At 42.8% G+C, this 72,089-nt stretch overlaps 1 protein-coding gene across 5 annotated transcripts; it reads left to right on the top strand.

Annotated features, from left to right (window-relative positions):
* Positions 1-8,759: 8,759 nt before the first annotated feature.
* Positions 8,760-49,040, top strand: cntrob (centrobin, centrosomal BRCA2 interacting protein). Of its 5 annotated transcripts, none has more exons than XM_036933366.1 (21): positions 8,760-9,065; positions 9,693-9,960; positions 10,121-10,307; positions 10,391-10,478; positions 16,261-16,327; positions 16,455-16,584; positions 16,865-16,981; positions 18,738-18,854; positions 19,077-19,175; positions 19,291-19,494; positions 19,794-19,961; positions 20,121-20,227; positions 22,588-22,692; positions 22,795-22,936; positions 23,189-23,363; positions 23,796-23,996; positions 33,565-33,761; positions 46,820-46,874; positions 46,962-47,093; positions 47,193-47,292; positions 48,801-49,040. In XM_036933366.1, exons 2-21 carry the CDS (start codon positions 9,695-9,697, stop codon positions 48,967-48,969), a joined length of 2,826 nt encoding a protein of 941 aa, XP_036789261.1. In that variant the 5' UTR covers positions 8,760-9,065; positions 9,693-9,694; the 3' UTR covers positions 48,970-49,040. The 5 variants fall into 5 exon arrangements, 4 of the variants coding, with proteins under 4 accessions (XP_036789261.1, XP_036789259.1, XP_036789262.1 ...); XM_036933364.1 differs by having other exon boundaries at positions 8,761-9,065; positions 33,562-33,761; XM_036933367.1 differs by having other exon boundaries at positions 8,761-9,065; positions 33,562-33,761; positions 46,983-47,093.
* The last annotated feature ends 23,049 nt before the right edge of the window (positions 49,041-72,089 follow it).

Below are 72,089 nucleotides of genomic sequence, written 5' to 3' on the forward strand. Positions count from 1 at the left end.
ACACGTGTTTTCTGTATTTCAATGTTGCAACTTGCTGAAAACTGTCCACAATGTTCATTTCATCTCAAATAGACAGCACAGCAAACATTGGACATCCAGAGTGCATCAAACATGATTTAGAGCTTGTTTATGGAAATACAATTGTATTTCAAAGATGCAACTTGCTGAAAACTGTCCACAATGTTAATTTAATCTCAAATAGACAGCACAGCAAAAATTGGACATCCAGAGTGCATCAAACATGATTTAGAGCTTGTGTATGGAAAAAAACGTTTTTTTTGTATTTCAATGTTTCAACTTGCTGAAAACTGTCCACAATGTTCATTTCATCTCAAATAGACAGCACAGCAAAAATGTATTGGTGGAACTAAAACACACAGATAGAATGTACAACAGAGTCATTGAAGTCTTCTTGAGAAAAGAAAGGAGGAAGGATTTTGTGTTCAAATAATCAGTCTTTGATGTGTATGTATGTTTCGCATTTTATTTTGTTAATATTAAATAGCCTATATATTAACAAAATAAAATGGCAAATAGCCTATGTTGCAAATTATTTGTTTTTTTTTATTTTATTTTTATTGAATAGTTATGTCTTTATCATCACGGTGAAACTGCTTTGGGTGCGACAATGCGCTGTTTAGTGAACACATTGTATTTTTTTGGGGGGGGGGTCTTAAAGCTCAAAGTTTGTGGACCAGAAATGGATAGAAGATGAATATTAATATAACTCTGTTGCACTCGACTATGTTCTTGCCTATTAGTTGAACTGTACTGTATTGTACTCTTCCCCTGCAATTCTCTGAATAAAAATGTAAATTTCAAGGTGACGCAATGCCTGGTTATACTGCGTTTCTGTCTAAATGTATAGTGTCTAGAGCCATAGCATCATAATGATGGTAACAAGAGGTGGATTAATGCGGGTGGGACTGTGTAGGACCTCACTGAAGGCCCAGGCCCCAGGCCCACGGCACACCACTGGAAATAAATTAATTGCCTTGCTGCTGGTATGATTTACAGACACTTGAAAGAGAGGCGATGGGTTACGAAAACGGCTATAGTTACAGATTGGTAGCCCAGATTTGATATCCGACTTCATCTATGAAGAGCAGAGAAGCAGGGGAAGATTTACTTATTTTTTTCCTCAAAAACGTTCCGAAAGTGGTCAAAACGACTGTTGTTTGTGGAAGTTTGAAAAACACGTGGTAATGCAGTTACAAAAACAGCTGTACCGTAAGTTCCGTATGGAATATTTTGATTCTGCACACAGCTATGAATAGCAGAGAAGTAGACGAATATCGAATACGTGAATAGATCTTTGAAAAAAACCTTGAGGATTGATTATAAACAACGTTTGCCATGTTTCTGTCGATTTTATGGAGCTAATTTGGAAGATTTTTCTGAGTTTTCATGACTGCAATTTCCGGGCCGATTTCTCAGCCAAACGTGAAGAACAAACGGAGCAATTTTGCCTACAAAACTAATATTTTTGGAAAAAAGGAACATTGGCTATCTAACTGGGAGTCTCGTGAGTGAAAACATCCGAAGCTCATCAAAGGTAAACGATTAAATTTTATTGCTTTTCTGATTTCCGTGACCAAGTTACCTGCTGCTAGCTGGACAAAATGCTATAATACGCTATCGATAAACTTACACAAATGCTTGTCTAGCTTTGGCTGTAAAGCATATTTTGAAAATCTGAGATGACAGGGTGAGTAACAAAAGGTTAAGCTGTGTCTCAAAATATTTCACTTGTGATTTTCATGAATATGAATATTTTCTAGGAATATTCATGTCCGTTGTGTTATGCTAATTAGTGTCAGATGATGACAACGGTCCCATTCACAGTGTCACTAGAGGTTAAATTTTAGAAGCAATATGTAAACATGTACAGTGCCTTGCGAAAGTATTTGGCCCCCTTGAACTTTGCGACCTTTTGCCACATTTCAGGCTTCAAACATAAAGATATAAAACTGTATTTTTTTGTGAAGAATCAACAACAAGTGGGACACAATCATGAAGTGGAACGACATTTATTGGATATTTCAAACTTTTTTAACAAATCAAAAACTGAACAATTGGGCGTGCAAAATTATTCAGCCCCCTTAAGTTAATACTTTGTAGCGCCACCTTTTGCTGCGATTACAGCTGTAAGTCGCTTGGGGTATGTCTCTATCAGTTTTGCACATCGAGAGACTGACATTTTTTTTCCCATTCCTCCTTGCAAAACAGCTCGAACTCAGTGAGGTTGGATGGAGAGCATTTGTGAACAGCAGTTTTCAGTTCTTTCCACAGATTCTCGATTGGATTCAGGTCTGGACTTTGACTTGGCCATTCTAACACCTGGATATGTTTATTTTTGAACCATTCCATTGTAGATTTTGCTTTATGTTTTGGATCATTGTCTTGTTGGAAGACAAATCTCCGTCCCAGTCTCAGGTCTTTTGCAGACTCCATCAGGTTTTCTTCCAGAATGGTCCTGTATTTGGCTCCATCCATCTTCCCATCAATTTTAACCATCTTCCCTGTCCCTGCTGAAGAAAAGCAGGCCCAAACCATGATGCTGCCACCACCATGTTTGACAGTGGGAATGGTGTGTTCAGGGTGATGAGCTGTGTTGCTTTTACGCCAAACATAAGGTTTTGCATTGTTGCCAAAAAGTTCAATTTTGGTTTCATCTGACCAGAGCACCTTCTTCCACATGTTTGGTGTGTCTCCCATGTGGCTTGTGGCAAACTTTAAACAACACTTTTTATGGATATCTTTAAGAAATGGCTTTCTTCTTGCCACTCTTCCATAAAGGCCAGATTTGTGCAATATACGACTGATTGTTGTCCTATGGACAGAGTCTCCCACCTCAGCTGTAGATCTCTGCAGTTCATCCAGAGTGATCATGGGCCTCTTGGCTGCATCTCTGATCAGTCTTCTCCTTGTATGAGCTGAAAGTTTAGAGGGACGGCCAGGTCTTGGTAGATTTGCAGTGGTCTGATACTCCTTCCATTTCAATATTATCGTATGCACAGTGCTCCTTGGGATGTTTAAAGCTTGGGAAATCTTTTTGTATCCAAATCCGGCTTTAAACTTCTTCACAACAGTATCTCGGACCTGCCTGGTGTGTTCCTTGTTCTTCATGATGCTCTCTGCGCTTTTAACGGACCTCTGAGACTATCACAGTGCAGCTGCATTTATACGGAGACTTGATTACACACAGGTGGATTGTATTTAGCATCATTAGTCATTTAGGTCAACATTGGATCATTCAGAGATCCTCACTGAACTTCTGGAGAGAGTTTGCTGCACTGAAAGTAAAGGGGCTGAATAATTTTGCACGCCCAATTTTTCAGTTTTTGATTTGTTAAAAAAGTTTGAAATATCCAATAAATGTCGTTCCACTTCATGATTGTGTCCCACTTGTTGTTGATTCTTCACAAAAAAATACAGTTTTATATCTTTATGTTTGAAGCCTGAAATGTGGCAAAAGGTCGCAAAGTTCAAGGGGGCCGAATACTTTCGCAAGGCACTGTAATGTCATGAAATGTGAGATGCATGTGTCTGCCGCCCCACCGCAACCCACATCAAATAGCCTATTTGAGGCTGTTGAGGGGAGGGCAGGCCCACAACAATGGCCAAAGTGAAATGAAGACAGTAGATACAGCTGGTCTGTTGTAATATAATAAAGACAGTAGATCTATCTGGTCTATCATATTATAGAGACAGTAGACCTAGCTGAAATGTCATAATATAAAAGAGACAGTAGATCTAGCAGGTCTATAATAATATATTCATATATATCTGTGTATTATACCTGTTGATACTCACTTTACAGCAGAAAGAGACTGCTATGGCACCTGGCATCAGCAGCACAATATTGTGTAGAGCTTTGGCAAAGTGGGTGGGGTTATATCCTTCCTGTTTGGCCCTGTCCGGGGGTCTCGGATTAGGCCACAGTGTCTCCTGACCCCTCCTGTCTCAGCCTCCAGTATTTATACGGCAGTAGTTTATGTGTTGGGGGAATAGGGTCAGTTTGTTATATCTGGAGTACTTCTGTCTTTTCTGGTGTCCTGTGTGAATTTAAGTATGCTCTCTCTAATTCTCTCTTTCTCTCTCTCGGAGGACCTAAGCCCTAGGACCATGCGTCAGGACTACTTGGCATGATGACTCCTTGCTGTCCCCAGTCCACCTGGCCCTGCTGCTGTTCCAGTTTCAACTGTTCTGCCTGTGGCTATGGAACCTTAAACAGTTCAGATTTACTCTTGAGGTGCTGTCCTGTTGCATCCTCTACAACTACTGTGATTATTATTATTTGACCCTGCTGGTCATCTATGAACGTTTGAAAATCTCGGCCATGTTCTGTTATAATCTCCACCCGGCACAGCCAGAAGAGGACTGGCCACCCCTCATAGCCTGGTTCCTCTCTGGGTTTCTGCCTAGGTTTTGGCCTTTTTTAGGGAGTTTTTCCTAGCCACCGTGCTTCTACACCTGCATTGCTTGCTGTTTGGGGTTTTAGGCTGGGTTTCTGTACAGCACTTTGAGATATCAGCTGATGTACGAAGGGCTATATAAATACATTTGATTTGATTTGATTTGATTTGTGTACAAACAGTATGTATGACAGCCTAAAAGAAGCTTAAGACTTCACGACTCATTGATGATGAGCACTGTAGGACAGAAAAATAGTGACCAAAGTGATGGTGAGCTTCCAAAGAGTTATTATTTATCAGGTGCGTGACAGTCTCACAGCTGAGCTGCAAAGGCATTTTTTTCAAAGAATAATTGCGGGATCCAGTCTCTCAACACAAAGAGTACAACATTCTTGAATGAAGCGCCTCTGTTTGCCTTTGCCCAGACCTTCGAGTCAGATTTAGAGGACCTCAAATATGAGGTTCATCAAACCAAGCAGCTTCTTAATAGGAGAGAGATAAGTGGAAGAGACAGACCGTCTACTCTCCCTGACTTTGTTGTGTTTCTAGAACCTTGTAAAGAGGACTTCCATGAGCTATTTCGACTTTGTAAGATTTCTGTTGTTTACACCAGTCAGCAATGCTTCTTGCGAGAGAAAGTTCTCAGCTTTAAAACTGATTAAAACCCACCTTAGGACAACGATGGTTGATGACAGGTTAAGTCACCAGGGAATTCTTAGTGTTGAGTCAAGGAGGGCACGCTCCCTCAACATGGAGGAGTTTGTGAAACATTTTGCCAGTTCTCACTAGAACCACAGAATTATGCTGTTTTAAATCTACCTAGGATAATTTGGCACTTAGGCAGTCCCTCTGGTCATGATTAAAACCTGCACTGTGTACTAACTAGTACACTGACATTCTAAAATGATAAATCCACAGATTTAATTTGGTTTTGATTAGGCCAATTCCAAAACTTTTCTTTGTTATTAGTTAACATAATATATAGGAGCGTAAATATGATACAGTAAGTTTGTAATATTGATGGGCATCAAAATTATTTTTATTTTTCAAGCCCATTTCTGCTTCATACCTGGTATGTCAAATTGCAGTATGTTTTTTTGTCAATATCATTTTTTGTAAATAAACTATGCAATTTATGTAACACACACATGCTATCTTATCTACTTGGTGCTTGAGCTTTATTTTCTGGATGTTCAACACTTAGAAGACCCAGATTATATATTCATGAAAACAGAGTGACCCTGTGTGTGTGTGTGTGTGTGTGTGTGTGTGTGTGTGTGTGTGTGTGTGTGTGTGTGTGTGTGTGTGTGTGTGAGTGCGTGCGTGCGTGCGTGCGTGCGAGAGAAAGAAATTGAGCTGCAGGTCCAAGCTAGAGACACTGACAATTATCAATTCTATCTCTAATCACCAATCATAGGATTCATTCATGCTCTTTAGATGCCAGGTTAGATTTGCATACATTTTCTGTCATGGTCTATGTCTAACAGATGTAAATCGTACTCTCCTTGCGTTGTGTTTTGTCCAAATAAATCACCCCAGCCAGTGGTCCCAGTTAAGCATTATTTATTTATGTTGTTAAATATGAAACAGCACGTTAGTTGTGCAGGGCTTAACAATGTTGATGGCTGTCGATGGTAAAAGCCCTTGCATCACATTTTCATACTGGGGAGACGTTCGCGATCTCCCCCTATCTGCATGCGGGGCCAATCACAACACGCCTTATTGTCATCATTTATACCTGGATCTCGCAGCTAGCTAGCTGCTATCCGTGTAACTATCGGCTTATGTCGATCCCGGAGCAAACATAAATTATTCCGGAGCTAGCCAGCTGAAGAGTTCCATCAGCCACTCCTGGGCTACAATTACCTATCCGGACCTGTTTTACTGCCAACGCGGAGCCCCACCGGGCCTTCACAACTGGACTACCAACGTTATCTGCCCGAGGGAGTTATCCAGCTGGCTCCTCCGTCGCGACGTTACCTGAACGCTCATCTGCGGCCCGCTAATCGTTAGATGTCTTATCGGCTGCTATCTGAATAGATCTATAGGACAATTTTTTTTCTTGGGCCTCTATAACTATATCTATTTTTTTTTGCGAATTGGATTGATCCCCTCTACCACACGGAACCCCAATAATCCTACTGACAGAAACGCACGAGGTGGCTAAAAACAGACCCCCATCCTATGCTAGCTTGCTACCGATGGCCCGGCTAGCTGTCTGAATCGCCGTGAGCCCAACCAACCTCACTACTCACTGGACACTTTTGATCACTCAACTAAGCATGTCTCTCCTTAATAATGTCAATATGCCTTGTCCATTGCTGTTCTGGTTAGTGTTTATTGGCTTATTTCACTGTAGAGCCTCTAGTCCTGCTCACTATACCTTATCCAACCTATTAGTTCCACCACCCACACATGCGATGACATCTTCTGGTTTCAATTATGTTTCTAGAGACAAAATCTCTTTCATCATCACTCAATACCTAGGTTTACCTCCACTGTATTCACATCCTACCATACCTTTGTCTGTACATTATACCATGAAGCTATTTCATCACCCCCAGAAACCTCCTTTTACTCTCTGTTCCAGACGTTCTAGACAACAAATTCTCATTGCTTTTAGCAGTACCCTTATCCTACTCCTCCTCTTTTCCTCTGGTGATGTAGAGGTGAATCCAGGCCCTGCAGTGCCTAGCTCCACTCCTATTCCCCAGGCACTCTCTTTTGATGACTTCTGTAACCGTAATAGCCTTGGTATCATGCATGTTAACCTCTCTGAACCACCCATCCCGGATCCGGTGTAATTGTCATCAGCAACGCTGAATAGCATAGCGCCACTGTCAAATAATATTACTAGAAAATATTAATATTCATGAAATCACAAGTGCAATGTTGAAAAACACAGCTTAGCCTTTTGTTAATCCACCTGTTGTCTCAGATTTTAAATTATGCTTTACAGTGAAAGCAATACAAGCGTTTATGTAAGTTTATCGATCGCTTGACAAAACAATAAGTACACTTAGCATCAGGTAACTTGGTCACGAAAATCAGAAAAGCAATCAAATTAATAGTTTACCTTTGATGATCTTCGGATGTTTTCACTCACGAGACTCCCAGTTAGACAACAAATGTTCCTTTTGTTCCATAAAGATATTTTTTATATCCAAATACCTCAGTTCGTTTGGTGCGTTATGCCAAGGAATCCACCGGAAAAACCGGTCATGACAACACAGACAAAAATTCCAAATTATATCCATAATGTCCACAGAAACATGTCAAACATTTTTTATAATCAATCCTCAGGGTGTTTTTCAAATATCTATTCGATAATATATCAACCAGGACAGTTGGCTTTTCACTAGGACTGGGAGTAAAAATGGCCACCTTTCTCTTTTGCGCACAACTCCCTCTGAGAGTGGTCACCATAGCATCACCCACCTGTAGCACACGCTCCAGCAGGTACATCTCTCTGGTCACCCCCAAAACCAATTCTTTCTTTGGCCGCCTCTCCTTCCAGTTCTCTACTGCCAATGACTGGAACGAACTACAAAAATCTCTGAAACTGGAAACACTTATCTCCCTCACTAGCTTTAAGCACCAGCTGTCAGAGCAGCTCACAGATTACTGCACCTGTACATAGCCCATCTATAATTTAGCCCAAACAACTACCTCTTTCCCTACTGTATTTATTTTATTTATTTATTTATTTTGCTCCTTTGCACCCCATTATTTTTATTTCTACTTTGCACATTCTTCCACTGCAAATCAACCATTCCAGTGTTTTACTTGCTATATTGTATTTACTTTGCCACAATGGCCTTTTTTTGCCTTTACCTCCCTTATCTCACCTCATTTGCTCACATCGTATATAGACTTGTTTCTACTGTATTATTGACTGTATGTTTGTTTTACTCCATGTGTAACTCTGTGTTGTTGTATGTGTCGAACTGCTTTGCTTTATCTTGGCCCGGTCGCAATTGTAAATGAGAACTTGTTCTCAACTTGCCTACCTGGTTAAATAAAGGTGAAATAAATCAGTTGAACCAACCAATAAGAATGCTTTAAATACACCTTTCTTTAGAGGCAAGTGGAAACATAACCAACATTTGGACCCCCGAAGTAGCCTTGGACACCCCCTGGCCACCCCATGTATAAAACTCTAGTTCCGCCACTATTAAGTAGTACTTGAAATTATTTTTACTTGAGTACTTTACACAACTGTTTGTATGAAGGTTCCCCAACCACCACAAATATTTTCAGTTTTTGGGATATTTTCAACATGCGCAGTAGGTGGCGGCATGCACATTCGAACGCCATTATTATACCAGAGAAGAAGAAGGAAACGACTGGTGTGTGGACTTCAATACCGGACGTGTCGTATCTTAAACAAGCGAAGTGCCGTTAGTTAACACAACCAAGCGCTATTTTTTTTATTATTGTTTTTTAAAATCAGGCCCCGGGAGTTTTTTTTATTCTTCTTCTTCCCGTTAGCTAACGTTAGTACTGTACCAAAGAGCATCAATATACTGACTAGATGTTGATAGCCTCCTGGTAACGTTAGCTAGAAGCTACCACTGAAGGATAGCTCGGTACAGTAGTTAGCTATCCACTACCTTTTCGCGCCCGGGAGTTTTCCAATTGTAGCGGGTACGTACACAGCCACTCTCAACCGATAGGTAGGGTGGGATTGTGTGTTTGTTAGCCTAACCAGAGTAATACTAAACTAATGTCGCTTGTTAGCTAGCTGAGCTTGTTTTACCGTTATGCGTCACTATAATCTACAGTACGCTAGCTTGATTTGAAAATGTGAAGCTAGTTAGCTAGTAATGTCTCACTTGTTGGTCTCCCATATATTGCTAGCTGTCGTCATAACTTTATACAGCCAAATCTTAGGGTTAGTCACTTTCCTGTTGCTGGACTACCGACGTTGCCACAACAAACAAACGGCATCAAAATTGCCTAGTTAACGTTAGTTGACTAACATTACCTCTGTGTTATTTGCTCACTAAGTTGGTTAATGTTTTGGTTTATTTTGTTGCTAATTAACTAGCGAATTAAATAGGAACTTTTTTAGAACAATCAAATGTACTGCAACAGTTAACGTTGGTTAGTTTGCTAGCTAAGTAACGTTAGCTGACGAACGAGTTCACTGCGAAAGTTATTATTTGTGAACATAGGTAACTAGCTCAACTGTAACTAGCTCATGTGGTTGGTGATTGTACAGAAACTCTGACTGATTCAGTATTTTCTACACTGACTGTTTACTCTGTTCAGGGATGGCATCAACCAGGTGTGAAGAACTACTAAGTGACAAAGAACCTTTGCATATATCAGCCCCCACCTCTCCTCCCCCCATTTCTATCCTCACTGCTTCCCTTTCTAAACAAGCCCCCCCCTCCCCCTCTCTGATCCGCTCCTGGCCTTCCTCGCACCGTTCCCCATGGGATGAGTCTTGTGAGGTCACAGCCCGCCTCTACTCCTCGCTGCAACTCACCCGAGATCTCCAGGCCAAAGGTCAACCATCACCAGGCCACACTCACAGGTAACCCTGGCCCTGTCCAGAAACAATCCCTATGCTCCCAGAAACAACCTCACCCCCCTCTTGTCAAGAAATAAGACTGAACCCAACTCAACATGCAAATAGACAGACTGGTTGATGGACAGTGTCATGTCTCACTCTAACTATCTCTGTGTGTCTCCAGACAGGTGTCATTTCAGTTTTCTCCTCAGCTGGGGGGGGAGGAAGGGGGTATGGCTAGATCCCCCCTGAACCTTCACACCCTCTCCCCCGGGGGGAGACAGGAGGAGGAGGGGGAGGAAGATAGGGTGTTGGTAGAGGAGATGGGTGATAATCTCAACACCAGTGTGGACTACAGCAGCAGACTCACTGTAACTAACCCCTTACATCCGACACGTGTTTGTTGTATGTGTGCGATTGTGTGTGTGACTTCATGTTGGTGTGTTGGTTGCAGAATGGCATGAGACATATCCAGGACATGGAGAATGTCAGAGCTCACCTTCAAACCATGCTGAGAAGCACACCCACATTGGAGACAGAGGGTGAGACCCTGGAGACTCTCCTTCTATCCCAAACCAACCCATAGCCTGTACCCCCCCCCCCATAGGCACAGATCATAGAGGAATGGATGGATGTCCACAATATGTAAAAAAAATATATATATAAAAAAATCCACCTGACTTGTCAGAGGGCATGATGGAGGTGAAACTAGGGTTGGGCGATATTATGAAGGCATTATCTATTGACGATGATTGACAGCCATCGTCTATGGCGACGACATGTGATCGACGATGGTTTAGCGTATTTGAACTTGACTGGTGCCGTGGAGTAAAAAGTATCGCAGGACAAGTGACATTCTAATTTGCCTATTCCTATTTGCTATAGCCCAGTGGTCACCAACTTTTTCAAGCCTAAGATCACATGCCAAGTCCAAATGTAAACCAAGATCTACCTCTTGCAAAAAAAATTACGGAAAACAAGGCCACAATGGAGTTCCACTTTGACGTTCTATATTTTGTTACCTGTCAGTCACAAGCAAAGTATTCATTTAATTATGTAAATAGTATAATCAGAAGTGCAACTGTCATTGATAAGTCATAATACATTTTTCAATATTTCCACAGGCCTATTACTCATTAACCATTCATATACAGTTGAAGTCGGAAGTTTACATGCACTTGGTTATTAAAACTTGTTTTTCAACCACTCCACAAATTTCTTGTTAAACTATAGTTTAATTTTTCATCTTTACAGAAAGATGATTTCACTTATAATTCACTGTATCACAATTCCAGTGGGTCAGAATTTATATACACTAAGTTGACTGTGCCTTTAAACAGCTTGTAAAATTCCAGAAAATGATGTCATGGCTTTAGAAGCTTCTGATAGGCTAATTGACATCATTTGAGTCAATTGGAGGTGTACCTGTGGATGTATTTCAAGGCCTACCTTCAAACTCAACCTGAAGGGACCACGTTCATCTGTGCAAACAATAGTACGCAAGTATAAACACCATGGGACAACGCAGCCGTCATAACGCTCAGGGAGGAGACGCGCTCTGTCTCCTAGAGATGAACGTACTTTGGTGCGAGAAGTGCAAATCAATCCCAGAACAACAGCAAAGGACCTTGTGTAGATGCTGGAGGAAACGGGTACAAAAGTTATACACCTGCATTGCTTGCTGTTTGGGGTTTTAGGCTGCGTTTCTGTAAAGCACTTTGAGATATCAACTGATGTAAGAAGGGCTTTATAAAGACATTTGATTTGATAATTCCACAGTAAAACAAGTCCTATATCGACATAACCTGAAAGGCTGCTCAGCAAGGAAGAAGCCACTGCTCCAAAACCACTATAAAAAAGCCAGACTATGGTGTGCAAGTGCACATGGGGACAAAGATCATACTTTTTGGGGAAATGTCCTCTGGTCTGATGAAACAAGAATAGAACTGTTTGGCCATAATGACCATTGTTATGTTTGGAGGAAAAAGGGGGAGGCTTGCAAGCCGAAGAACACCATCCCAACTGTGAAGCACGGTGGTGGCAGCATCATGTTGTGGGGGTGCTTTACTGCAGGAGGGACTGGTTCACTTCACATAATAGATGGCATCATGAGGAAGGGAAATTATGTGGATGTATTGGAAGCAGAATACTTCCAAAGTTGTGGAAAAATGGCTTAAGGACAACCAAGTCAAGGTATTGGAGTGGGCATCACAAAGCCTTGACCTCAATCCTATAGAAAATGTGTGGGCAGAACTGAAAAAGTGTGTGCGAGCAAGGAGGCCTACAAACCTGATTCAGTTACACCAGCTCTGTCAGGAGGAATGGGCCAAAATTCACCCATTTTATTGTGGAAAGCTTGTGGAAGGCTACCGGAAACATTTGACCCAAGTTAAACAATTGAAAGGTTATGCTACACTCAATTAGTATTTGGTATGTAAACTTCTGACCCACTGGGAATGTGATGAAAGAAATAAAGATTAAATAAATCATTCTCTATTATTCTGACATTTCACATTCTTAAAATAAAGCGGTGATCCTAACTGACCTAAGACATGGCATTTGAACTAGAATTAAATGTCAGGAGTTGAACATTTTTTATGTTGAGCTTGAGGTGATTTTAATCCTTCAACCGCTAAAGAGTGTCCGAAGTTAGGGGGTGTCCGATGTTGGTAAAATTAGCTAGGTGAAAACAAGTAGGTTTGCTGTGTGCCTTCACTCTGTTTTCCTCATCCCTGGGCCTGCTGTTTCAACAGGTTCTTGGCGCTGTCTGTCTTCCTCTTTTCTCACACTTTTTACCTTTTTGTAGTATGTGAAGCTACACAATGTCTTGCAGGAACCTGCACAATTTTATTACAAAACTGAATTTATCAAAATAAAGTACTTTCCCTTATTATGCAAATTAGGGGAGGAGCACAAAAAATAAATAGCTTTGCATGTGTGACTCCTTACCACAATCAATCAGTATGGCAAAAATGATCTCTGCTCAGAGGGCCTTAGAAATTATTTTTGTAGAGAGCGGAGTGTCTTCCACTTTGGAAGATTAAGAATTTTCATGTGTCTGTCAATTCGGAGTCTGACAGTGAGTTGAAAGAATAGGATGAGATTGACCCTCAGCCAGCCCCAGGACCAGCCCGTCAGCAACCAGCTCATCAGCAGCCTGCAGGAGGAGAAATATTGTCATTCCCGGGGAATGAGCCACACTATATGGCGTTGAACCCAGATTGGGACAGAGGGAAGCTCGGCCGACGTGTCTTACGTGCCAAAGAAAGGAGTAATGTGGTACTCATGAGTGCCCTGAAAAAGAAAAAAAAAATCACAATGGATTATAATGCCACAAAAGGTGGGTGGACCATTTAGACAAGCTGGTGACTGGCTACAGCTGCGAACATTGGGTGAATAACAGCATGAACACTACACAAGGGGTAAGCTTATTAAGAAAGAAATCCATGCGGGCTGGGAAAACCCCTACATGCAAGGTTGAAATCCAAATGGCGAATAACCTTGGGGTCCATGGGATCTTAAACACTTTTAAATGAGTTTAAAGGCCTTAAATCTTAAAATGTATTAAATTCAGTTTTCAAAGGTCTTAAATGCGGCAGTGGTGACTGAAGTTTTTCCGTTATATTGTGCTGCAACTTTTGTTTGTTTCCACTGGCAAAAAAAGAGGAAAAAATATACAAAAAATACTCCAGGCACACTTTCAAGATGCCTCTTTGTGTGCCAGTGCTAGTCGGGTGGTTGCCAGAGGAGAGAGCAAGGTAGCCTAAACAATTTGATAGACGACAACACGACATCATTTTTGTGCGAGAGTATGTGCTAGCATTGTGCTAGACTGCTGCTTCTCCTTGTTACCTGTTTAGCAACAGTGTTTACTCGTTAACTTTTATTTGTTAGTTATTCTTCTGTTTTTCATGTAAGTTTACTTTTTTAAATTTTTTTTATAAACTTTTCGGCCTGTTTGAAGTAGGCCTCTGGCTAGTTATAGGGCCTCTCCACCGAAGCGCTTCCCGACCTAGCCTCCACTCTTCTGCCACTTTTTTTTGCAGTATCACTTTAGTGTGCCTTGTTGCAAACAGGATGCATGTTTTTGAGAACCCCCTCACAAATAATCTGTACAAGTTTCCTTTTCACTCTGTCAATTAGGTTAGTATTGTGGAGTTACTACAATGTTGTTTATCCATTTGATCTTATCACAGCCATTAAACTCTAACTCTCTGTAAAGTCACCATTGGTCTCATGGTGAAATCCTTGAGCGGGATATTCAATGCTGCTTTTTTATTTATTTTTACCCATCTACCAATAGGTGCCCTTTGTGAGGCATTGGAAAACCTCCTTGGCCTTTGTAGTTGAATTTGTGTTTAAAATTCACAGAGGTCTGAGAGACCTTTAAAAATAAATGGGGATTTCAGCTTTTCATTTTTAATTAATTAGTAAAAAATGTGTTTTTTTTAAACGGAAAAACGTTCCACTTTGGCCTACCCCATAATGTTAATGACAAAAAAATCGCAATCCATTTTAAATTCAGGCTGTAGCACAACAACATTTGGAAAAAGTAAAGGGAATACTTTCTGAAGGCACTGTAATGGTTTTATGAGTTCCCACTTATTCAGGTGGTAAATTATGTAGCATATATGCAAAGCCTAGGCCAATATAAAAAAACAAAATGCAGGCAAACGAATCTGAAGACCCCAAAAATATATTATTCTGGATCCTATTTTGACATGTTGCAAATCAAAATATCGGTCATGCTTTCCCTGAAGATGTTAGATGAAATAGCTAACTACTTCCATGTCTTACTTGGCACTGGAAAAAGTCATTCTAGAGTCCTCGCGCTTAGCTACTTTGCTTAAAAGTATAGCCATTGATACGAAATTCAGTGAATGAGAATTATTTTTTAGTTGTAGGCCAATGTTCTAATGTTATAGCATAATACCTCCAAGAGAGTTACTGGTTGTGTAGACTTTTGTTCCAGCCCTACTCTTTTATATACCCACTTCAACAAATCAAATGCTCAACAGGAACTTGTCAAGCTGACTCAGGTGTGTTTGAGCAGTGCTGGATCAAAAGGCTGCACACCCAGAACCCTAGCTCTCCGGATAGGGTTCTGACCATGTTTTATACAGTAACAGTGCTGTATATTTGACTTTAAGGCATTTTTTACATAGTGGTATTATCATTCTAAGCTGATATTGGTATCAAAGGAAACATTTTGACCACTTAGTTTATCTAGTGAATGATTAGTCATTGGGAAACCCCATGCTTCAGCCACTTATAGTCTAGCCACTATGCTACAACAGGCTATAGGAGATTGTTCATTGCTAAAATAGCACACCTGCCTGATATGAGCCATGTAGGCTGTAGCCTTTGGGGAACGAGCCAGCCCTAAAAATACTACTTTTTGCCAACATGGGCTTCTTTCTAGAAAGGAATATAGACAGTTGTGTGGCACACGCAGGCCTGATCATTTTTATTAAATTGCATTAAGTGGCATTAAAAAGGTCTCGTCTTAAATTCAATTTCATGGGACCTGCGAGATATCCTGAAGCTGTTCTCCGACTATCATAAAAGCTTTAAGATAACTTTAACTTATCAATACTAGCTTATTTCCCAAATATTCTAACCTACGAAGATGTCCTAAAGTTGTGGCTTTCAAAAATAACAAGAATGAAAGTTCATAGACTAGGCGTAGTGTATTCTCAATCACAGCTTTATGAAAGATGGAACAAAGCTTTATGAAAGATGGAACAAACAATATTATTATCCAGTTCTGACGACTATAGACCGCTTCTACCCAGCCTGTAGGCCTATAACCTAGCTCACTATGATAAGACAGCCCGTTCCTCGTCGGTCACTGCTGCATCATGTGTGCGCCACACACAAACCTTTTCTGCTCCTCCACAAGAAAGGAATATTAGAAAATATTTGCCATTGCCTGCATTTAGCCTCTGCTCAGGCTTTCAACAACGTTATCTTTCGCCATGATACGTCCAGTTGCATATTTTTTTGCGTTATAGCACAACTGTAGTTTTAGCACACTTTTTGGGGGGTGATCGCATCGTATATAACAATGTTTTATGGGAACATAATCACGATAGGACAGAGGTTGACATCACCCAACCCTAGGTGGAACCACCACCATATTGCTTACACCTATCCAATCCTCTTAGATCTGTGCCTAGGGGGTAGGAGCTGATTTGTATTTGGGATTCAGGGAATGGATTACACACACTGAAGAAAAAGGAGACAGACAGACAGACACGCCACTCTCACAAACACACACACACAAACTTTGCCAATATGGTATTCCCTCTTATTGTCCTGCAGGAGGCAGCAGTGTTACAGAGAGTCCCAACCAGTCATTTAACAGTGACAGCACCTCACAGCTACTTGGGTAACACTATACACCTTCTCTATTTTAGTTTTTTGATACGTTTTTGTGTTCTCTATAATAGCTATGTAGTCGGTACGTATTTGTCTAAATGTAAAACAAATTGCACTTTTCTTATTCTCTTCTCCAGTGGTGGGGTAGGAGGTTTAGAGGAGTTGTTCCCGCGTTATTCTTCTCGTCTGCGTTCTGATGGTGTCTTCTCCTCCCCGGAAGCCACTGTCCTTAGGGAGAGCCTAGACAGGGAGAGGACCAGCCGCAAGGTAAACACATGATCACTGATCCTGATATGATCTTTGGCCCCCAATACCTTCCAATTCCTGAGGATCAGCCCTGCTTTAGCCTGGTGTCTAACCCCTCTCTATGTGCCAGTATGAGGGGCAGATGTGTGTGTGTGGGGCAGGTGCTGCCTGGTGTGTAACTGTGCGTCTGTAGTAGGGTTGTCACGGTACCACTATCCCAATATTGGTATCGGGACAACCCTAGTCAGGAGCAGTGTGACGTGCAGGGGCTGCAGGTTTGTGACGTTAAGTGTGTCTCTAGCAGTGTGAGCGGCACGTACTGGTTTTGCAGAGTAAGGCTCTGGAGCTGCAGCAAAGATTGGCTCTCGCTTTGTCAGCTGACCGGAAGAAGGACGTCATGATCGAGCAGCTGGATAAGGTGTGGACACACCTTACACTCATACACACTCTTGCTCTCTCTCTGTTTCTCTCTCTCTAGCTCTCTCCCACACACATGCAAATCTTTAGGATGGGTGTTATCTACAGTACCTGTCAAAAGTTTGGACACACCTACTCTTTCAAGAATGTTTCTTTATTTGTACTATTTTCTACATTGTAGAATAATATTGAAGACATCTAAACTGTGAAATAACACATGGAATCATGTAGTAACCAAAATAGTGTTAAACAAATCAAAATATATTTGAGATTTTCGGTTCTTCAAAATACCCACCCTTTGCCTTGATGACAACTTTGCACACTCTTGGCATTCGCTCAACCAGCTTCAACTGAAATGTTTTTCCAACAGTCTTGAAGGAGTTCCCACATATGCTGAGCACTTGTTGGCTGCTTTTCCTTCACTCTGCGGTCCAACTCATCCCAAGTAATTTCAATTGGGTTGAGGTCGGGTGATTGTGAAGGCCAGGTCATCTGATGCAGCACTCCATCACTCTCCTTCTTGGTCAAATAGCGCTTACACAGCCTGGAGGTGTGTTTTGGGTCATTGTCCTGTTGAACAACAAATGGTAGTCCCACTAAGTGCACACCAGATGGGATGGTGTATCGCTGTGGTAGCCATGCTGGTTAAGTTTGCCTAAATAAATATAATAAATCACAGATGGTGTCACCAGAAAAGTACCATCACACCACCTCCATGCTTCACGTGAGAACCACACATGCAGAGATCATCTGTCCACTTACTCTGCATCTCACAAAGACATGGCGGTTGGAACCAGAAATCTACTAATTAGACTCATCAGACCAAAGGACAGATTTTCACCCGTTTAATATCCATTGATTCTCGCAGTCTTCTCTGAACAGTCGATGTTGAGATGTGTCTGTTACTTGAACTCTGTGACGGGCTGCAATCTGAGGTGCAGTTAACTCTAATGAACTTATCCTCTGCAACAGAGGTAACTCTGGGTCTAACTCTGGGTCTTCCTTTCCTGTGGTGGTCTTCATGAGAGCCAGTTTAATCCTAGCGCTTGATGGTTTTTGCGTCTGCACTTGAATAAACTTTAAAAGTTACTGACATTTTCCGTTTTGACTGACCTTCATGTTTTAAAGTAATGATGGACTGTCGTTTCTCTTTGCTGATTTGAGCTGTTCTTGCCATAATATGGACTTGGTCTTTTACCAAATCTTCTATATACCACCCCTCCCTTGTCACAACACAACTGATGGCTCAAATGCATTAAGGAAAGAAATTCCACAAATTAACTTTTAACATATTTTGATTTGTTTAACACTTTTCTGGTTGCTACGTGATTCCATGTTTGTTATTTAATAATTTTGATGTCTTCACTATTATTCTTCAATGTAGAAAATAGTACAAATAAAGAAATACCCTTGAATGAGAGACACAGGTACAAAAACATGCTTACGCACACATTGATGTTGTATGGTGGTATTGAAAATGTTCTGTTGTGGATATGCGGTGGTGTAGGGTTTTATCTTTAGCTCATTCAGTACAAACATAGTTCACTGTTTTATATTTTGTTTTATATGTAATGTGGGTGCTTTGGTGTGTTTGGACCCCAGGAAGAATAGGCAGCAGCTAATGGGGATCCCCAATAAATACAAATGAGTAGGTGTGTCCAAACTTTTCACTCATACTGTATATGGTGAAAATATCAGATACCAAGGTGAAGCTGTCACCATATATTACTAATAACCTGTGTGTGTCTATCTATCAGACCCTGGCTAAGGTGGTTGAAGGCTGGAGGAAACATGAGCAGGAGAAGAGTGAGGGAGTGAAGAGACTACAGCAAGAGAAGGAGCTGGCGGAGAGACGACATACAAAGCAGCAAGAGGTAGCACAAACACAGTATTTATGTGCTTACAAAGATTTAACAAGTTGCTGCCTTGCATCCATAGCTCTGTTTGAATTTGACAGTGGTTACATTTCCACACCACCATCCCACATCTTTATACCAAACCAAGTGGCGCGACTGTCATTGGCTGTTGTTATCATCACATATACATAGGATTCACAAATGTCACTACGAGTGTGTGCGTGCATGTGTGTTTTCCAGACCCTTGGTCAATTAGAGCAGTCTCTGGCTCAGGTTGCCGAGGCCCTGGAGCAAGAGCAGAAACGCACTGAGGAACTACAGAGAACCAACAGACAGCTGGTGAGTAACTCACACACACAGTCACATTCTCTCGAACTATCATTTACACCTATCTCTCTGTGTGTCTGTGTGTCTGTGTGTCTGTGTGTGTGTGTGTGTGTGTGTGTGTGTGTAGGAGCTGCGGTTGGTGGAGTTGGAAGGGTCTCTGTGTGATTGTAGGCGTGAGTGTGAGCTCTTGTGTGTGGAGCGTGACGGGCTGCATCTACATGCCCAGGAAGCCCAGACTGCTCTGACCTGCCTCCAGGAGCAAACAGCCAATGAGAGAAGATCGCTGGAGGACCAGACAGTCCAGCTAGCCAATCAACTACAAGAGGAAAGGGTGGGTTTGTCTCTCCTGTCCAACATTTTGGAATGTCCGTTTAAATCATTCAACTGAAATTGTTACTAAGTAACATGTTTGCCGCAAACGGAAGCCTTGAAAGCAGCTCTTATTTAACAACTAACAGCAGTCTCTAACTAGCATTTCCATGTATTAAGTGTTTTTTTTAATTGTGCATGAAGTGTACCTAATGGAATCAATGTCCTTTAAATAACTTTAAATAACTCAAAGCATCTTGAATTGGAGTTCATTCTTCTTGACACCATCCTGTGTGTGTATGTGCATGTGTTTTTTTGAAGGAGTGCAAGCAGCGAGAGGAGCAGCATTTGTTGGAGGTAAGACAGGTGTTGGAGGAGGTGAGGGGAGAGTTGGCCAAAGTGAGGGGGGGACTGCTACAGCTGGAGGAGGAGAAACTGGAGGCGCGGAGAGAGTGGGACACGGAGCGCATGGACTGGGCTCTGGAACAGGTACATATCTATTTGTCTGTGTTTACAAGATCTTATGACTCTGGGGGGTTGTTTACAAATTTGGGGGTCTGGGGGTTTGTTTACAAAGTGTGTGTGTGTGTGTGTGTGTGTGTGTGTGTGTGTGTGTGTGTGTGTGTGTGTGTGTGTGTGTGTGTGTAGGCCCGATTTGAAGCCCAGCATTCTCAGTTGGAAGTAAAGCTGAAACAGGAGACTGAGAGACTGTCAGCTTCACAGCAGGAACACATTGCCCTGAAAGAACAGCACAGGTAAACACAAACGCCACTAGGGGGTGATAAAGTCCTAGACCACAGTTATTTTACCCACAAGCAAGCATACAAGGCCCTCTCTCGTCTGTCATTTGGAAAATCAGATCATGACTCTGTACTCCTGCTAACTGTTTACAAGCAGAAACTAAAACAGGAAGTACCCGTGACTTGCTCCATTGATAAATGGTCACCAGAAACAGAGATTATGCCTCAGGACTGCTTTGCTAACGCTGATTGGAATATGTTTTGAGACTGTGCCGATAACATTGACAAGCTAACCACCTCTGTTACAGGCTTTATTAGAAAATGCATCAGCGACGAAGTCCCCACGGTGAGGGTTCGCTGCTTCCCCAGTCAAAAACCTTGGATTAACACCAATGTTGGTGCTAAACTAAAGAACTGGGCTACCACACACAGCTATCATAGACAACCCTAAGGCTACGGCCATAGACAGGAATAAGTACAAGAAGTCCTGCTATGACCTTTGCAGAGTCATCAAACGAGCAGGACAATATAGGAACAAAGTGGAATCATATTACACAGCCTCCGACGTCCACCACATGTGGCAGGGGCTACAGTCCATTATGGATTACGAAGGAAGACCCAACCGTGATCTGCCCAACGATGCCTCTTTACCAGACTAACTCAATGCATTTTATGCATGCTTTGTGCTGGGTGTGAGGGCCTTCCCCGACCAAGAGGATTGGGTGATCTCGCTCTCCGAGGACCACATGAAAGGTCTTCAATCAGGGCAACACCCACAATTCCGTGGGGCCCGACGGTATTCCAGGGTGTGTTCTCAGAGCATGCGCAGGACAGTTGGCAGGCATTTTCACGGTCATTTTCAACCTCCTTGTCCCAGTCTGTAATCCCCACATGTTTTAATATGACCACCATCATGTAGCACTCACTTCTGTAATCATGAAGTGCTTTGAGAGGCTGGTTATGGCACACATTAACTCCACCATCCCAGACACCCTAGACCCACTCCAATTTGCATACCGCTCCAACAGATCCATAGATGACTCAATCACTCTACACACTGCCCTCACCCACCTAGATAAGTGGAATACCTATGTGAGAATGCTTTTCATTCTCACATAGGGCGACGCACAATTGGCCCGGCGTCGTCCGAGTTTGGCCTGTGTAGGCCGTCATTGTAAATAAGCTCATCAAGCATAGGACTCTGGGTCTGAACACCTCCCTCAGGAACTGGATCCTGGACTTCCTGACGGGCCATCCCGTGGTGGTAAGGGTAGGCTACATCACCTCTGCTATGCTGACACTCAAAAAAGAGCTCCCTCCTGTACTCCCACGCACGACTCTAACACCATAATCAACTTTGCTGACAACACGACGGTGGTAGACCTAATCACCGTCAACAACAAGTCAGCCTACAGGGAGGAGGTCAGTAACCTGGCAGTGTGGTGCCAGAGCAACAACCTCTCCCTTAACGTCAGTAAGACCAAGGAGCTGATCGTGGACTACAGGAAACGTAGTAGTCCACATTGACAGTGGAGCAGGTCGAGAACTTCAAGTTCCTCGTTGTCCCCCTCAGGAGTTTGAAAATGTTTGCATGGGCCCTCAAATCCTCAAAAAGTTCTACAGCTGTACCATTGAGAGCATCTTGACTGGCTGTATCACTGCTTGGTATGGCAACAGCACCGCCCTCGATCACATGGCGCTACAGAGGGTTGTGCGGACAGCCCAGTACATCACTGGGGCCGAGCTCCCTGTCATCCAGGACATCTATATCAGTCAGTGTGGAAGGAAGGCCCGGAAAATTGCTAAAGACTCTGCTTCTGCATAGCAAGCTGTACCGGTGCAACAAGTCTGACACCAACAGATTCTTGAACAGCTTCTATCCCTAAGCAATAAGACTTATAAATGGCTAACAAAATAGCTACATGGACTATGTGAATTAACTTTGTTTTTGCACTGTCTGTGTGCACTCACAGGGCCCTACATACTCACTCCATCATCTGTTCACTCACACATAATATGCACATACATTAATAGTGTCTACACACACGCACACCCACTCACATACAAGCTGCTGCTACTCTGTTGTCTTATATCCTGTTTCCTAGTCACCTTACCCCTATACATATCTACCTCCATCACTCCAATATCCCTGCACATTGTAAATATGCTTTTGGAACTGACCCTGTATATAGTACGCTGATTTACTTACTTATTGTGTTCTCCATACTTCTTCTTTCTCGTGTGTTGTTTATAGTATTTCATTGTTATTGATTGTTGGGTTTTGAGTTTGCAAGAAAGGCATTTCACTGTACTTGTGCATGTGACATTGAAACTTGAACCCACACACTTCCACAGTGTTTGACGTGTGTTTTCAGGAATCAGCTGCTGGATCTGAGTGCTCGCCATGAGAGAGAACTTTCCTCCCAGTTACAGCAACACCAGCAGCACACACTGGCACTCACCCAGGACTACCAGACCAGGTAACACACACACACGGAAAGTTTATCACACCAGGTTGGTTTTTGCACTCGTAGTGGTTTCTGCCCATTTTGTGTGTGTGTGTGTGTGTCTCTCTCTCTCAGGCTGGCCCACTCCAAGCAGCAGTCTGTTTTGTTGGAGGAGAGCAGGAGGAGGCTCGAAGGGCAGAGAGAGGAGCTTGTGAGCAGACTGCAGAGTCTACTACGCTCCCATTGGACAGAAGCACTGAGACTGCTCAGCACACAGGTACATATACTCACACTCAAACAGTGTTTCTACACAGATAATTTATGTCACCTCCTGTTAACAGAGATACTGACTTGCACTTTTGCTTTCTGCCTCTGCAAATGTTGGTTCTGTGTAGCATGCCAAAAACTATACTTATGGGACTCTTGAATTAGGCTTGTGGTGTAGTTGATTTGCTATCATCCGTTTTTTTCAATGGTCAAGGCCTTCTGAGCCAGCCAGCAGAGGTACCTGTGTGTGTTTGTTTTGCAGGCAGAAGGGTCTTCTCTTCCTTCGCTGTGGGACGAGCCCAAAGACTGGATGAACCAACATCTACTACAGGAACCATCATCTAGTTCACACATTACAGTACAGTACAGAGCTGCAGCTGACACGCACATGGTACAGAGAGAGCAGGAGGTGGAGGAAGTTGCTCGCTTGGCACAAGGTAATCAATAGGAACATTTTATGTTTTAAACCACTCTGCTTAAACTCACTGATTGGACCACTCAATTCTGAAAGTGCTAGCTTCTCAAACCTTCACACGGTGCCAGAGATCAAGCACTGATTCTCTATTCCCAAGAATGTCTATCTGAGACTATATTCAAATCAAACATTAACTTTCAAGGTAAATGGAGGCAAATCCACAAGCCCCCATTGCCATCTTTTTTGTCAGTCACTTTTATTTAGCCATTTCTAAGCTCCAAAATAATTTTGCAAATGTGCTCATGTAACATCAAATGGTTTGCACCGGCCCAAAAGTGTGTATAATGATTGCACGGTAGAGTCCTGCAGTGTCTTTGTTGAGAGAAGTGCTTTCTCTATTGTTATTGTTATTATATTTTTGTTAGTATAGTTATTATTATATTTGTTTCACCAGACGCTCAAGCAGTGGTCCTCCGACTCTCCAGAGAGAGAGGTGAATTAAGTGGAGAGGGTGGAGCAAGAGCGATAACAGAGGGAAGAGAGAGAAGTTGGGAGAGAGGGGCAAGAAAAGAAGAGAGTGGAAACCTCAGCGTGCTGAACCACACTCTCTCCTTCAACCTTCTGGAGCCACAACTAGACACCACCAACATGACAGGTACCCACACACGTCCAGCTAGAAACCACCAACATGACGGTAAGGGCTGGGAATTGCTAGGGACCTCACGATAGGATATGTGCTGTGATTTTTATTGCGATTCGTTGTTCCAATCTTATTGCTCATCATATGTCTGCTGCTCAGGGGCAAAAGAGAGAAAACAAGTTTTGATCAGTCATCGAAATAAAAGTGCTGAAAACAATTATTTAAAAAGATGGAGAACAGGCTATGAAGGAAAAATATTGGAGTTTTTATAGTCCATACAATACGATATATTGTCAAAAATAGTATCCTTTTATTTTAACCATCACATTCCCCCCCCCCGATCGGTTACACACATGTTCGCAGGCACAAACACACACTTGCACGTTTTGTTCTTCTATCCTCGTGGGGACATAAAATGAATTTATATTCAACATTTTATTTACCCTAACCTGTAACCCACACCCTAAACCTCTTACCCCTAACCCTCATTGTAATCCTAACCCTAATTTTAACCCTAAACCTAACCACTGAGTTTAAAATAGCATTCCCTACAAGGATATAAGAACCAACCACACACACACAGCCAGAAACTACCAACCTGACAAGAACTCAGGTGTGTATGTATATTGGGTCGGTATCACAGGAGGTTGGTGGCACCTTAATTGGGAAGGACGGGCTCGTGGTAATATATATAGGTATTATAGGTATAGGTATTCAACACATTCAACACATCAAACACATGATTTCCATGTGTTTGATGCCATTCCATTTGCTCCGTTCCAGCCTTTTATGAGTCGTCCTCCCCTCAGCAGCCTCCACTGGTATGTGGTTGGTTCTTGCACTCACACATTCGGGTGTGTGTGACATGACTGTGCAGTAGCCTAATTGTCATCTCACCTCTAATCTGTTAATGTCGGAATTGGATTTATGCAGTCTCCCTGAATCATGCCACCAGAGTCCAAAATATATACAGTAATGCCAACACACTCTTACACACACTATCACAATTTTGTCTGCCCACGTCCTTCTGCTACCAGAGCCAAATATACACTTACACACAATGACACACACTAACACAATTGTCTCTTCTGCAACCTGAGCTAAATATACGATAATGCTGCCCTGGGTGTGACCAGGGTGAAATCAAATGTAATTAGCCACATTCTCCGAATACAAAAGTGTAGACCTTACAGTGAAATGCTTACTTACGAGCCCCTAACAAACAATGCAGTTTAAAAAAAATCTGAATAAGAAATAAAGTAACAAGTAATTAAAGAGCAGCAGTAAAATAACAATAGACTATACTAGACTATACAGGGGGGTACCGGTATAGAGTCAATGCGCAGGGGTACCGGTGTCGATGTAATTGAGGTAAAATGTACATGTAGGTAGAGTTATTAAAGTGACTATGCAAAGATAATAACAGAGAGAAGCAGCAGCGTTCCAGAGGGGGGGAGGCAATGCAAGTAGTCTGGGTAGCCATTTGATTAGGTGTTCAGGAGTCTTATGGCTTGGGGGTAGAAGCTGTTTAGAAGCCTCTTAGACCTAGACTTGGCACTCCGGTACCGCTTGCCATGCGGTAGCAGAGAGAACCGTGTAGGACTAGGGTGGCTGGAGTCATTGACAATTTTTAGGGCCTTCCTCTGACACCGGCTGGTGTAGAGGTCCTGGATGACAGGAAGCTTGTCTCCAGTGATGTACTGGGCCATTAGCACTACCCTCTGTAGTGCCTTGCGGTCGGAGGCCGAGCAGTTGCCATACCAGGCAGTGACGCAACCATACTCTCGATGGTGCAGCTGTATAACATTTTGAGGATCTGAGGACCCATGCCAAATCTTTTCAGTCTCCTGAGGGTGAATAGGTTTTGTCGTGCCCTATTCACGACTGTCTTGGTGTGCTTGGACCATGTTAGCCTGGCTGTGCAGTCATGAGTGAACAGGGTGTACGGGAGGGGACTAAGCACGCACCCTGAGGGGCCCCTGTGTTGAGGATCTGCATGACGGATTTGTTATTAACTACTCTTACCACCGTCAGGAAGTCCAGGATCCAGATGCAGAGGAAGGTGTTTAGTCTTAGGGTTCTTAGCTTATTGATGAGCTTTGAGGGCACCATGGTTTTGAACACTGGGCTGTAGTCAATGAATAGCATTGGGAACGGGCAGTGTGGAGTGCAATAGAGTGCATCTTTTGGGGTGGTATGGAAATTGAAGTGGGTCTAGGGGTTCTTGCATAATGATGATGTTGTGAGCCATGACCAGCCTTTCGAAGCACTTCATGGCACATGAGTGCCACGGGTCGGTAGTCATTTAGGCAGGTTACCTTAGTGTTTTTGGGCACAGGCACTATGGTGGTCTGCTTAAACCTCTTAGAGCCCCTCTACTTTTTTCAATTTCCGCCTGAAGACATACCCAAATCTAACTGACTGTAGCTCAGGCACAGAACCAAGGATATGCATATTCTTGGTACCATTTGAAAGAAAACACTCTGAAGTTTGTGTAAATGTGAATTGAATGTAGGAGAATATAACACAATAGATCTTGTTTAGATAATACATTGAAAAAAAACATACGTTTTTCTTTTTATTGTTGTATCTTTAACCTCTCTGCGCACTGAATCCGTTAGCGGGATTAAATTCGACAACATACGGTGATCGCTACATAAATAGTCATATTAAACATTCATGAAAATACAAGTGTCTCACATGGTTCGAAAGCCTAGAATCTTGCTAATCCAACTGCGTTGTCAGATTTAAAAAATTATTTATTGCGAAAGAATACGCTGCGATTATCTGAGCACAGACCCATATCAAACTACTTATTCAACCAGCACTTGCGTAACAAAATCGCATTGCATTGAAATAAATCGTTTACCTTTGAAGATCTTGCTGTGGTTGCAAATCCCAAGGCTCGTTGTTACACAATGAATGGTCTTTTGTTCGGTTAAATCCATTTTTTATAGCCTAACACGAAACATTTTGTGAACGCTTATCTCGTTGAATTTCGTGTTATTCAATTTTCGACGTACCATCCAACATAAAATAGACAGACTTTCCCTGACTTTATCCAGTCATGTTTGGTGTCCTTGCAATCAACTGTTTGTTTGTAACACAACCAAACTTGATGGGTCATTTTGAGGGACGTATTGACCCGGAAAAACCGATTGGAAGACAACAAGTGACGAGCCCATTGTGCACCAATTATATGACCACTGTCTCGTTCATTGACTGTATTTTAACCCAATGACCACTGATCGTCTTGAAATCTAGCTGGGTAGATAGCCAATGAGCAGAGGTAAACGGCAATATCCCATGGTTCTTTGTTTTAAACAAACCTTTCCATTGAACGCTGGCGTAAGGACCGTTCTTTCGCCATTGCCAATTCAACCGTGAAGGAGCGACGCTTATTACTCACAGCAGTATTTCGGTGACTTGCATATTCAGCTGTTTATTTATCCAACATCATGGTGAATAAGTCAAGGAAAGCTAATTCTAAGACTAGATATATGAATGTAGAAACAATTTGATCGTGAAAGTGAGACAAATCTGCTTTTTGAAGACTCCATTAGCTCCCATAGCTTTGATTCTGAAACTGAGGCCTATTTTTTGAACGGAGAGGACATTGTTTTGAACTGGTAACTTGCTCTCATGCTAATGCCATTGTTTGAAATTAATATAAAATATTATTTGTGATTGTTTTTACATTTTATTTGCAATATATAAAGATGTAATGAAATGGGTAAAGTACACGTTAGCTAGTCATTGTGAGTGAGGGTCTGTTTGTTTGTATGAGAACGACCATAGCCTATGTCTGTGTGTGTATATATACACTGCTCAAAAAAATTAAGGGAACACTTAAACAACACAATGTAACTCCAAGTCAATCACACTTCTGTGAAATCAAACTGTCCACTTAGGAAGCAACACTGATTGACAATACATTTCACATGCTGTTGTGCAAATGGAATAGACAACAGGTGGAAATTATAGGCAATTTGCAAGACACCCCCAATAAAGGAGTGGTTCTGCAGGGGGTGACCACAGACCACTTCTCAGTTCCTATGCTTCCTGGCTGATGTTTTGGTCACTTTTGAATGCTGGCGGTGCTTTCACTCTAGTGGTAGTGTAACAGTACTCTTCTTGCGTTGTGTACAATCAGTCATCGACACGGAACTCCAACATGTAGCACCAGTCATGTAGATTTATTCTGTTAGGAACGGCACAAAATTGCACGTCATGCAATGCACGTCTCACCATCCAACTCTGCACTCACGCATGCTGGTTTTGTGCTTGTTCACTGGGCTAGTTACCAAAATAATACAATTACAATATAATATCTTTAACAATGTACCTGATAAGAACGACACAAAATTGCACGTCATGCAATGCACGTCTCACCATCCAACTCTGCACTCACGCACTGTACAAAATATATGAACCCCCCCCACCAGACACAGTAAGTTGCTAGCTAGTACTGGCGGGAATTCTCTACAACAAAATGCACAACAAATATTCTCCAAAAACCGCTGCATCGTATGTGTGATGTTCGAATAACATTTACAAACAATTTGATATAAATTGTACATTTAAATCATCACTTGAGAGTATAAAAATCACTTTTGATGTACAGTGCTTTGCAACCAACAACTTACCGCTGGTTTGGTGCTTGTTCACTGGGACGATTCTAACTGGAACATCCCCCCTCGTAAGCAAGCTACGCAAACCAGCCAATAAGATGCCATGTTGAGTAGGTGAAGGCAAGACAAACTCAAACCAAAAACCCATTGGCTTAACAATAAAGTGGCAAGGGGAATCACCAATATAACCCTGTTACAGTAGCATGAGACGGAGTCTACAACCCACACAAGTGGCTCAGGTAGTGCAGCTCATCCAGGATGGCACATCAATGCTAGCTGTGGCAAGAAGGTTTGCTGTGTCTGTCAGCGTAGTTTCCAGAGCATGGAGGCTCTACCAGGAGACAGGCCAGTACATCAGGAGACATGGAGGAGGCCGTTGGAGGGCAACAACCCAGCAGCAGGACCGCTACCTCCGCCTTTGTGCAAGGAGGAGCAAGAGGAGCACTGCCAGAGCCCTGCAAAATGACCTCCAGCAGGCCACAAATGTGCATGTGTCTGCTCAAACGGTCAGAAACAGACTCCATGAGGGTGGTATGAGGGCCCGACGTCCACAGGTGGGGGTTGTGCTTACAGCCCAACACCGTGCAGGACGTTTGGCATTTGCCAGAGAACACCAAGATTGGCAAATTCGCCACTGGCGCCCTGTGCTCTTCACAGATGAAAGCAGGTTCACACTGAGCATGTGACAGAGTCTGGAGACGCCACAGCTCGCATTGATGTGCCATCCTGGATGAGCTGCACTACCTGAGCCACTTGTGTGGGTTGTAGACTCCGTCTCATGCTACCACTAGAGTGAAAGCACCGCCAGCATTCAAAAGTGACCAAAACATCAGCCAGGAAGCATAGGAACTGAGAAGTGGTTTGCACAACAGCATGTGAAATTTATTGTCAATCAGTGTTGCTTCCTATGTGGACAGTTTGATTTCACAGAAGTGTGATTGACTTGGAGTTACATTGTGTTGTTTAAGTGTTCCCTTTATTATTTTGAGCAGTGTATAAACAGCTGAATCTGCGCGTTTACCAAACAATGCTGTGCGTAATATGCGTAGCTCCTTCCGGTATAAAACTTCAATAGCGATTGACTCTCTTTACGCCGGAGTTTACTACATGGGTTGGTCTTCCAACACATGACCATTGCATATTGCCGTTTACCTCCGCTCATTGGCTATCTACCCAGCTAGATTTCAAGACGATCAGTGGTCATTGGGTTTAAAAAGTAAATCAATCAGTGGTCATATCATTGGTGCACAGTGATGTCATTACTTGTTGTCTTCAAATCAGTTTCTTTCAGTCAATACGTCCCGCGAAATGGCCCATCAGGTTTGGTTGTGTTACAAACAAACCAGTTGATTGCAATGAAACCAAACATGACTGGAAAAGTCACGTTTTGTGTGGGTATTTACCCTGGAATGTGTCGTCGAAAATGGAATGAGACGGAATTCACGACACAAGCGGTTCACAAAATGTTTCGTGTTAGGCTATAAAAACAGATTTTATCAAACAAAAGATAATTCATTGTGTAACAATGAGCATTGGGATTGCAAACAGACGAAGATCGTCAAAGGTAAACGATTAATTTTAATGCAGTTTGTGATTTTGTTACGCCTGTGCTGGTTGAAATATATATTTTTTTATGGGGCTCTATCCTCAGATAATCGCATCGTATTCTTTCGCAGTAAATCCTTTTTTAAACCTGACAACGCAGTTGGATTAGCAAGATTCTAGGCTTTCGATACATGTGAGACACTTGTATTTTCATGAATGTTTAATATGACTATTTATGCAGCGATCACCGTATGTTGTGGAATTTCAGCCCGCTACCAGGTTCCTTGCACAGGGAGGTTAAAACATGTTGGTATTAAAGACTTGAACAGGGAGTGGTTGTAAATGTCAGTGAAGACACTTGCCAGTTGGTCAGCGCATGCCTCCAGTACACGTCCTGATAATCCGTCTGGCCCTGTGACCTTGTGAATGATGACCTGTCTAAAGGTCTTACATCGGCTGCAGAGAGCGTGATCACACAGTCTTTCGGAACAGCTGATGCTCTCATGCATGTGAGAGCATAGAAGTAGTTTATCTCGTCTGGTAGGTTTGTGTCACTGAGCAACTCTCGGCTGTGCTTCCCTTTTGTAGTCTAATGCCACATCCGACGAGCGTCATAGCCGCTGTAGTATGATTCGATCTTAGTCCTGTATTGACGGTTCGTCAGAGGGCATAGCGGGATTCGTTATAAGCTTCCGGGTTAGAGTCCCGCGCCTTGAAAGCGGCAGCTCTAGCCTTTAGCTCTGTGGATGTTGCCTGTAATCCATGGCTACTGGTTGGGGTATGTACAGTGGGGCAAAAAATGATTTAGTCAGCCACCAATTGTGCAAGTTCTCCCACTTGAAAATTACAGGCCTGTCTCATCTTTTTATCATAGGTACACTTCAACTATGACAGACAAAATGAGAAAAAAAATTCCAGAAAATCACATTGTAGGATTTTTAATGAATTTATTTGCAAATTATGATGGAAAATAAGTATTTGGTCACCTACAAACAAGCAAGATTTCTGGCTCTGACAGACCTGTAACTACTTCTTTAAGAGGCTCCTCTGTCCTCACTCGTTACCTGTATTAATGGCACCTGTTTGAACTTGTTATCAGTATAAAAGACACCTGTCCACAACCTAAAACAGTCACACTCCACTATGGCCAAGACCAAAGAGCTGTCAAAGGATACCAGAAACAAAATTTTAGACCTGCACCAGGCTGGGAAGACTGAATCTGCAATAGGTAAGCAGCTTGGTTTGAAGAAATCAACTGTGGGAGCAATTATTAGGAAATGGAAGACATACAAGACCACTGGATAATCTCCCTCGATCTGGGGCTCCACGCAAGATCTCATCCCGTGGGGTCAAAATGATCACAAGAACGGTGAGAAAAAATCCCAGAACCACACGGGTGGACCTAGTGAATGACCTGCAGAGAGCTGGGACCAAAGTAACAAAGCCTACCATCAGTAACACACTACGCCGCCAGGGACTCAAATCCTGCAGTGCCAGACGTGTCCCCCTGGTTAAGCCAGTACATGTCCAGGCCCGTCTGAAGTTTGCTAGAGTGCATTTAGATGATTCAGAAGAAGATTCGGAGATTGCCATATGGTCAGATGAAACCAAAATAGAAATTTTGGGTAAAAACTCAACTCGTCGTGTTTGGAGGACAAAGAATGCTGAGTTGCATCCAAAGAACACCATACCTACTGTGAATCATGGGGGTGGAAACATCATGCTTTGGGGCTGTTTTTCTGCAAAGGGACCAGGACGACTGATCCGTGTAAAGGAAAGAATGAATGGGGCCATGTATCGTGAGATTTTGAGTGAAACCTGCTTCCATCAGCAAGGACATTGAAGATGAAACGTGGCTGGGTCTTTCAGCATGACAATGATCCCAAACACACCGCCCGGGCAACGAAGGAGTGGCTTTGTAAGAAGCATTTCAAGGTCCTGGAGTGGCCTAGCCAGTCTCCAGATCTCAACCCCATAGAAAATCTTTGGAGGGAGTTGAAAGTCTGTGTTGCCCAGCAACAGCCCCAAAACATCACTGCTCTAGAGGAGATCTGCATGGAGGAATGGGCCAAAATACAAGCAACAGTGTGTGAAAACCTTGTGAAGACTTACAGAAAATGTTTGACCTCTGTCATTGTCAACAAAGGGTATATAACAAAGTATTGAGAAACTTTTGTTATTGACCAAATACTTATTTTCCACCATAATTTGCAAATAAATTCATTAAAAATCCTACAATGTCATTTTCTGGATTTTTTTTCTTCTCATTTTGTCTATCATATTTGAAGTGTACCATGGCATTTGAAGTGTACCTCTCATCTTTTTAAGTGGGAGAACTTGCACAATTGGTGGCTGACAAAATACTTTTTTGCCCCACTGTACGGTCACTGTGGGGACGACGTCATCGATGCACTTACTGATGAAGCCAATGACTGATGTGGTGTACTCCTCAATGCCATCAGAGGAATCCTGGAACATATTTCAGTCTGTGCTAGCAAAACAGTCCTGTAGCTTAGCATCTGCCTCGTCTGACCACTTTTTTTATTGATCTAGTCATTGGTGCTTCCTACTTTTAATTTTTGCTTGTAAGCCGGAATCAGGAGGATAGAATTATGATCAGATTTGCCAAATGGTAGGAGAGCTTTGTATGCGTCTCTGTGTGGAGTAAAGGTGGTCCAGAGTTTTATTTTCCCCTCTGGTTGCACATTTAACATGCTGATATAAATTTGGTTAAACTGATTTAAGTTTCCCTGCATTAAAGTCCCCTGCTACTTGGAGCGCCACCTCTGGGTGAGCGTGTTTGCATATGGCGGAACACAGCTCATTCAATGCTGTCGTAGTGCCAGCCTCTGACTGTGGTGGTATGTAAAACAGCTATGAAAAATGCAGATAAACTCTCTAGGTAGGTAGTGTGGTCTACAGTTTATCATGAGATATTCTACCTCAGGCGAGTAATAGCTCGAGACTTCCTTAGATATCGTGCACCAGTTGTTATTTACAAAAATTCATAGTCCGCCGCCCCTTGTCTTACCAGATGCCGCTGTTCTATCCTGCCGGTGCTGCGTATAACCAGCCAGCTGTATGTTGATAATGCTTCACAGCGACGTGGCTGAATGAAGACACTAAGATATTACAGTTTTTAATGTCCCTTTGGTAGTTTAATCTTCCGCGTAGGTCATCTATTTTTACTGTCCAAAGATTGCAAGTTTGCTAGCAGAATGGAAGGAAGTGTTTTTTGTTGATCACATACGAATTCTCAGAAGGCACTCCGACCCCTTTTTCTTACAAATGCAAATAAATTAACAAAAAAGCACAATCGTACACATCCTGGGTTAATCTCTCTACACAGCTAAATATACTCTATGCTTGTGTCTACATTGACACTTTTCTGTGTGTTTGTGTAGCAGGACTTGAGGAGCTGTGTGACAGAGGGGGAGATCTGAGGGGATGTGTGGCGGAGGAAGAGGAGCATAAGGGACAAAGACAGAGAGCTGAGAGTGGAGAGAGGCAACAGTGGGCGGAGAGGGGTCCCAGCTTCACCTCTGGCCCCAGCCCTAGCTTTGACCCCGGAAGGAGGAGTGAACTACAGTACTATGTCGCCATGGTGAGTACCTCTCTCTTGCTATCTGTGACACACACAAACTCACACACACTCTGTCTGTGTTCTCTTTACTTTCACTTACACACAGTTCTCTAAAACTATGAACTAGGTTTGAATATTTCCCTGTTATTTTACAAAAGTTCCATCCCGAGAATTAGTCACTTTTCTCCCTGTATTTTCTGCCAAAACTGTAAGTGTATTTCTAAAGCATATGCAGTGCATTCGGAAAGTATCAGACCCCTTGACTTTTTCCACATTTTGTTACGTTACAGCCTTATTTTAAAGTTGATAAATAGTTTTTATCCCTCATCAATCTACACACAATCTACCCATAATGACAAAGAAAAAACAGGTTTACATTTTTTCTTGCAAATTTATACAAAAAAGCATAGGAAATATCACGTTTACATAAGTATTCAGACACATTACTCTGTACTTTGTTGAAGCACCTCTTGCAGCGATTACAAGCTTTGCACACCTGTATTTGGGGAGTTTCTCCCATTCTTCTCTGCAGATCTTCAAGTTCTGTCAGGTTGCACAGCTATTTTCGGGTCTCTCCAGAGATGTTCGATCGGGTTCAAGTCCGGGCTCTGGCTGGGCCACTCAAGGACATTCAGAGACTTATCCCGAAGCCACTCCTGCTTTGTCTTGGCTGTGTGCTTAGGGTCGTTGTCCTGTTGGAAGGGGAACCTTCGTCCCAGTGTGAGGTCCCGAGCACTCTGAAGCTGATTTTCATCAATGATATCTCTGTACTTTGCTCTGTTCATCTTTCCCTTGATCCTGACTTAGTCTTCTGGTCCCTGCCGCTAAAAAACATCCCCACAGCCTGATGCTGCCACCTTCTGGAAGGTTCTCCACAGATGAACTCTGGAACTCTGTCAGAGTGACCATCAGGTTGTTGGTCACCTCCCTGTCCAAGGCCATTCTCCCCCAATTGCTCAGTTTGGCCAGGCAGACAGCTCTAGGAAGAGTCTTGGTGGTTCCAAACTTCTTCTATTTAAGAATGATGGAGGCCACTGTTCTTGGGGACCTTCAATGCTGCAGAAATGTTTTGGTACCCTTCCCCAGATCTGTGCCTCGACACAATCCTGTCTTGGAGCTCTATTCCTTTGACCTCATGGCTTGGTTTTGGCTCTGAAATGCACTGTCAACTGTGGGACCTTACATGTACAGTTTTACATAAACTGGTTTTACTGTTAATTTTTTTTTTATACATTTGCAAATATTTCTAGACTTGTTTTCACTTTGTCAGTATGGGGTGTTTATTTGTTATTTAATCCATTTTAAAATAAGGCTGTAATGTAGCAAAATGTGGAAAAAGTCAACGGGTTTGAATACTTAACGGATGGACTGTAAATGTCTGGATTTGATTAGCGCTTTGATTTAAGCCTGATGCTGATCCATACATTAACCTGTTAAACTCTGGTGGAATTTTCTAAACAACGCCTAATATTGTATAATACCCTCAAAGTACATTTTGGTTTTAAAACTGTCTTACAAACCCATGCTTAGTACTGTTAGAAAGGTAATAACTGTGTTTCTGACACCTTTATCTGAATCCCAATGTGACGACGACAGAGCCCAAGATGCAGCAAACCAAATAAAAACATACATTTACAGGTTTTTTTTGTAGGGGGTGCCTAAGATATTTAAAAGTCTAGGTTTGAGATATAATATGTCACCAACTACTGTTCCACTATATATAAATATATATATATATATCTTTCTCAGATCTTAACTAATGGTGGCACCCTAAATATGCAAATTCCCATTGAGTAACGGCCGTTTTAAAAATGCAGGGCTTGTGCAACATTCCATACCTTTTACAGGAATAAAATATACTGAACAACAATATAAATGCGACATGCAACAATTTAAAAAAATGTACTGAGTTACAGTTCATATAAGGAAATCAGTCAATTGAAATACATTTTTCAGGCCCTAATCTATGGATTTCACATGACTGGGAATATAGATATGCATCTGTTGGTCACGGATACGGCAGGGTAGCCTAGTGGTTAGAACGTTGGACCCCCGAGCTGACAAGGTACAAATATGTCGTTCTGCCCCTGAACAGGCAGTTCTGTTCCTATGCCGTCATTGAAAATAAGAATTTAACTGACTTGCCTAGTTAAATAAAGGTACAATAAAATACCTTTAAGCTCTCTAGGGTAGGGGGCAGCATTTGGAATTTTGGATGAAAAGCATGCCCAAATTAAACGGCCTGCTACTCGGACCCAGAAGATATGATATGCATATAACTGGTATAACTGATTTGGATAGAAAACACTCTAAAGTTTCCAAAACTGTTAAAATAGTGTCTGTGAGAATAACAGTACTGATTTAGCAGGCGAAAACCTGAGAAAAATCCATTCAGGAAGTAGATTTGTCCGGTTGAAATATTATAGATCATTTAGGCTAAAAAAAACAACCTGACAATTGAATATAAACATTGTTTGACATGTTTCTATGAACTTCACGGATACAATTTAGATTTTTTGTCTGATTTGTTTTAACTGAGTTTGAGCCTGTGGATTACTGAAGAAAACGCGCTAACAAAATGGAGGTTTTTGGATATAGAGAGACTTCATCAAACAAAAGGAACATTTATTGAGTAAATTAATGTCTTGTGATTGCCACCATATGAAGATCATCAAAGATAAGGGATCTCTGTATCTCTATTTCTGAGTTTTTTAGCGCTTCTGCTTGGCTGGTTACTGTTTGTAATAATTTGTCAACTGGGCTATCTTCTGGGCTAGGTATGTTCTGGGCTAGGTATGCTTTCGCCAAAAAAGCATTTTATAAATATGACACTGTGGTTGGTTTAACAAGAAGGTAATCTTTAAACCTATGTAAAATATGTTTTGTTTTCAGAATTTTTATAATGAGCATTTCTGTAATTGAATTTGGCGCTCTGCAACCTCACTGGATGTTGGCCAGATGGGACGCTAGCGTCCCACATACCCTAGAGAGGTTAAAAAAGGTCAATATCTGGTGTAACCACCATTTACCTCATGACACATCTCCTTTGTGTAGAGTTGGTCAGGCTGTTGATTGTGGAATGTTGTCCCACTCCTCTTCAATGGCTTTGCTGGATATTGGCGGGAACTGGAACATGCTGTGTTACACGTCTATCTAGAGCATCCCGAACATACATGCTCAATGGGTGACATGTCTGGTGAGTATGCAGGCCATGGAAGAACTGGGACATTTTCGGCTTCCAGGAACAGAGCCTTGTGACATGGGGCCGTGCATTATCATGCTGAAACATGAGGTGATGGCTAAATGGTATGACAATGGACCTGAGGATCTCATCACGGTATCTCTATGCATTCAAATTGCCATCGATAAAATGCAGTTGTGTCCATTGTCCGTAGCTTATGCCTGCCCATACCAGAACCCCACCACCACCCCACCATCTGTTCACAACATTGACATCAGCAAACCGCTTGCCCACACGATGCTGTCTGCCATCTGCCCGGTAAAGTTGAAACTGGGATTCATCTGTGAAGAGCATACATCTCTAATCAAATGTATTTATTAAGCCCTTTACATCAGCTGATATCGCAGTGCTGTACAGATACCCAGACTAAAACCACAAACAGCAAGCAATGCAGGTGTAGAAGCACGGTGGCTAGGAAAAACTCCCTAGAAAGGCTAGAACCTTGGAAGAACCCTAGAGAGAAAGCAGGTTATGAGAGGTGGCCAGTCCTCTTCTGGCTGTGCTGGGTGGAGATTATAACAGAACATGGCCAAGATGTTCAAATGTTCATAGATGACCAACAGGGTCAAATAATAATAATCACAGTGGTTGTCGAGGGTGCAACAGGTCAGCACCTCAGGAGTAAATGTCAGTTGGCTTTTCGTAGCCGATCACATTCAGAGTATCTCTACCGCTACTCTGCTGTCTCTAGAGAGTTGAAAACAGCAGGTCTGGGACAGGTAGCACATCCGGTGAAGAGGTCAAGCAGGCAGGTGCGCTGTGGCCCCATCCAATGATAACCCCACCTGCTTTGCCAAAGCACAGCCCCCACACCACTAGAGGGATATCTTCAACCACCAACTTACCATCCTGAGACAAGGCCGAGTATAGCCCACAAAGATCTCACCACAGCACAACCCAAGGGGGGGCGCCAACCCAGACAGGAAGATCACGTTGATTTGTCACATGTGCCAAATACAACCTTACAGTGAAATGCTTACTTATAGGCTCTAACCAACAGTGTAATTTTAACCCCCCAAAAATGAGGTATTAGGTTAACAATAGGTAACTATAACAGTAGGGAGGCACCGGTTAGTCGGGCTGATTGAGGTAGTATGTACATGTAGATATGATTAAAGTGACTATGCATATATGATAAACAGAGTAGCAGTAGCTTAAAAGAGGGGTTGGCGGGTGGCGGGACACAATGGTGGTAGCCCGGTTAGCCACTGATTAGTTGGGCTAATGGAGGTAGTATGTACATGAATGTATAGTGTACTCCCTGTTCACCCACGACTGCGTGGCTACGCACGCCTCCAACTCAATCATCAAGTTTGCGGACGACACAACAGTGGTAGGCTTGATTACCAACAACGACGAGACGGCCTACAGGGAGGAGGTGAGGGCCCTCGGAGTGTGGTGTCAGGAAAATAACCTCACACTCAACGTCAACAAAACTAAGGAGATGATTGTGGACTTCAGGAAACAGCAGAGGGAACACCCCCCTATCCACATCAATGGAACAGTAGTGGAGAGGGTAGTAAGTTTTAAGTTCCTCAGCGTACACATCACAGACAAACTGAATTGGTCCACCCACACAGACAGCATCGTGAAGAAGGCGCAGCAGCGCCTCTTCAACCTCAGGAGGCTGAATAAATTTGGCTTGTCACCAAAAGCACTCACAAACTTCTACAGATGCACAATCGAGAGCATCCTGCCGGGCTGTATCACCGCCTGGTACGGCAACTGCTCCGCCCACAACCGTAAGGCTCTCCAGAGGGTAGTGAGGTCTGCACAACTCATCACCGGGGGCAAACTACCTGCCCTCCAGGACACCTACACCACCCGATGTCACAGGAAGGCCATAAAGATCATCAAGGACAACAACCACCCGCATTAACATCTGCTAACACATGTGACAAATAAAATTTGATTTGATTTAAAGTGACTGCATACAGTGGGGCAAAAAAGTATTTAGTCAGCCGCCAATTGTGCAAGTTCTCCCTCTTAAAAAGATGAGGCCTGTAATTTTCATCATAGGTACACTTCAACTATGACAGACAAAATGAGAGAGAAAAAAATTCCAGAAAATCACGTTGTAGGATTTTTAATGAATTTATTTGCAAATTATGGTGGAAAATAAGTATTTGGTCACCTACAAACAAGTAAGATTTCTGGCTCTCACAGACCTGTAACTTCTTCTTTAAGAGGTTCCTCTGTCCTCCACTCGCTACCTGTATTAATGACACCTGTTTGAACTTGTTATCAGTATAAAAGACACCTGTCCACAACCTCAAACAGTCACACTCCAAACTCCACTATGGCCAAGACCAAAGAGCTGTCAAAGGACACCAGAAACAAAATTGTAGACCTGCACCAGGCTGGGAAGACTGAATCTGCAATAGGTAAGCAGCTTGGTTTGAAGAAATCAACTGTGGGAGCAATTATTAGGAAATGGAAGACATACAAGACCACTGATAATCTCCCTCGATCTGGGGCTCCACGCAAGATCTCACCCCGTGGGGTCAAAATGATCACAAGAACGGTGAGCAAAAATCCCAGAATCACACGGGGGGACCTAGTGAATGACTTGCAGAGAGCTGGGACCAAAGTAACAAAGCCTACCATCAGTAACACACTACGCCGCCAGGGACTCAAATCCTGCAGTGCCAGACGTGTCCCCCTGCTTAAGCCAGTACATGTCCAGGCCCGTCTGAAGTTTGCTAGAGAGCATTTGGATGATCCAGAAGAAGATTGGGAGAATGTCATATGGTCAGATGAAACCAAAATATAACTTTTTGGTAAAAACGCAACTCGTGTTTGGAGGACAAAGAATGCTGACTTGCATCCAAAGAACACCATACCTACTGTGAAGCATGGGGGTGGAAACATCATGCTTTGGGGATGTTTTTCTGCAAAGGGACCAGGACGACTGATCCGTGTAAAGGAAAGAATGAATGGGGCCATGTATCGTGAGATTTTGAGTGAAAGCCTCCTTTCATCAGCAAGGGCATTGAAGATGAAACGTGGCTGGGTCTTTCAGCATGACAATGATCCCAAACACACCGCTCGGGCAACGAAGGAGTGGCTTCGTAAGAAGCATTTCAAGGTCCTGGAGTGGCCTAGCCAGTCTCCAGATCTCAACCCCATAGAAAATCTTTGGAGGGAGTTGAAAGTCCGTGTTGCCCAGCAACAGCCCCAAAACATCACTGCTCTTGATGAGATCTCCATGGAGGAATGGGTCAAAATACCAGCAACAGTGTGTGAAAACCTTGTGAAGACTTACAGAAAATGTTTGACCTCTGTCATTGCCAACAAAGGGTATATAATAAAGTATCGAGATAAACTTTTGTTATTGACCAAATACTTATTTTCCACCATAATTTGCAAATAAATTCATTAAAAATCCTACAACGTGATTTTCTGGATTTCTTTTTCTCATTTTGTCTATCATAGTTGAAGCGTACCTATGATGAAAATTACAGGCTTCTCATCTTTTTAAGTGGGAGAACTTGCAGTCTATAACAGTCTATGACTGGGGTGGCTGGGGTCATTGACAATTTTTAGGGCCTTCCTCTGACACTGCCTGGTGTAGAGGTCTGGGAATGCAGGTACGCACTACCTGTAGTGCCTTGCGGTCGGAGGCCGAGCAGTTGCCGTACCAGGCAGTTATGCAGTTATGTTCTCGATGTTGCAGCTGTAGAACCTTTTGAGGATCTGAGGACCCAAGCCACATTTTTTTAGTTTCCTGAGGGGGAATTGGCTTTGTCGTGCCCTCTTCACGACTGTCTTGGTGTGTTTGGACCATTCTAGTTTGTTGTTGATGTGGACACCAAGGAATTTGAAGCTCTCAACCTGCTCCACTACTGCCCCGTCGATGAGAATGGGGACGTGCTCGGTGCCCCTTTTCCTGTAGTCCACAATCATCTCCTTAGTCTTGGTTACGTTGAGGGATAGGTTGTTATTCTGGCACCACCCAGCCAGGTCTCTGACCTAGTCCCTATAGGCTGTCACGTCGTTGTTGGTGATCAGGCCTACCACTGTTGTGTCGTCTGCAAACTTAATGATGGTGTTGGAGTCGTACCTGGCCATGCAGTCGTGGGTGAACAGGGAGTACAGGAGGGGACTGAGAACGCACCCCTGAAGATGCTCTCGGAGGATCAGCGTGGTAGATGTGTTGCTACCTACCCTCACCACCTGGGGGTGGCCCGTCAGGAAGTCCAGGATCCAGTTGCAGAGGGAGGTGTTTAGTCCCAGGGTCCTTACCTTATTGATGAGCTTTGAGGGTACAATGGTGTTGAACGCTGAGCTGTAGTCATTGAATAGCATTCTCATGTAGGTGTTCCTTAGTTGTGAATGTTGACCTGTTTAAAGGTCTTACACACGTCTGCTACGGAGAGCGTGATCACACAGTCGTCTGGAACAGCTGATCCTCTCATGCATGCCTCAGTGTTGCTTGCCTCGAAGCGAGCATAGAAGTGATTTAGCTCACCTGGTAGGCTTGTGTCACTTGGCAGCTCGTGGCTGTGCTTGCTTCCCTTTTATAGTCTGTAATAGTTTGCAAGCCCTGCCACATAAGACAAGCGTCGGAGCCGGTGTAGTACGATTCAATCTTAGCCCTGTATTGACGCTTTGCCTGTTTGATGATTTGTCGGAGTGGCCATTGAAGGTATGCATTTGCCCACTGAAGTCGGTTAAGATGCCGAAATGCAGTCCGGTCAAGATCCTGGTGAGGACGACGAGCACGCAGATTAGGTCAGTGCAGAAATTCTTCAGTTGTTCAAACCCAGTTTCACCAGCTGTCCGGGTGTCTGATCTCATAGGAGATCCTGGGCTGTCGTGGTTACACTTGGTTAGCCAAAGTCTCTAAAATGATGTTAGAGGCGGCTTACTTTGTCCCTTTTGCTGTACTTAACTCCTTACAATGCATACAACTATTAAATACTGATTAGCAGGCTATAATAATAATAATAACAAAAGGAAAACTAATATAAAAACCATCTGCTCTGTAAGAGAGCATTTAAAAACATTAATACCAGCACTAAATAACAATACATTATTGTTATTATCAACAAAACTAAGGAGATGATTGTGGACTTCAGGAAACAGCAGAGGGAACACCCCCCATCCACATCGATGGAACAGTAGTGGAGAGGGTAGCAAGTTTTAAGTTCCTCGGCATACACATCACAGACAAACTGAATTGGTTCACTCACACAGACAGCATTGTGAAGAAGGCGCAGCAGCGCCTCTTCAACCTCAGGAGGCTGAAGAAATTTGGCTTGTCACCAAAAGCACTCACAAACTTCTACAGATGCACAATCGAGAGCATCCTGGCGGGCTGTATAACCGCCTGGTACGGCAACTGCTCCGCCCTCAACCGTAAGGCTCTCCAGAGAGTAGTGAGGTCTGCACAACGCATCACCGGGGGCAAACTACCTGCCCTCCAGGACACCTACACCACCCGATGTCACAGGAAGGCCATAAAGATCATCAAGGACATCAACCACCCGAGCCACTGCCTGTTCACCCCGCTATCATCCAGAAGGCGAGGTCAGTACAGGTGCATCAAAGCTGGGACCGAGAGACAGAAAAACAGCTTCTATCTCAAGGCTATCAGACTGTTAAACAGCCACCACTAACATTGAGTGGCTGCTGCCAACACACTGACACTGACTCAACTCCAGCCACTTTAATAATGGGAATTGATGGGAAATGATGTAAATATATCACTAGCCACTTTAAACAATGCTACCTTATATAATGTTACTTACCCTACATTATTCATCTCATATGCATACGTATATACTGTACTCTATATCATCGACTGTATCCTTATGTAATACATGTATCACTAACCACTTTAACTATGCCACTTTGTTTACATACTCATCTCATATGTATATACTGTACTCGATACCATCTACTGTATCTGCCTATGCTGCTCTGTACCATCACTCATTCATATATCCTTATGTACATATTCTTTATCCCCTCACACTGTGTACAAGACAGTAGTTTTGGAATTGTTAGTTAGATTACTTGTTGGTTATTACTGCATTGTCGGAACTAGAAGCACAAGCATTTCGCTACACTCGCATTAACATCTGCTAACCATGTGTATGTGACAAATACGATTTGATTTGATTTGATTTACATTCTCTGGTAACAGCTCTGCTGGACATTCCTGCAGTCAGCATGCCAAATGCACTTCATCAAAACTTGATACATCTTTGGCATTGTGTTATGTGACAAAACTGCTCATTTTAAAGTGGCATTTTATTGTCCCCAGTTCAAAGTGCACCTATGTTATGATCATGCTGTTTAATCAGCTTCTTGATATGCCACACGTCAGGTGTATGCATTATCTTGGCAAAGGATAAATGCTCACTAATGTAAACAAATTTGTATACACAATTTGAGAGAAATAAGCTTTTTGTACATATGAACAATTTCCAAGAGACTTTATTTCAGCACATGAAACACAGGACCAACACTTTACATGTTGCGTTTATATTTTTGTCTAGTGTACACATGAGGAGAAAGCTGATTCAGCTAAAAGCTGAAATAAAATATCTCAAATTGTTCATTTGTACAAAAAGCAAATTGTGTGTACAAATGTGTTTACATAGTGAGCATTTCTCCTTTGTTGTTAATATATCCTCAGTCTGATTCCCAGTTCTTTCACTAGATGGCATGCCGTCTCTTGGCCACTTGAAACCAGTTGCGTCTGGTTTGGGTACTGGGTCACTGCGCAAAATGGCTAAATGAATTTTCAAGCCTTTGCATAGTTTTAATTGAAAATAAAACTTTTTTTCCCCATTCACCTTTCCTATTGTAAATAATGAGCTAGCTAAACGGCGCATATGAAGGATGCATAGATGGTAATGTGGCTGGGGAAGGAAATGCATTGCTTAACAATGACCATCAGGGTGTACCCTTTCAATGATTACTATTAAATTTGAGTTACATTTTTAAATATTATAGTCTATTTTTTTATCTTTAGAATTACTAGTCTGACGCATATACCTTATACCTTCCCCTAATGTGCGACGTGCGTAAACTATACAAGTAACTCAAAAATGATACTTACAATTTGCTGCACGCACAAAACAAATATTTAGCTAACAGCTAGCTCTGTTTTTACCAAGCAAATGCTTGATTTTGTAAGAAGCTAACCATTTAGCTAGATAGCTTACTAGTTACTAAATTAGCAATCCAAATGCATTTAGCACATTTTAGACAGTTAACTTAATAGTTATAAGATATTGAGCTGGCAAACATTTAGTTGTGAATTCCATACTGTAATTAGATCACCTGGCGCATGCTGCACAACAGTGAGTGACTCCCAAGTCTCCATTCCCTCATCGTTGTGCGCTTGTAAACAAACATCAAGCTTACGGTACGGGGACTACCGTAAGCTTCATAATAATGTGACGGGTGAAATGAAGAACACAATGATCTTTATCTCCTAACATATTGCACAAGTTGACTGAAGATATTTAATTAAAAAGTAGCTACAAATATTACATAGTTTTGACGCTTTTGAAAAACCATTCCGAGGCTTTTTCCAAATACCCCGGCCCATGCTTAGCTGCTGTATTTAATATTAAGCAAACAAGAGCTCGTATTCCTCTTCAAATAGTCTATTAGTTTAAACCTGTTATGGCAAGGCAATGCCCTAGGGGAACCCCCCCCACCCCCCCATTCAGCTGAAAAGGTGGCGCAGGGAATTCAAAAATATTATTTTGAAATATTTAACTTTCACACTAACAAGTCCAATACAGCAAATGAAAGATAAACATCTTGTTCATCTACCCATCATGTCCGATTTTTTTTTTTTATGTTTTACAGCGAAAACACAACATATATTTGTTAGACCACCACCAAATAAAAAAAAACAGCCATTTTTCCCAGTTAGAGAGAGCCACAAAAGCAGGCTTAGAGAGAAAATGAATCACTAACCTTTTGAAAATCTTCATCAGATGACACTCATATGACATATGACATTCTTCCAGAATGGTCCTGTATTTGGCTCCATCCATCTTCCCATCAATTTTAACCATCTTCCCTGTCCCTGCTGAAGAAAAGCAGGCCCAAACCATGATGCTGCCACCACCATGTTTGACAGTGGGGATGGTGTGTTCAGCTGTGTTGCTTTTACGCCAAACATAACGTTTTGCATTGTTGCCAAAAAGTTCCATTTTGGTTTCATCTGACCAGAGCACCTTCTTCCACATGTTTGGTGTGTCTCCCAGGTGGCTTGTGGCAAACTTTAAACTACACTTTTTATGGATATCTTTAAGAAATGGCTTTCTTCTTGCCACTCTTCCATAAAGGCCAGATTTGTGCAATATACGACTGATTGTTGTCCTATGGACAGAGTCTCCCACCTCAGCTGTAGATCTCTGCAGTTCATCCAGAGTGATCATGGGCCTCTTGGCTGCATCTCTGATCAGTCTTCTCCTTGTATGAGCTGAAAGTTTAGAGGGACGGCCAGGTCTTGGTAGATTTGCAGTGGTCTGATACTCCTTCCATTTCAATGTAATCGCTTGCACAGTGCTCCTTGGGATGTTTAAAGCTTGGGAAATCTTTTTGTATCCAAAGCCGGCTTTAAACTTCTTCACAACAGTATCTCGGACCTGCCTGGTGTGTTCCTTGTTCTTCATGATGCTCTCTGCGCTTTTAACGGACCTCTGAGACTATCACAGTGCAGGTGCATTTATACGGAGACTTGATTACACACAGGTGGATTGTATTTATCATCATTAGTCATTTAGGTCAACATTGGATCATTCAGAGATCCTCACTGAACTTCTGGAGAGAGTTTGCTGCACTGAAAGTAAAGGGGCTGAATAATTTTGCACGCCCAATTTTTCAGTTTTTGATTTGTTAAAAAAGTTTGAAATATCCAATAAATGTTGTTCCACTTCATGATTGTGTCCCACTTGTTGTTGATTCTTCACAAAAAAATACAGTTTTATATATTTATGTTTGAAGCCTGAAATGTGGCAAAAGGTCGCAAAGTTCAAGGGGGCCGAATACTTTCGCAAGGCACTGTAAGTCCAGAACAGACTTTAGGAGGCGCACAGTACTACATAGAGCCATGACTACATGGAACTCTATTCTACGTCAGGTAACTGATGCAAGCGCAAATATAGGCACAGACACATGCATAGACACACGATAACATACATACATTCACATGGATTTTGTGTTGTAGATATGTGGTAGTGGAGTATGGGCCTGAGGGCACATTTTTTTTAGCAGTTTTACTTTAGTGCCTTGTTGCAAACAGGATGCATGTTCTGGAATATTGTTATTCTGTACAATTCTGTCAATTGGGTTAGTATTGTGGAGTAACTAATATGTTGATCCATCCTCAGTTTTCTCCTGTCACAGCCATTAAACTCGAACTGTTTTAAAGTCACCATTGGCCTCATGGTAAAATCCTTGAGTGGTTTCCTTCCTCTCCGGCAAGGGAGTTGGGAAGGACGCCTGTATCTTTGTAGTGTTGGGAAACAGCCCTGGTCTTTGTAGTTGAATCTGTGTTTGAAATTCACTGCTCAACTGAGGGATCTTACAGATGTATGTGTATGGTATGAGGGGATGAGGTAGTCATTCAAAAATCATATTAAGCACTATTTTTTGCACACAGAGTGAGTCCATGCAACTTATTATGTGACTTGTTAAGCTTATTTATCGGCTTTTCACAGTTATTTATTCGTAGAAAGCGAGTGGGTTTGGGTGTTAAATCTTAATAAGTCTCGGTAACCCGGTTCCCACTTTTTAACCCTGCTATGAACTGTCTATTAAGGAAAACCAATGAGACCCCTCTCTCCATCTGTCTTTCTATCAGTTGTTAGATCGTTCTCCAGGAGAGCCCGTGGAGAGTCCAGCTCAGGACAACACAGGTAACCTTGGCAACTAGTATTCTAATATTACAAGGTATATTTATCTCAAGGGTGGTGAAGCATAATGTGTGTTTTATTTACCTGGAGGGGGGGGGTGTGTGTGTTTAGGTCTGGGGTCATCGTGGGACAGTGTGAAGATTCAGCTTCACACCCCTCTGGAAACTCCCTCCTCCCCTGGAGCCCAAACCAGACACCCCACATGCAATCCAACTAACACAGGTGTGCTGCATACACACAAATATACAAACACAAAAATAGCCTGGGAATATATATATAATTTCAGTTTATAAACCCACCTCCACCCCTGTGTGTTTGCAGGTCAGGTGTCAGCCCAGCTCAGGTCTCTCCTGGTGCAGTTCCCCTCCCAGCCTGACAGGGCGGCGCGCTCTCTGCAGTTGCTCTCTAAGCTGACCCATGGGTAAACCACAGACACACACCCCTTATGAATTTACCTTTCCACAACAAACATTTAACAAGCTGTATTTCAGAATGTTATTGGAGCTCTGAGCATTCAGACTGCGGTTTATTGTGGCTGTATATTGTGTGTGTATTAAGGTTTGTGTTTCATATTGTCTATTTTTTAATTTACCTTAATTGAATCAAGGAGTCACCATTGTGACCAGTGTCTCTTTGGAGGGAGACCTGTATATACATTACCAGTCAAAAGTTTTAGAACACCTACTCATTCAAGGGTTTTTCTTTATTTTTACTATTTTCTACATTGTAGAATAATAGTGAAGACATCAAAACTATGAAATAACACATATGTAGTAACCATAAAAGTGTGAAAGAAATCCAAATATATTTTATATTTGAGATTCTTCAAATAGCCACCCGTCCATATTATTGCAAGAACAGCTCAAATAAGCAAACAGAAACAACAGTCTGTTACTTTAAGACATAAAGATCAGTCAATACGGAACATTTCAAGAACTTTGAAAGTTTCTTCAAGTGCAGTCGCAAATAGCATCAAGCTCTATGATGAAACTGGCTCTCATGAGGACCGCCACAGGAGTGGAAGACCCAGAGTTACTTGTGCTGGAGAGGATACGTTCATTAGAGTTACCAGCCACAGAAATTGCAGCCCAAATAAATGCATCACAGAGTTCAAGTAACAGGCACATCTTCACATCAACTGTTCAGAGGAGACTGCATGAATCAGGCCTTCATGGTCGAATTTCTGCAAATAAACCACTACTAAAGGACGAAGAAGAGACTTGCTTGGGCCAAGAAACAAGAGCAATGGACAATAGACCGGTGGAAATTTGTCCTTTGGTCAGGTGTCCAAATTGGAGATTTTTGGTTTCACCTGCCCGTGTCTTTGTGAGATGCAGTGTGGGTGAACGGATGATCTCTGCATGTGTATTTCCCACCGTAACGCGTGGTGGTGTTATGGTGTGGAGTTGTTTTGCTGGTGATAATGTCTGTGATTTATTTAGAATTCACGGCACACTTAACCAGCATGGCTACCACAGCATTATGCAAACCATCTGGTTTGGGCTTAGTGGGACTATGATTTTTTTTTCAACAGGACAATGACCCAAAACACACCTCCAGGCTGTGTAAGGGCTATTTTACAAAAGAGGAGAGTGGTGGAGTGTTGCATCAGATGACCTTGATTTGTTTAACACGTTTGGTTTCTACATGATTCCATATGTGTCATTTCATAGTTTTGATGTCTTCACTATTATTCTACAATGTAGAAAATAATTAAAATAAAGGAAACCGCAAGAATGAGTAGGGGTCCTAAAACTTTTGACCAGTATTGTCCAATTTCATGAAATACATAAAAAGTAAAGTACAATATCAAACAAATAAAATACAGCACACTACCTATTGAACAGAGAAACACAAATGTACACAATATTTACAAAACAAAGTGAACACATTCTTCATTTATAAAAATCCTCTGTCCGGTCTGTATAGGTCTGATGGTGAGTGTGAGGAGAAGCCGAGCCGCCTGAAGAAGAGCGAACCACTCCTTCAGAACTCTGTAGTGTCCCGGGTAACTAGTCAGGGGTCCGGGGTGAGGGGTCAGGTGCCGGGTATGAGGGGCAGAAGGGGGTGGCAGGGAAGGGGGGGAGCGTGGAGATGATGTTTTTGTTAAAAAGCTGTTTTACCACATCACATATGTTTGTGACTGTTATTAAAATCTACTTTTTCTTATTCATGAGGTTCTGTGTGTATTCTAAACAACTTTTTAATAATATCTTTTAAAAATGTAACCTCTAGAGGAACGATATCCTGTCCTCGAGATGATTGCGCTAATGTGATTAGCATGAGGTTGTAGGAAACAAAAATAAATCCCAGGACATAGACATAACTGATATGAGCAGATAGATTAACAAGAATTTAAGCTAACTGCACTGTCCAATTTACAGTAGCTATTACAGTGAAAGAATACCATGCTATTGTTTGAGGAGAGTGCACAATTATGAACTTGAAAATGTATGAATAAACCAATTAGGCACATTTGGGCAGTCTTGATACAACATTTTGAATAGATATGCAATAGTTCATTGGATCAGTCTAAAACTTTGCCATACACTCCTGGCATCTAGTTGCCAAAGTCTATATTGCGCCTGGGCTAGAATAATTCATTATGGCCTTTCTCTTGCATTTCAAAGATAATGGTACAAGTATTATTTTTTAAACATGTTTTTTTTTGTATTGTCTTTTACCAGATCTAATGTGTTGTATTGTCTCCTACTTTAATTTTACATTTCCACAAACTTAAGTGTTTCCTTTCAAATGGTATCAAGAATATTTATAGCCTTGCTTCAGGTCCTGAGCTACAGGCAGGTAGATTTGGGTATGTAATTTTAGGCGAAAATTGAAAAAAGGGGCGGATCCTTAAGAGTTAACCTTTATATAACTAGGCAAGTCAGTTAAGGACAAATTATTATTTTACAATGATGGCCTACCCTGGCCAAATCCTCCCCTAACCAGGACGACAATTGTGTGCCGCCTTATGGGTCTCCGGATCATGACCGGTTGTGATACAGCCTGGGATCGAACCAGGGTCTGTAGTGATGCCTCTAGCACTGAGATGCCATGCCTTAGACCACTGCGCAACTCTGAAGACCAAGTGAGAATAGAAATATGATCTCCCTCGTCCCTCTTACTCACATTAGGGAGTGTGTGAGGCCACTTGGAAACGAGTACGGTCTAGTTAAGATCTAGTTTCGATCACTTAAATGTTTGACAATCTCCACTCACTCACTGATTCTCTGACACTTATCCTCTGATCCCACAACATAGGAAAAATAAGGTAGAGAAGCCACCTCTTTCTGTCCCTCTCATTCTGATGATCATAGAGATTGGTCTGATGCATTTATTATGGGTCCCCATTAGCCAAAGCAGCAGCTACTCTTCCTGGTGTCCAGCAAAATTAAGACAGTTTATACAATTTGAAAAAATTACAATCCATTCAGATTTCACAGCACACTGTGCCATCATGCCCCGACTCCACCACTATCACATATCTACAGCTAATGGATATCCGTCAAAAATACAAAATCTTGCATAACACGTTTGTTTAACAGGTACGGAAGGCTGCTTAGACTGACCCCTGTAATCTTAGAATGCATGTTGACTACCCTAGCTGCAGTTTAGTTCATATCATAGAAAACATTAAGATGGACTCAACTTGTTTGACATATATTAAAGATACAAATTGGCTGAAAATAATTGGCATAAATAGAAAAATATACCAGTTACATTTGAGGACAAAAAGGTTGACAGCTGCACCATACAGGTTGCAAAATAAATGGGAAAAGATTTACAATGTTCTGACACATGGTTTATTAACTTTTAAACGTTTTTCAATTTAAATTATTATAAATTCTTGCCACCAACAGAATGCTATATACAGTGGGGAGAACAAGTATTTGATACTCGATTTTGCAGGTTTTCCTACTTACAAAGCATGTAGAGGTCTGTAATTTTTTATCATAGGTACACTTCAACTGTGAGAGACGCAATCTAGAACAAAAATCCAGAAAATCACATTGTATGATTTTTAAGTAATTAATTTGCATTTTATTGCATGACATAAGTATTTGATACATCAGAAAAGCAGAACTTAATATTTGGTACAGGAACCTTTGTTTGCAATTACAGAGATCATACGTTTCCTGTAGTTCTTGACCAGGTTTGCACACACTGCAGCAGGGATTTTGGCCCACTCCTCCATACAGACCTTCTCCAGATCCTTCAGGTTTCGGGGTTGTCGCTGGGCAATACGGATTTTCAGCTCCCTCCAAAGATTTTCTATTGGGTTTAGGTCTGGAGACTGGCTAGGCCACTCTAGGACCTTGAGATGCTTCTCACAGAGCCATTCCTTAGTTGCCCTGGCTGCGTGTTTCGGGTTGTTGTCATGCTGGAAGACCCAGCCACGACCCATCTTCAATGCTCTTACTGAGGGAAGGAGGTTGTTGGCCAAGATCTCACGATACATGGCCCCATCCATCCTCCCCTCAATATGGTGCAGTCGTCCTGTCCCCTTTGCAGAAAAGCATCCCCAAAGAATGATGTTTCCACCTCCATGCTTCACGGTTGGGATGGTGTTCTTGGGGTTGTACTCATCCTTCTTCTTCCTCCAAACACGGCGAGTGGAGTTTAGACCAAAAAGCTCTATTTTTGTCTCATCAGACCACATGACCTTCTCCCATTCCTTCTCTGGATCATCCAGATGGTCATTGGCAAACTTCAATCGGGGCTGGACATGTGCTGGCTTGAGCAGGGGGACCTTGCGTGCGCTGCAGGATTTTATTCCATGATGGCGTAGTGTGTTACTAATGGTTTTCTTTGAGACTTTGGTCCTAGCTCTCTTCAGGTCATTGACCAGGTCCTGCCGTGTAGTTGGGCTGATCCCTCACCTTCCTCATGATCATTGATGCCCCACAAGGTGAGATCTTGCATGGAGCCCCAGACCGAAGGTGATTGACCGTCATCTTGAACTTCTTCCATTTTCTAATAATTGCGCCAACAGTTGTTGCCTTCTCACCAAGCTGCTTTCCTATTGTCCTGTAGCCCATCCCAGCCTTGTGCAGGTCTACAATTTTATCCCTGATGTCCTTACACAGCTCTCTGGCCTTGGCCATTGTGGAGAGGTTGGAGTCTGTTTGATTGAGTGTGTGGACAGGTGTCTTTTATACAGGTAACGAGTTCAAACAGGTGCAGTTAATACAGGTGATGAGTGGAGAACAGGAGGGGATTCTTAAAGAAAAACGAACAGGTCTGTGAGAGCCGGAATTCTTACTGGTTGGTAGGTGATCAAATACTTATGTCATGCAATAAAATGCAAATGAATTACTTAAAAATCATACAATGTGATTTTCTGGATTTTTGTTTTACATTCTGTCTCTCGCAGTTGAAGTGTACCTATGATAAAAAAATCCAGACCTCTACATGCTTTGTAAGAGGGAAAACCTGCAAAATCGGCAGTGTATCAAATACTTGTTCTCCCCACTGTGTATATATATATACAGTGCCTTGCGAAAGTATTCGGCCCCCTTGAACTTTGCGACCTTTTGCCACATTTCAGGCTTCAAACATAAAGATATACAACTGTATTTTTTTGTGAAGAATCAACAACAAGTGGGACACAATCATGAAGTGGAACGACATTTATTGGATATTTCAAACTTTTTTAACAAATCAAAAACTGAACAATTGGGTTGTGCAAAATTATTCAGCCCCCTTAAGTTAATACTTTGTAGCGCCACCTTTTGCTGCGATTACAGCTGCGATTACAGCTGTATCAGTTTTGCACATCGAGAGACTGACATTTTTTCCCATTCCTCCTTGCAAAACAGCTCGAGCTCAGTGAGGTTGGATGGAGAGCATTTGTGAACAGCAGTTTTCAGTTCTTTCCACAGATTCTCGATTGGATTCAGGTCTGGACTTTGACTTGGCCATTCTAACACCTGGATATGTTTATTTTTGAACCATTCCGTTGTAGATTTTGCTTTATGTTTTGGATCATTGTCTTGTTGGAAGACAAATCTCCATCCCAGTCTCAGGTCTTTTGCAGACTCCAGAATGGTCCTGTATTTGGCTCCATCCATCTTCCCATCAATTTTAACCATCTTCTCTGTCCCTGCTGAAGAAAAGCAGGCCCAAACCATGGTGCTGCCACCACCATGTTTGACAGTGGGGATGGTGTGTTCAGCTGTGTTGCTTTTACACCAAACATAACGTTTTGCATTGTTGCCAAAAAGTTCAATTTTGGTTTCATCTGACCAGAGCACCTTCTTCCACATGTTTGGTGTGTCTCCCAGGTGGCTTGTGGCAAACTTTAAACTACACTTTTAATGGATATCTTTAAGAAATGGCTTTCTTCTTGCCACTCTTCCATAAAGGCCAGATTTGTGCAATATACGACTGATTGTTGTCCTATGGACAGAGTCTCCCACCTCAGCTGTAGATCTCTGCAGTTCATCCAGAGTGATCATGGGCCTCCTGGCTGCATCTCTGATCAGTCTTCTCCTTGTATGAGCTGAACGTTTAGAGGGACGGCCAGGTCTTGGTAGATTTGCAGTGGTCTGATACTCCTTCCATTTCAATATTATCGCTTGCACAGTGCTCCTTGGGATGTTTAAAGCTTGGGAAATCTTTTTGTATCCAAATCCGGCTTTAAACTTCTTCACAACAGTATCTCGGACCTGCCTGGTGTGTTCCTTGTTCTTCATGATGCTCTCTGCGCTTTTAACGGACCTCTGAGACTATCACAGTGCAGGTGCATTTATACGGAGACTTGATTACACACAGGTGGATTGTATTTATCATCATTAGTCATTTAGGTCAACATTGGATCATTCAGAGATCCTCACTGAACTTCTGGAGAGAGTTTGCTGCACTGAAAGTAAAGGGGCTGAATAATTTTGCACGCTCAATTTTTCAGTTTTTGATTTGTTAAAAAAGTTTGAAATATCCAATAAATGTCGTTCCACTTCATGATTGTGTCCCACTTGTTGTTGATTCTTCACAAAAAAATACAGTTTTATATCTTTATGTTTGAAGCCTGAAATGTGGCAAAAGGTCGCAAAGTTCAAGGGGGCCGAATACTTTCACAAGGCACTGTATAGAGAGTGATACTTTCCTGCAAAGAGATGGAATCACTTAATCATTTATTCTGGTAATTCCCCCATGTAGCTTGTTTCTGATCACAAGTTCAGGAATAGTTAGAAAATCACAACATTCCCTTAAAATGAACCTTACAAATAGCAGTGGTGGGCAATTTGGAAAGCCAAGTCGGTCAATAATAATACTCGTAGGAAATGTTTTCGTGCAATTAGAATGGTTCAAAATGTATGTAAAACATTTACAGCACAATTAAAAAGTATATGGCACATGGAAACCAAGGGTGGTCTATGGTGATAGGTGGGACTAAAGTGCTTATGTTAGTTAAATATTATTGTAATGTGATTGCTGTATATAAAAGTACCATGTTTGTCAAAATTATATGTAAAATGTACAGTACCAGTCAAGTTTGGACACCTACTCATTCAAGTGTTTTTCTTTATTTTTTACTATTTTTACTATTAATTGAATATTATATTGAAGAATAATAGTCAAGGCATCAAAACTATGAAATAAAACATACGGAATCATGTAGTAACCAAAAACGTGTTAAACAAATCTTCAAAGTAGCCACCCTTTGCCTTGATGACAGCTTTGCACACAATTGGCATTCTCTCAACCAGCGTGAGGTAGTCACCTGGAATGCAATAACAGGTGTGCCTTGTTAAAAGTTAATTTGTGGAATTTCTTTCCTTAATGGGTTTGAGCCAATCAGTTGTGTGCCTCGCTTCCAGACCCAAGTCAGGACAGCCCAGGGGAGCCTTCACTAGCCTGCTCCAGGGCCAGATGTTATGGTGTAATTCCCACATTTGAGGATCTTATCAAATCAAATCAAATTTTTTGTCACATACACATGGTTAGCAGATGTTAATGCGAGTGTAGCGAAATGCTTGTGCTTCTAGTTCTGACAATGCAGTAATAACCAACAAGTAATCTAACTAACAATTCCAAAACTACTGTCTTGTACACAGTGTGAGGGGATAAAGAATATGTACATAAGGATATATGAATGAGTGATGGTACAGAGCAGCATAGGCAAGATACAGTAGATGGTTTTGAGTACAGTATATACATATGAGATGAGTATGTAAACAAAGTGGCATAGTTAAAGTGGCTAGTGATACATGTATTACATAAGGATACAGTCGATGATATAGAGTACAGTATATACGTATGCATATGAGATGAATAATGTAGGGTAAGTAACATTATATAAGGTAGCATTGTTTAAAGTGGCTAGTGATATATTTACATAATTTCCCATCAATTCCCATTATTAAAGTGGCTGGAGTTGAGTCAGTGTCAGTGTGTTGGCAGCAGCCACTCAATGTTAGTGGTGGCTGTTTAACAGTCTGATGGCCTTGAGATAGAAGCTGTTTTTCAGTCTCTCGGTCCCAGCTTTGATGCACCTGTACTGACCTCGCCTTCTGGATGATAGCGGGGTGAACAGGCAGTGGCTCGGGTGGTTGATGTCCTTGATGATCTTTATGGCCTTCCTGTGACATCGGGTGGTGTAGGTGTCCTGGAGGGCAGGTAGTTTGCCCCCGGTGATGCGTTGTGCAGACTCACTACCCTCTGGAGAGCCTTACGGTTGAGGGCAGAGCAGTTGCCGTACCAGGCGGTGATACAGCCCGCCAGGATATTCTCGATTGTGCATCTGTAGAAGTTTGTGAGTGCTTTTGGTGACAAGCCAAATTTCTTCAGCCTCCTGAGGTTGAAGAGGCGCTGCTGCGCCTTCTTCACAATGCTGTCTGTGTGAGTGGACCAATTCAGTTTGTCTGTGATGTGTATGCCGAGGAACTTAAAACTTGCTACCCTCTCCACTACTGTTCCATCGATGTGGATAGGGGGGTGTTCCCTCTGCTGTTTCCTGAAGTCCACAATCATCTCCTTAGTTTTGTTGACGTTGAGTGTGAGGTTATTTTCCTGACACCACACTCCGAGGGCCCTCACCTCCTCCCTGTAGGCCGTCTCGTCGTTGTTGGTAATCAAGCCTACCACTGTTGTGTCGTCCGCAAACTTGATGATTGAGTTGGAGGCGTGCGTGGCCACGCAGTCGTGGGTGAACAGGGAGTACAGGAGAGGGCTCAGAACGCACCCTTGTGGGGCCCCAGTGTTGAGGATCAGCGGGGAGGAGATGTTGTTGCCTACCCTCACCACCTGGGGGCGGCCCGTCAGGAAGTCCAGTACCCAGTTGCACAGGGCGGGGTTGAGACCCAGGGTCTCGAGCTTGATGACGAGCTTGGAGGGTACTATGGTGTTGAATGCCGAGCTGTAGTCAATGAACAGCATTCTCACATAGGTATTCCTCTTGTCCAGATGGGTTAGGGCAGTGTGCAGTGTGGTTGAGATTGCATCGTCTGTGGACCTATTTGGGCGGTAAGCAAATTGGAGTGGGTCTAGGGTGTCAGGTAGGGTGGAGGTGATATGGTCCTTGACTAGTCTCTCAAAGCACTTCATGATGACGGAAGTGAGTGCTACGGGGCGGTAGTCGTTTAGCTCAGTTACCTTAGCTTTCTTGGGAACAGGAACAATGGTGGCCCTCTTGAAGCATGTGGGAACAGCAGACTGGTATAGGGATTGATTGAATATGTCCGTAAACACACCGGCCAGCTGGTCTGCGCATGCTCTGAGGGCGCGGCTGGGGATGCCGTCTGGGCCTGCAGCCTTGCGAGGGTTAACACGTTTAAATGTCTTACTCACCTCGGCTGCAGTGAAGGAGAGACCGCAAGTTTTTGTTGCAGGCCGTGTCAGTGGCACTGTATTGTCCTCAAAGCGGGCAAAAAAGTTATTTAGTCTGCCTGGGAGCAGGACATCCTGGTCCATGACTGGGCTGGATTTCTTCCTGTAGTCCGTGATTGACTGTAGACCCTGCCACATGCCTCTTGTGTCTGAGCCGTTGAATTGAGATTCTACTTTGTCTCTGTACTGACGCTTAGCTTGTTTGATAGCCTTGCGGAGGGAATAGCTGCACTGTTTGTATTCGGTCATGTTACCAGACACCTTGCCCTGATTTAAAAGCAGTGGTTCGCGCTTTCAGTTTCACGCGAATGCTGCCATCAATCCACGGTTTCTGGTTAGGGAATGATTTAATCGTTGCTATGGGAACGACATCTTCAATGCACGTTCTAATGAACTCGCACACCGAATCAGCGTATTCGTCAATGTTGTTGTCTGACGCAATACGAAACATGTCCCAGTCCACGTGATGGAAGCAGTCTTGGAGTGTGGAGTCAGCTTGGTCGGACCAGCGTTGGACAGACCTCAGCGTGGGAGCCTCTTGTTTTAGTTTCTGTCTGTAGGCAGGGATCAACAAAATGGAGTCGTGGTCAGCTTTTCCGAAAGGGGGGCGGGGCAGGGCCTTATATGCGTCGCGGAAGTTAGAGTAACAATGATCCAAGGTCTTTCCACCCCTGGTTGCGCAATCGATATGCTGATAAAATTTAGGGAGTCTTGTTTTCAGATTAGCCTTGTTAAAATCCCCAGCTACAATGAATGCAGCCTCTGGATAAATGGTTTCCAGTTTGCAAAGAGTCAAATAAAGTTCATTCAGAGCCAACAATGTGTCTGCTTGGGGGGGGATATATACGGCTGTGATTATAATCGAAGAGAATTCTCTTGGTAGATAATGCGGTCTACATTTGATTGTGAGGAATTCTAAATCAGGTGAACAGAAGGATTTGAGTTCCTGTATGTTTCTTTCATCACACCATGTCACGTTAGTCATAAGGCATACGCCCCCGCCCCTCTTCTTACCAGAAAGATGTTTGTTTCTGTCTGCGCGATGCCTGTTGGCTGCACCGCCTCGGATAGCGTCTCTCCAGTAAGCCACGTTTCCGTGAAGCAAAGAACGTTACAGTCTCTGATGTCCCTCTGGAATGCTACCCTTGCTCGGATTTCATCAACCTTGTTGTCAAGAGACTGGACATTGGCAAGAAGAATGCTAGGGAATGGTGTACGGTGTGCCCGTCTCCGGAGTCTGACCAGAAGACCGCCTCGTTTCCCTCTTTTTCGGAGTCGTTTTTTTGGGTCGCTGCATGGGATCCCCTCCGTTGTCCTGTTTGTAAGGCAGAACACAGGATCCGCGTCGCGAAAAACATATATTTGGTCGTACTGATGGTGAGTTGACGCTGATCTTATATTCAGTAGTTCTTCTCAACTGTATGTAATGAAACCTAAGATGACCTGGGGTACTAATGTAAGAAATAACACGTAAAAAAACAAAAAACTGCATAGTTTCCTAGGAACGCGAAGCGAGGCGGCCATCTCTGTCGGCGCCGGAAGTAGTATCAGCTGCTAATGATGAGTTACTCTGGAATTCCACTGAAGTAGTTAACTTTCATTAAAACTTCTACATCATTTGAGGTAGTCCGAATGACAAATAAAATAGTGGTCTAATGGAGCAAAAAGAGCGTGGCTCACAGTTCAGCTTCATCCCCGTCACAATTGCATCAAAACCGAAAGTTACCTTACTACGTTACCCATAATGCACCAACACTACCCCCACTCTGGATGGTGATTAGATCTAACACCACTCCAACACTCATACAAAGGCACAATACCCAATGGTTTTCATTTCAGTTACATGGACATTAGATATGTTACCCCTTTGGGTTCTTGAAAGTTAACATTTTCTCCTCTTCTTTTCAGTCCACAAAGTCCTCTGAACTTGTCCTGTTCAGTAATAACTCCACTTGAAGGAGCAAGTAGTCCATTTTCCCTAATTTCCCGAAAGCACATGGAGCGGTGGGTAGCACCATACAAGGGCTGTTGGTTTAAGAGGAGGATACCTAGAGAAAAGGAAGGCAAGTCAGTGGTTCCAGTACCTAGCAGTACATTATGTTGTTCCAGTATCTCTTCTGAAAAAGTAAGAAGGTTAACACTGTTCTATTTCAAGAATGTTACTTTCCGTTTACAGAAATACCTGGCTTTCTTCCCATACAAAATTATGGGAAGAAAGTTCCCAAAACATAAATGGCCTACGTCTCAATGCATAGAATATAAAACTGTCACAATTTACAGTCCCAACTACAACAGTGTGTTTTGTTCTTTTTTATTTTTTAACACACACATATATATTTAAATATTGTATATGGAATTCCAGTCTGATTCATATATATATTTTAGCAAAAACAGCAAATTGTTTACGTCCCAGAACAGTTTGTTTGTACAGTTCAGTTCAACATCAACACCCAATCAACTAACCGGTTCGGTGGCCTTTTGTTCCTCTTTGGCCCCCCTGTGGGAGTCTGACCAAAGCAGGGTGAGTAACAGTCCATCCTTGGTCTTGTTGCATTATGCTACCCCCACTAGACTGAACTCCATCTGTTGTCGCAGACCCACTCACAAAATAAGTGGTATCAGAAGCAAGCTCTGCGTCCTTCTCACTACCTTTGTCACTTTTGTTCATCCATGATCAGGTTGGGTAGATCCAGATCAGAATCGTGGAGGCCTGCATCCAAATCAGGCTACAAGATCTCTGCAGGTTGCCATGCTTCGGCGTGTGTGAACACCCAGCTGTTGTCTAGAGTCGTCCTGGAGTTGTACTGCTTGAGTTTGTATGACGTAAGGACCCTTATAGGATGGTAGGGGCTTCATAACTTTGTCCCGCACCCACTTTATACGATTAATTAAGTACCATACTGTGTCACCAACGTTGTTGTGTATCCTTGCAACATTCTTGTCATACTGCTTTTTGGCATGCTCCACAGACTGACCCAGCTCTTCCCTTGCATTCTGGTGAGTAAGTTCCAATCTGTCTTGTAGCTGTGTCACATACTGTGGAGGGGTCTTGGTGTGCTCATGATCGGGTGGCAAGCCAGCCACCAGGTCGATGGGTTCTGTTACTTCACTTCCAAAGGAGCGTCATGTTCGGAGTGAACTCTGTTGAGCTGTGCTTTGTTGCTCTATAGACCATCACGGAGAATGGAATCATGAGGTCCCGGTCCCAATGACAACGTTCTGTGGTGGTGGCTAAGATATTCTGTAGAGTGGCATTAAATCTTTCGATTTGCCTTTCTGATTGTGGTCTGATTCCTATTCCACACATTCTTTGGAAGACTTCAGACTCGAAGTTGGAGCCTTGATCGCTGTGGAGTGTCTGTGGGGCTCCGTAGCGACACCACCATTCAGCTGTCAGAACTTCAGCCACTGTCACAGCTTGATCGTTTTGCAGAGGGTAGGCTTCCACCCACTTTGTGAAATAGTCTTGAACCACCAATATGCAGCGATTGTAGCATTCTGTCTCATTCATGGGGCCCATGAGATCAATGGCGATCCTCTCCATGGGTACTTCCATGCAGACAGTGCCCATGGGTGCTTGGGGCTTCCTCGGAGGTCTGGCTTTAGCTGCACAGCTGGTACATGTACGAGACCATAGTGTGACATCCTCTCTCATTCGGTACCAGTAGTATCTTGTCTGCAGCCGGGCAAGTATGCGTTCCACGCCAAAGTGACCGGCTACTGGGCCATCATGCATCTGCTTCATGATGTCCGACCAGAACACAAGAGGTCTGAGTATCTATGGGTAAAACACTGCACCTTCGGTACAGTAGAAGTGTCGTAAGAGAATGCCGTCTTTGGCACGAAAGGCGACACATCTCCCCATGATGGGCGGTCCTTCCTCGAGCCATCTCTTGACGGGGCCTATATCAGAGTCAGCCATCTGAGCTTGACATAATTCCTCAGTAGTCCATCCATGGAACAGAACAGTGTCACTTGCTTCAGTGAGGCAAATCTTTTCCATGTCCGATGTGTCATCTTCACTCTCCCGAACACCTGACTCCACGTCAACGGCAGCTCCAGGGAGTGTAGGCTGGGGTCTTCCCTTACCCCCCTGAACAGAGCTCCGTAGAAGTAGCTTCCACAGCATTATCTGCTATGCTGGAGCCGAAGTCACAGTGCACTTCCTGGTTCCTGAAACTGTCATTGTTCTGGGTAGGGTCCTGTATAGTGCAGGGGCAAGTCTGGCGGCAGGGCCTCCTGGACAGGACGTCAGCATTTTCGTGGTGGCGTCCTAGACGATGCATGACCGTGAAGCAAGACCAGGCTTCTCGAGCCACCCCGCCAGTTGACCTTCTGGTTCCTTCATCCTTATGAACCACCGAAAGCTGCTGTGGTCGGTGCGCACGATGAAGGGTCTTCTGAGCAGGTATTGACGACCGCCGGCTCCCATACGCTAGTACGCGTTCCTCACTGTCCTGCATTTGGGACAAGACGGCTCCAATACCGAAGTTGCTGGCGTCTGTATAAAGTTTGAGGTCACCGCTGTTGAGTGGATAGCCCAAATTGGGCGTGGTGGTGAGTAGCTTCTTTAATTCTTTGAACGCCTCCGGGCACTCTCAAGTCCACTGGAAACGAGCATGTCTCTTTGTAAGCTCATGAAGGGGCTTGTCTACAGCAGCAAAGTTTTTGACAAATCGTCGGCAGTACGAGGCCAGGCTACGAACTGACGGACTACTGAAACACAGGTAGGCTGGGGGCATTCTTGGACAGATTTTTCTGGTGATCTGTGGCGATGCCATGTTCAGAAACTATGTGTCCAAGGTAGGTAACCTGTCGGAACCCACTTGGAGGGTTTCAATTTCAGGTTGGCTTGGCGACACCGATCAACCACTTGTGCCAGGCATTGGAACATCTCCGGGACATCCCTTCCCAGGATGATGATGTCATCAACATATACGAGGCAGGTCTCCCATTGCATTCTAGCCAGGACGCCCTCAATTAGATGTTGAAACGTCGCTGGTGCGTTGCAGAGCCCAAAAGGCATCACATTCCACTCAGAGGCCCTTCCTGCTGCAGAAAGCGGCCGCCTTACGGGCCCTGGGGGTAAGCTCTACCTGCCAATAGCCTGACGCTAGGTCCAATGTGCTAAACCATTTGGCCGTTGACAGGGTATCGAGGATACGAGGAAGAGGATATACATCCTTAACAATACGCTCATTTAGAGCCCTGTAAGTCCACACATAGACGGTATGTCTGGTCCTTTTGTGGCTTGGAGAGGCTACTCCAGTTTCAAGACTTTGCTGGATCTACTGGTCAGTTACTGCATCACAGGGGGCCCAGGAAATGTCTAAATGTCATGCTGTACAAGACTAGTGCGACCAATATCAGTGGGAAGAAGAAGAAATCCCCGTAGGTACTAAGGAGTTGAGCCAGCCCACAACTTTGTCTGCACTTAGCGCAGTAGAGTTTTCTGTTTACACAGGAATCAGGAACTGCTGGGGAGACGAGACTAGTTTGTGGTGGCATGGAGGAAATATCAGTGGGTTGAACAACATCTGCAGCCTGGAAGAATCCGGCAGAGATGGTCGCCTCGCTTCGCGTTCTTAGGAAACGATGCAGTATTTTGTTTTTTTTATGTATTATTTCTTACACTGTTACCCCAGGAAATCTTAAGTCTTATTACATACAGCCGGGAAGAACTATTGGATATAAGAGCAATGTCAACTTACCAACATTACGACCGGGAATACGACTTTCCCGAAGCAGATCCTCTGTTTGGACCACCACCCAGAACAATGGATCGGAGGCGACCCAAAAGGGGCAGACGGAGCGTGGTCTTCTCATATGCCTTATGATTAACGAGTCGTGGTGTGTTCATAACAACATTCAGGAACTCAAGTCATTTTGTTCACCTGACCTAGAATTCCTTACAATCAAATGCCGGCCGCATTATCTACCAAGAGAATTATCGTTGATCATATTCACAGCCGTGTATATCCCCCCCCCCCCCAAGCAGCCCCCTCGGCGGCCCTGAAAGAACTTCATTGGACTATGCAAACTGGAAACCACATATCCTGAGGCTGCATTTATCGTAGCTGGGGATTTTAACAAAGCTAATCTGAAAACAAAGCTCCCTAAATTTTATCAGCATATCAAATGCGTGACCCGGGCTGGCAGCATTTCTGGATCATTGTTACTCTAACTTCCACGATGCATACAAAGCCCTCCCTTGCCCTCCTTTCGGCAAATCTGACCATGACTCCATTTTGTTGCTCCCAGCCTATAGACAGAAACTAAAACGGGAAACTCCCGTGCTCGGTTCTGTTCAACGCTGGTCCGACCAATCTGATTCCACACTTCAAGATTGTTTCGATCACGTGGACTGGGATATGTTCTGGATAGCCTCAGACATTGATGTATACACTGATTTGGTGAGCGAGTTTATTTTGATGGCAGCATTCGCACAGAACTGAAAGCGCGAACCCAATGCTTTTATTCATGGCAAGGCGACCGAAAACAACATAATCGAATACAAAGAGTTTAGCCATTCCCTCCGCAAGGCAATCAGACAAGCTAAGCGTCAGTATAGAGACAAAGTAGAGTCGTAATTCAACGGCTCAGACACGAGACATATGTTGCAGGGTCTACGGTCAATCACGGATTACAAAAGAAAACCAGTCCCGTCGCGGACACCGACGTCGTGCTCCCAGACAAAGTAAACAACTTCTTTGCTCGCTTTGAGGACAATACAGTGCCACTGACACGGCCCGCTTCCAAAACCTGCGGGCTCACCTTCACTGCAGCCAACGTGAGTAAAACATTTAAACGTGTTAACCCTCGCAAGGCCGCCGGCCCAGACGGCATCCATAGCTGCGTCCTCAGAGCATGCGCAGACCCAGCTGGCTGGTGTGTTTACGGACATATTCAATCAATCCCTATCCCAGTCTGCTGTTCCCACATGCTTCAAGAGGGCCACCATTTTTCCTGTTCCCAAGAAGGCTAAGGTAACTGAGCTAAATGACAATCGCCCCGTAGCACTCACTTCCATCATCATGAAGTGCTTTGAGAGGATCATATCACCTCCACCCTACCTGACACCCTAGACCAGTCCTTCTCAAATAGTGGGGCGCGCCCCCCCTGGGGGGGCTCGGCGCCATGCCAGGGGGGGCGCGTGTGATCCCAGGGAACATGCTTTTTTTTGCCGCAGGGAGTATGGTTTTTTGCACCGAATAAGAACACACAGCAGGAGATATGAAGTGCAGATAACAAACCCTTAAGAGACACCATGGAAAAATATTTAACAGGGATGAAAAGAAAGGTGGAGGGAGACGGAGATAATGAGACAAACGTAAGTCTCCCGAAAGCTAAGACGAGGAAATATGACGAAGCGTATTGGCTTCACTGTGACTATGGTGGGAGACGAGGAAGACCGGTATGTTTACTGTGTCTAAAAATGTTGACAGCGGACAGCATGAAGCCAAATAAATTAAGGCGTCACTTAAAGACATTACACCCCAATCACGCTGATAAGCCGCTTGAGTTTTTTCAACGAAAACGTGCCGAATATTGCCAACAATCGTCCCGCTTTGTGAACACAACTTCAGTAAACCAGCAAGCACTGTTAGCATCATATAAGGTGGCGTACCAAATTTCTCAGTGCAAAAAAAAACACTCCATAGCAGAGGAGCTGATACTGCCTTACAGCATTAGACATGGTCTCTGTCATGCTGGATGACGCAAGTGCTGCAAAAATAAGAAACTATCCCTCTGTCCAATGACACTGTCGCCAGATGTATAAATGACATTGCTAACGATCTTAAAGAACAGCTGGTAGATTAACTCAAAGACAAATGTTTTGCCTTACAGTTCGATGCTGAGTGGACACACTGTGTTATACACACAGAAGCACTGGCATCAAGGCACCTTTCCTCTGAATTAAGTGAGGTTATGATTGACATTGTAGGTGTAGTCAATTTTATAAAGATCAGACCACTAAAATAAAAACACGAGTCTTCTCTGCTATCTGTGAGGAGATGGGAGCTGAACATCAAGCTGTGCTGTTTCACAGTGAAGCAAGGTGGCTGTCACAAGCAAAAGTATTGTCTCAAGTTTTTGAGCTCAGAGAGCAGATGATGTTTTTGGAGCAGGAGCACGACCTTGCAGAAAAATTTAGTGATGAGAACTTTCTGGCAAAACTGGCCTACCTGAGTGACATATTTGGAAAGCTAAATTAACTAAATCTACAGCTTCAAGGGAAAGATAAACACCTCGCTCAGGTCACAGACAAGATCAGCTCTTTCACTCGAAAGCTTGCAATGTGGGGCAGGCGACTTGATGAAGGAAATACTGATTCATTCGAGAACCTGCATGAATTTGTTGACACTACTGACTATGATGCCACCTCAGTGATTCCATATATTAAGGAGCATCACTGATGGGATTCTTTAAAAAGTACTTCCCTGAAAACAGTTCCCAACATGACTGGGTGAGAGATCCTTTCATTGCACCAGCTCCAACTGGTTTCAGCTCTGCAGAGGAGGACCAGTTCATTGATATGACTTCTGACACCACATTGAGACTGAGGTTCACATCACAGACACTGAGTGAATTCTGGCTGAGTGTAGAGAGGCAGTATCCACTCCTAGGGCAGAGGGCCATGGGCATTCTTCTTCCTTTTGCAACATTATCTTTGTGAGACTGGCTTCTCTGCTGTTGCTGCACTGAAGACCAAGTGCAGGTCCCAGCTAACGTTGAGCAGGAGCTGAGAGTTGCAGTATCATGCTTCAAACCCCGCTTCGAAAAGCTGTGCTCTGCAAAACTTGCTCATTGTAGCCATTAATCCTGCACAAATTGTTTTATTCATTTTTGTTTTATAGGTCAGTGTTTCATATATTGTGCTCCTGAGTTAATGTTGCTGATCAATTTGAATGTATTATTATTATTTATTGATTATATTTCTTTTTTTTTTCAGGCAAATTGATGCACTTTGTCTTTTCTGTTACAGACTAAAAAACAACGTTAATAAAGTTATTATTTGTTGTAAGTTGATCTATATTTCTTTCTTTGTTTTTTTGTTTTCTTTAATGTTAATAAGGATACAATGTTATGCAGAGGTGTACTTTTAACAATTTTATAGACAAATTATACTATTTACAGTCGTGGCGGAGAGTTGGGGGGCGCGAAATGTTCACTTCTTCCTGGGGGGGGGGGGGGGGGGTAACAGAAAATGCCCTAGACCCACTCCAATTTGCTTACTGCCCCAATAGGTCCACAGACGAAGCAACTCGCAATCACACTGCACACTGCCCTAACCCATCTGGACAAGGGGAATAGCTATGTAAGAATGCTGTTCATCGATTAGAGCTCAGCATTTAACGCCATAGTACCCTCCAAACTCGTCATTAAGTGTGAGACCCTGGGTCTCGACCCCATCCTGTGCAACTGGGTCCTGGACTTTCTGACGGGCCGCCCCCAGGTGGTGAGGGTAGGAAACAACATCTCCACCCCGCTGATCCTCAACAATGGGGCCCCACAAGGGTGCGTTCTTTGAGCCACTTCCTGTTCACCTCGCTATCATCCAGAAGGCGAGGTCAGTACAGGTGCATCAAAGCTGGGACCAAGAGACTGAAAAACAGCTTCTATCTCTTGGCTATCAGACTGTTAAACAGCCATCACTAACATGGGTGGCTGCTGCGTGGCTGCTGCCAACACACTGACTCTAATCTAGCCACTTTAATAATAAAAAAATTGGATGTAATACATGTATCAAGTTCAAACAGGTGCCATTAATACATGAAATGAGTGGAGGACAGGAGCCTCTTAAAGAAGAAGTTACAGGTCTGTCATAGTTGAAGTGTACCTATGATGAAAATTCTCATCTTTTTAAGTGGGAGAACTTGCACAATTGGTGGCTGACTAAATACTTTTTTGCCCCACTGTACATATTCTTATTCATTCCTTTGTGTGTATAAGGTAGTTGTTGTGAAATTGTTAGATATTGCACGGTCAGAACTAGAAGAACAAGCATTTCGCTACAATCGCATTAACATCTGCTAACCATGTGTATGTGACCAATCAAATTTGATTTGATACTGCCCTTTTTTACTTTCACTGACTCGGTTGTAGAGCCTGATTGGGGATTTGATTATTGGTCTGTTCGTCAACCACAAACCTTTTCAATTAATCATTTAGTTGGGTTTAGTACCACGTTGCCTCTGACAGGTTCACGGAAGTGTGCGTTCCCAGGCACAATGTACTCACACCCTGATTAGAGAACGGCTGCGCATGCTATTCTTATGACATGCACCTTTGGTCTGTTCTTTGCGTTGAAGTAGGGCACATGTTCACCAAACAGCACAGTCCTCTGGCTCCCGAAATCAAGGCATGCCCGTGACTGCTCCTTCTGAGTAGTTTATTCGTCTTCACTGTCAGATGAGATATCTTAATGTACACGCCTGGTCTGCCTACCACGTAAACTGGATCTTGCTCACTTGGGGCGAGACTGTTTTCATCATTACCTTCAGTGTGCAGAGCATCACTACGGATACATCCATGGCTGTCCTGCGACTTTGAGCGGTGGTTTTCCACAGGAGGCATGACTGGAGAGGAGGGCAGAGCTGCTGGCATCCTGTGTGGGTAATGGGAGTAAACAGCATTAGAGTTGAAAGGGTTAGTGCATCGAGTATACAGCATTTCAGTAATTGGCTGAAACACATTTCCAGAGATAGCATTTTTAGGTGAGCATCTATCATGCCAGCTGGCATAGTTTTGGTTCTGACTTAGCTGTGATTCGATTCCACTGTCACCCCCAATTCCGTTTTTCACATGAGACTTGAATGGATTCGTTTCTCTCCTTGGCTGTTTAGCTGATATCTTTGACTCACAGCATGAGCATGAGCCATATTAGCTGCGGTGAGCTGCATATTAGCTACATCTGAACTTGGCATACAGTTACTGTTAGCATTTGCAACATCATTCGCTCATCCAGTCGGCAAATGAGATTTGTGATTGCCTTTCATCAGTCGCTATTTAGCGACATGAATGGGCTTGAGTAGCACATTGAATCCTCAGGCAATTTATCTCTCGTAATAACACATTTCCTGTGTGAAGTCACCATTTTACAACTTTAGCTAGAACATCAGCCACCACTCAGACAATGATGATTAACTTTATTAGCCGTTGTCTCGTGAAAGTCAAATTGGAGATTTTTGGTTTCACCCGCCGTGTCTTTGAATGATCGGATGATCTCTGCTTGTGTATTTCCCACCGTAATGCATGGAGGTGGTGGTGTTATGGTGTGGGGTTGTTTTGCTGGTGACACTGTCTGTGATTTATTTAGAATTCAAGGCACACTTAACCAGCATGGCTTCCACAGCATTATGCAGCAATACCCCATTCCATCTGGTTTGGGCTTAGTGGGACTATCATTTGTTTTTCAACAGGACAATGACCCAAAATACACCCCCAGGCTGTGTAAGGGCTATTTTACAAAGAAGGAGAGTGGTGCTGCATCAGATGACCTTATTTTTGTTTAACACTTATTTGGTTTCTACATGTATCCATATGTGTCATTTCATAGTTTTGATGTCTTCACTATTATTCTACATTGTAGAAAATAGTAAAAAATAAAATAAAAACCTTGAATGAGTAGGTGTTCTAAAACTTTTGACCGGTACTGTCCAATTTCATGAAATACATAAAAAATAAATGAAAGGTGGACTCAATAATAAAGGATCTGTAAAATGTAGTCTGGATGAACTTGTCCACCTCAAAAGAGCTCTATCCGTTCTCCCCAATTAAGGTGCCACCAACCTCCTGTAATTGAGACACAGACCATTCAAATATCTCTATCTTAAACAGATGCTTTTTTATGGTGATTTTTTTAATGCTAATTAGATTTCCACAGGGGAGTGGACATTGACTCTAGGGGTATCAGACCGTGATACAGTGTCTTGGGAAGTTTTCAGACCCCTTGACTTTTTCCACATTTTGTTAGGTTACAGACTTATTCTAAAATTGATTTAACCTTTATTTAACTTCTTGGTGACAGGGGGCAGTATTTTCACGTCCGGATAAAATATATGCCCAAATTCAACTGCCTGCTACTCATCCCCAGAAGTTAAGATATGCATATTATTAATAGATTTGGATCGAAAACACTCTGAAGTTTCTAAAGCTGTTTGAATCATGTCTGTGAGTATAACAGAACTTATTTTGCGAGGACAAACCATTCAGATTTTTTTTTTTGAGGTCACTCTCTTTTCAATAGGTTTTCATTTGGAATCCATCATTTAGACCTTCTTGCAGTTCCTATCACTTCCACTGGATATCAACAGTTTTTAGAAATTGGTTGAGGTTATTCCTTTGTGTAATGAAGAAGTACGGCCATCTTGAACGAGGGTCACTTGAAGTGTACTGTTAGATCAGAAAGCATGCTTCAGTTTGTTTTCTTCCTGTATTGAACACAGATCATCCCGTCTTCAATTTGATTGATTATTTACGTAAAAAAATACCTAAAGTTGTATTACAAAAGTAGTTTGAAATGTTTTGGCAAAGTTTACAGGTAACCTTTGAGATATTTTGTAGTCACGTTGAGCATGTTGGAACCAGTGTTTTTCTGGATCAAACGTGCCAAATTAATGGACATTTTGGATATATATCGACAGAATTAATTGAACAAAAGGACCATTTGTGATGTTTATGTGACATATTGGAGTGCCAACAAAAGAAGCTCGTTAAAGGTAAGGCATGAATTATCATTTATTTCTGCGTTTTGTGTTGTGTCTGCAGGGTTGAAAAATACTTTTCTCTCTTTGTTTACTATGGTGCTATCCTCAGATAATAGCATCGTTTGCTTTTGCCGAAAAGCCTTTTTGAAATCTGACTTGTTGGCTGGATTCACAACAAGTGTAGCTTTAATTTGCTATCTTGCATGTGTGATTTAATGAAAGTTAGATTTTTATAGTAATTTATTTGAATTTGGCGCTCTGCATTTTCCCTGGCTTTTGGCCATATCCCAGAGAGGTTAACTTGGCAAGTCAGTTAAGAACAAATTCTTAATTACAATGATTGTGTGCCTCCCTATGGGACTCCCAATCACGGCCGGATGTGATACAAACTGGATTTGAACCAGGTACTATAGTGACGCCTCTTGCACTGAGATTAATTACGTACCTTAGATCGATGAGCCACTCAGGAGCAAAAACTGGTTTTCAGAAAATTTTGCAAATGAATAAAAAATAAAAAAACTGATATCACATTTACATACAGTTGAAGTAGGAAGTTACATACACTTAGGTTGGAGTCATTAAAACTAGTTTTTCAACCACTCCACACATTTCTTGTTGACAAACTATAGTTCTGGCAAGTCGGTTAGGACATCTACTTTGTGCATGACAAAAGTCATTTTTACAACAATTGTTTACAGAAAGATTGTTTCACTTATTGTTTCACTGTATCACAATTCCAGTGGGTCAGAAGTTTATATACACTAAGTTGACTGTGCCTATAAACAGCTGTGATGATGTCATGGCTTTAGAAGCTTCTGATAGGCTAATTGACATAATTTGAGTCAATTGGAGGTGTACCTGTGGATGTATTTCAAGACCTACCATCAAACTCAGTGCCTCTGCTTGACATCATGGGGAAATCAAAATAAATCAGCCAAAAATTGTAGACCTCCACAAGTCTGGTTCATCCTTGGGAGCAATTTCCAAACGCCTGAAAGTACCATCTGTGCAAACAATAGTACACAAGTGTAAACACCATGGGACCACGCAGCCGTCATACCGCTCAGGAAGGAGACCTGTTCGGTCTCCTGTGGATTAATGTATTTTGGTGCGAAAAGTGCAAATCAATCCCAGAACAACAGCAAAGGACCTTGTGAAGATGCTGAAGGAAACATGCACAAAAGTATCTATATCTGTCACACCCTGACCTGAGTATTCTTTGTTTTCTTTATTGTTTTGGTTAGGTCAGGGTGTGACATGGGTGATGTATGTGTTTTTTGTACTGTCTAGGGGTTTTGCAGGGTTTTGGGGTTGTTTACTATCTAGGTGTTTTTATACTGTATGTCTATGGTTGCCTACATTGGTTCTCAATTAGAGGCAGGTGTGTATCGCCTCTGATTGGGAACCATATTTAGGCAGCCATCTTCTTTGGGTATTTTGTGGGTTATTGCCTATGTCTAGTTGCCTGTGTCTGCACTGTTTATATAGAGCGTCACGTTCGTTTGTTGTTTTGTAAGTTTGTTTTAGTGTTCTTTCTTCATTAAATATAGAACATGTATTCATATCACGCTGCGCCTTGGTCTCCTTTTTACGACGATCGTGACAATATCCACACCAAAACGAGTCCTATATTGACATAACCTGAAAGGCCGCTCAGCAAGGAAGAAGCCACTGCTACAAAACCTCTATAAAAAAGTCAGACTATGGTTTGCAACTGCAAATGGGGACAAAGATGGTACTTTTTGGAGAAATGTCCTCTGGTCTGAAACCAAAATAGGACCGTTTGGCCATAATGACCATCGTTATGTTTGGAGGAAAAAGGGGGAGGCTTGCAAGCCGAAGAACACCATCCCAACCTTGGAGCACAGGGGTGGCAGCATCATGTTGTTGGGGTGCTTTGCTGCAGGAGGGACTTCACTTCACAAAATAGATGGCATTATGAGAAGGAAAATTATGTGGATATATTGAAGCAACATCTCAAGACATCAGTCAGGAAGTTAAAGCTTGGTCGCAAATGGGTCTTCCAAATGGACAATGACCCCAAGCATGCTTCCAAAGTTGTGGCAAAATGGCTTAAGGACGACAAAGTCAAGGTATTGGAGTGGCCATCACAAAGCCCTGACCTCAATCCTATAGAACATTTGTGGGCAGAACTGAAGAAGCGTGTGCGAGCAAGGAGGCCTATGAACCTGACTCAGTTACACCAGCTCTGTCAGGAGGAATGGGCCAAAATTCCCCCAACTTATTGTGGAAGGCTACCCAAAACGTTTGACCCAAGTAAAAACATGTGAAGGCATTGCTACTAAATACTAATTGAGTGTATGTACATTTCTGACTCAATGGGAATGTGAGGAAAGAAATAAAAGCTGAAATAAATAATTCTCTCTACTATTATTCTGACATTTCACATTCTTTAAATAAAGTGGTGATCCTAACTGACAGGGAATTTTTACAAGGATTAAATGTCAGGAATTGTGAAAAACTGAGTTTAAATGTAATTGGCTAAGGTGTATGTAAACTTCCGACTTCAACTATTTAGGTATTTAGACCCTCTTCTCAGTATTTTGTTGAAGCGATTACAGCCTTGAGTCTTCTTGGGTATGATGCTACAAGCTTGACACACCTGTATTTGGGGAGTTTCTCCCATTCTTCTCTGCTGATCCTCTCAAGTTCTGTC

Source organism: Oncorhynchus mykiss, chromosome 10 (assembly GCF_013265735.2).
Source record: "Oncorhynchus mykiss isolate Arlee chromosome 10, USDA_OmykA_1.1, whole genome shotgun sequence".
In the NCBI taxonomy this organism is placed as follows: domain Eukaryota; kingdom Metazoa; phylum Chordata; class Actinopteri; order Salmoniformes; family Salmonidae; genus Oncorhynchus; species Oncorhynchus mykiss.

Excerpts from the sequence above, each read along its gene's own strand:
- cntrob (XM_036933364.1), top strand. The coding sequence starts at position 9,695 with ATGGCATCAACCAGGTGTGAAGAACTACTAAGTGACAAAGAACCTTTG. Across the intron at positions 19,495-19,793 it reads ATCAACTACAAGAGGAAAGG|GAGTGCAAGCAGCGAGAGGA; the intron begins GTGGGTTTGTCT and ends GTTTTTTTGAAG. Across the intron at positions 46,875-46,961 it reads TCCAGCTCAGGACAACACAG|GGGGGGGGTGTGTGTGTTTA; the intron begins GTAACCTTGGCA and ends ATTTACCTGGAG.